The sequence below is a fragment of the Oncorhynchus nerka genome, linkage group LG9b (genome assembly GCF_034236695.1).
Source record: "Oncorhynchus nerka isolate Pitt River linkage group LG9b, Oner_Uvic_2.0, whole genome shotgun sequence".
Classification (NCBI taxonomy): Eukaryota; Metazoa; Chordata; class Actinopteri; order Salmoniformes; family Salmonidae; genus Oncorhynchus; species Oncorhynchus nerka.
In genome coordinates, this window is record NC_088424.1 from 40,327,939 (window position 1) to 40,400,027 (window position 72,089).

The 72,089-nt window shown below is 44.8% G+C and overlaps 2 long non-coding RNA genes across 2 annotated transcripts; both read right to left on the reverse strand.

Annotated features, from left to right (window-relative positions):
* Nucleotides 1–1,567: 1,567 nt before the first annotated feature.
* LOC135565747 (uncharacterized) lies at nt 1,568–15,807 on the reverse strand. Its single transcript, XR_010461824.1, has 4 exons — nt 15,754–15,807; nt 7,074–7,248; nt 2,280–2,500; nt 1,568–1,745 (listed from the first exon to the last, which is right to left on the reverse strand). It is a non-coding gene; the product is annotated as an uncharacterized LOC135565747 (long non-coding RNA).
* A 24-nt stretch (nt 15,808–15,831) lies between these two features.
* LOC115114745 (uncharacterized) lies at nt 15,832–19,044 on the reverse strand. Its single transcript, XR_010461823.1, has 4 exons — nt 18,515–19,044; nt 17,212–17,304; nt 16,996–17,034; nt 15,832–15,876 (listed from the first exon to the last, which is right to left on the reverse strand). It is a non-coding gene; the product is annotated as an uncharacterized LOC115114745 (long non-coding RNA).
* Nucleotides 19,045–72,089: the final 53,045 nt, after the last annotated feature.

The window sequence follows — 72,089 nt, forward strand, 5'->3', positions numbered from 1 at the left end:
TGATCCCAGAAATGTTCCATAAGCACAAAAAAGCTTATTTCTTATTTCTTATTTTGTGGCCAAATGTGTTTACTTCCCTCTTAGGGAGCATTTCTCCTTTGCCAAGATACCGATCCACCTAACAGGTGTGGCATATCAATAAGATGACTAAACAGCATGATCATTACACAGGTGCACCCTGTGCTGGGGACAATAAAAGTCCACTCTAAAATATGCAGTTTTGTCACAAAACACAATGCCACACATGCCTCAAGTTTTGAGGGAGCATGCAATCTGCATGCAGACGGCAGGAATGTCCACCACAGCTGTTGCCAGAGAATTGAATGTTCATTTCACTACCCTAAGCCACCTCCAATGTCGTTTTAGAGAATTTAGCAGTACGTCCAACCGGCTTCACAACCGCAGACCATGTGTATGGTGTCATGTGGGCGAGCGGTTTGCTGATGTCAACGTTGTGAACAGAGTGCAGTAGGGTTATGGTGGAGGGGGGATTATGGTATGGGCAGGCATAAGCTACGGACAATGAACACAATTGCATTTTATTGAATGCACTTAGAATGCACAGAGATACTGTGACGAGATCCTGAGGCCCATTGTCGTCCCATTCATTCGTCGCCATCATGATAATGCACTACCCCATGTCGCAAGGATCTGTAAGCAATTCCTGTAAGATGAAAATGTCTCAGTTCTTCCGTGGCCTGCATACCCACCAGCCTTGTATTTGTATTTATTATGGGCCACTCAAGGACTGGGCCACTCAAGGACTGGGCCACTCAAGGACTGTGCCACTCAAGGACTGGGCCACTCAAGGACATTCAGAGTCCCAAAGCCACTCCTGTGTTGTCTTGGCTGTGTGCTTAGAGTTGTTGCCCTGTTGGAAGGTGAACCTTCGTCCCAGTCTGAGGTCCTGAGCACTCTGGAGCAGGTTTTCATCAAGGATGTCTCTGTACTTTGCTCCGTTCATCTTTCCCTCGATCCTGACTAATCTCCCAGTCCCTGCCACTGAAAAACATCCCCTCATCATGATGCTGCCACCACCATGCTTCATCAAACTCTGGAGCTCTGTCAGAGTGACCTTCAGATTCTTGGTCACCTCCTTGAGGTGACCAAGACCATTTAAGAATGATGGAGGTCACTGTTCTTGGGGGATATCCAATGCTGCAGACATGATTTGGTACCCTTCCCCAGATCTGTTTCTCCTCACAATCCTGTCTTGGAGCTCAACGGACAATTCCTTCGACCTCATGGCTTGGTTTTTGCTCTGACATGCACTGTCAACTGTGTGACCTTTATATTGACAGGTGTGTGTCTTTCCACATCTTATCCAATTAATTGAATTTACCAGAGGTGGACTCCAATCAAGTTGTACAAATATCTCAATGATGATCAATGGAAACAGGATGCACCTGAGCTCAATTTCGAGTCTCATAGTAAAGGGTCTGAATACGTTCCGAATGCACTGTATATACAATAAAAAATATGACATGACATTAAATTTCATACAAGGGTCAGGAACTCTATTGTCTAAAACATGGATGTGGATGCAGTCAACAGACAGGAAACAGAATTCTTGCTCATGTTTTATTATTATTAAGACCTCACTTCATACAGAGACAGAGAGGATGGAAGAGAGAGAGAACATCTGAGAGGTTTAGAACTCAAGCTGTTGGTTCATTAACTGGTGGCAGTGCAGCAGGCCATTCAGCGGGTCTAAAGAAACGTAAAAACATTCCAACAGCTCCATCCTGACAAGAGGAACAGGGAAGAACATATGAACACTCAAATGTTTGAAAATACTCTAAGTCATATATTCATAGTTATTCACATTTCAACAACACCTGGAAACAAGATTTGAATAACAAGAAGTTGTTCAGGTGAAATCAACTGATGGTTCTGCTTACAACTTTCATTTACAACTAAGGATGACATTTACTAATTGATTGCATCAGATCCAAAGATAACATGTTTCTGTTCAGTGGTGGATTGAACACCAAAATGAAGCTAAAACATGAAACTTACCATCCCCATCATTACTTGAATTTAAAGCCAGACTGCAACATGTATAGTATCGCCTCTGACTTGGAATAATATGAGATATTCATATGAGTACAACTGTCTGACATTATCATAACCCAGGAAATAAAGACCTATTACTATTATTAGCCTGGTTTCCATCTTTAGACTGCTATTTAAGACGGGTTGCCATGGTGAATACTGTAGCCCTTTAAGATTAACTGACACACATAAAAGTATGAATGTAATTCTAGATGAAAACCTACCTGTTTTGATACCTTATTATGATATCGGAGCCATGTCACAAGATGTTCACAATTGTTTCTCAAAACTGAATAGTCACCACAATTGTGATATCTTTCCTCCAAATCCCTGGCTATTTGTTCTGGTTGTTGGGGAACAAAGCCAGGCTTGTTATCACGCACATTATACTGCTGCCATTCATTGATATCTCCAATATCGGCATATGTACAATTTAATTTCTTTCCTGAAACAAGAAACAGAATAGAACACATTTTAAACAACTGCCACTAATAGATAAGTAAAGATGTGTTGATCTGCATAGCAAAGTTAGGGTCAATTTCAATTCAATTATTTTAACCCTCCTGTTGTGTTCCGTCGATTTGGACCGATTTACAAGTTCTCTCTGAAAAATGTAGTTCATTTAATCTGATTGTACATTTAGATGATTTTCATTCAATTTTGGATGTTTAATTTAACTTGTGTACACCTGTAGTATTCCCAGTCAAAAATGACCTGTCATTAGAAATGAATGGGTGAGACTACAATTAATGTATAAAATGTAGTTATGGCACATGCCCATTCATCAGATGGATACACTTCCTCTCCCAGACCCACATGCATGTGTGTTTGAGCACACACACACACACACACACACCTCACTCCCCTTCTTGGTTCCCATCGCAACCCCAACTGGAACCTTTCCCCAATGGAATATTTCCCCTACCGGAACCACACCTGTTGGCATTCTCACAAATAATCGCAACATTGTTTAAAATGTATCACTTTTATCGCAGTTCTGGTATGTAAAGCTTTTTTGAGGTCTTGCTCACAATTCATTCTGTGGCAGCACAATGAACAAACAATATACTGTATGTGAGGCTCTTGGTCATATCTTTGATCATGACCCTGGTGAGGAGGAGAGAGGCCAGGAAGCTGACAGTGAAGATGCATTAGAGGAGGAAGTGTCAGAAGTTGAAGACAACACAGAATATGATCCAGACCAAGAGACAACCGATGTGGAACCATCCAGTGATGAGGAAGAGGGCCCTGCTGAGGTTGTTGTTACATTCCAGTGATGAGGAAGAGGACCCTGCTGAGGTTGTTGTTACATTCCAGTGATGAGGAAGAGGGCCCTGCTGAGGTTGTTGTTACATTCCAGTGATGAGGAAGAGGACCCTGCTGAGGTTGTTGTTACATTCCAGTGATGAGGAAGAGGGCCCTGCTGAGGTTGTTGTTACATTCCAGTGATGAGGAAGAGGGCCCTGCTGAGGTTGTTGTTACATTCCAGTGATGAGGAAGAGGGCCCTGCTGAGGTTGTTGTTACATTCCAGTGATGAGGAAGAGGGCCCTGCTGAGGTTGTTGTTACATTCCAGTGATGAGGAAGAGGGCCCTGCTGAGGTTGTTGTTACATTCCAGTGATGAGGAAGAGGGCCCTGCTGAGGTTGTTGTTACATTCCAGTGATGAGGAAGAGGGCCCTGCTGAGGTTGTTGTTACATTCCAGTGATGAGGAAGAGGGCCCTGCTGAGGTTGTTGTTACATTCCAGTGATGAGGAAGAGGGCCCTGCTGAAGTTGTTGTTACATTCCAGTGATGAGGAAGAGGGCCCTGCTGAGGTTGTTGTTACATTCCACTCAAGGCAAACGAGATACGTCATATCCCGGGTTGATGACATAAAATCCTTCTTCGAACAGTTCCTGACAGAGTCAATCAAAACTATAGTGATAAACATGACCAACTTGGAGGGGAGAAGCGTTTTCAAAGACAACTGGAAGGAGGTAGACCAGACACACGTCCAAGCACACGTCTGTTGATTTTGGCTGGTGTGCACAGATCCAGAAAATAATCTACCACCAGATTATGGGATGCAGAGTCTGGTCAGACAATTTTTCATGCCACTGTCACTCCAGACATTTCACGCGTTGTCACAGGTAACCCAAGTCCAGACATCAGTGGATGAGCATCTGATCTCTTTTAGGGGATGCTGCCCATTCAACAGTACATGCCAAGCAAACCTTCTAAATATGTAATGAAGTTATGGGCAGCATGTGATGCCAGGACAAGTTATGCCTGGAACATGCAGGTTCACACAGGGAAACCTGCTGACGGTGGTCCCGAAAGGAATCAGGGAAACCTGCTGACGGTGGTCCCGAAAGGAATCAGGGAAACCTGCTGACGGTGGTCCCGAAAGGAATCAGGGAAACCTGCTGACGGTGGTCCCGAAAGGAATCAGGGAAACCTGCTGACGGTGTTCCCGAAAGGAATCAGGGAAACCTGCTGACGGTGTTCCCGAAAGGAACCAGGGAAACCTGCTGACGGTGTTCCCGAAAGGAACCAGGGAAACCTGCTGACGGTGTTCCCGAAAGGAACCAGGGAAACCTGCTGACGGTGTTCCCGAAAGGAACCAGGGAAACCTGCTGACGGTGTTCCCGAAAGGAACCAGGGAAACCTGCTGACGGTGTTCCCGAAAGGAACCAGGGAAACCTGCTGACGGTGTTCCCGAAAGGAACCAGGGAAACCTGCTGACGGTGGTCCCGAAAGGAACCAGGGAAACCTGCTGACGGTGGTCCCGAAAGGAACCAGGGAAACCTGCTGACGGTGGTCCCGAAAGGAACCAGGGAAACCTGCTGACGGTGTTCCCGAAAGGAACCAGGGAAACCTGCTGACGGTGTTCCCGAAAGTAACCAGGGAAACCTGCTGACGGTGTTCCTGAAAGGACCCAGGGAAACCTGCTGACGGTGTTCCTGAAAGGGGAAAGGGAAGCGGGTGGTCCTGGAAATGACTGCAGGTCTCCAGGGGCACAACACAACATAATGGAGTCAATTCTATTCATTTGAATTTGTAAATATGTTTTAGATGTGATCAATTAAAACAACGATTTGATGCAATTTTTCACGTTACTATGCAAGACATGAAGTATCACTTGTATGTACTCATTTTATTTACTGATTGTTGCACTTTTGCTGATTACTGGCACATACTCTTGTAAGAGGATGATGGCACTTTGGTCCATGGTGGTGTTCTTCAACATCCTAGATGTGTCGACCTACAACGCGTTGTGGTGTGGATGGAGGTGAATCAAGGCTGGAAGCATGAGAAATTCTTCAAGAGAAGACTATCCCTAAAAGAGTTGGGGCAAGCCATGGTGGCACCCCTCATTCAAAGGCGCCAACACCTTCCTCCAACACCATCCTCTGCTGGATTGGTGAGAGATATACAAGGGCCAGAAGCAAGATCTACGGCCGCAAGAGACAGAAGAGACTTAAGGAGAGGTGCAATCTGTGTGCACCAAGAGATGTCAAAATGACCATAATGTTCCATAAATGTAGTGCATATATTTGCAAGGCACATGCAACAACCCCCACGTATTGTCCAACATGTGCATGAGAACAACACAAAATGGAACCACCATTGATTGACAGATTGTGAACATTTCAATGTTTTTGTTATTATTACTGTTGTTCTTTAAAAAGAATGGAATGGAATTTTGACATCCCACATTTAAAAAAAATTATTTCTACTATGTGTACCGACGAGTTGTTTTAATGTCATATATTGAACATCCTTTTCCTGTCTGTCTATAATGCTGAACTGGACTATTGAGTTCCTCCAAGCTTTTCAAGACAAAGGGTCATAAAAGTGGCTCTTCAAACCTAGGTGTGATATCCTGTGACCTAGCAGGACTATAAAAGTACTGCTCCTCTCTTAGCTCACTGATCCAGCCGGACCTTTCGAGGGAGAAGAACCTCCATTCTCAGTAGGCTGACCATAGGGCCAGGACCTTTGCTTTTAATGGCAAGAACTAGTGAACTGATAAATTAAGGAAAGCACCTTTTAGGTAATAGTACCTGTAATCCAGTACAGAAATTGGGACGGGAGAGTCCTTACACTAAACAGTCTCAGAAGGAGACAGTCTTTAAAGAGCTAATGTAGCCTGAAAGAAGGAGAAGACCATTTCGAGCACACCCTCTGCAACTCAAAGGAATAGCCATCAGACAGAGCCTCCAGGGTCACAACCCAGAGGATAAGCCCACGAGGGGCCTTCCAAAATCAGAGGAAAGGAGAAAGAAACCACCACCAAGGAACCCCTCAACTCAGGACAAAGGAGGACATATCTCCCTCTTGTCTTTGTTCACCTCCATGTGGCCTAACCAGAGCCAGGGCCAACAGACTTAGTTCACAGACTGAGTATCATATTTTTAATATTCAGATATCTTGAAGTCTCTCTTCTTGTCTTTCATTCTATTTCTTGACTTTTCCATGATCATTCTCATTATGTGTGTAAATACTTTGATTAGCGTTATTACATGTTGATTGTATAAAGAACTTGTGTTTGTCTTGTTATTCTGTGAAAAAACTCCAATTGATTCTCAAATAATTCATACCTTCATATTAAACAATTTATTACTAGTATTCACATTTCAGTCTTAAAGTGTTATTGTAAATAACTCATAAGTCAGGCTTAGTAGCCCCGTTAATAATTTCATACTAATAAGTACACACTAGCTTACATATTGTATATGTAATTTTGTATTTCCAGTATAGCTATGCTGTCTCAACAGTGACATGATCACCCTGAAAGCCAGAGGGAATTGGATTTGAATTTAAATTTGTGGAACTGCTGGGGGTAATATTGAATTGTGAATTATAATTGTTTTACATTTACCTAACATTGGATTTGAGAGGAATTCAATTCAGTCTGAATTGCAATATAATTTTTTGGGGGTGCTGAATTTGTTGAATTGACACAACCCTACTGGATAGTGAATGTTATTACTTAATTCATTATGGGAAAGTAACGAATGTTATGTTGACTTACCATCAAAGTGAAAAATGTTGTGTGTGTTTCGATTAGGCATCACAACGTTCGTTGGTGGGTTACCAACCCAGATTGCAAAGTGATATCCTGGAGGGATCTCCCTCTTTTTGGATTTGGACAGATAGGTCATATCTCTCCACTTCATTTTGGTTCGAATGATATCTCCAAATGTAAACTGTAAAAAAATGTATATAGGGAAATAGTGAGGTCACACATTAAGTTGCTGTGTAATAATGTTGTAGTTAGTAATGACATTGTGTTAATTAACATGCTGTATATGCTGTGCCATGCACTTTAACATTGGCTTTGTAATTAAATAGTAATGGAGTGAGAGCTGCAACTGGGACTCAAAACTTAGTTCAGTGCAGAGCTGAGTTTCTAATGGACATTAGGCTGGGACTTAGGGTGTAGACAGTATAACGCTCACATATACACTTTACTTACACTTTATGTAATACGAGTGTGGGTTACGAAGAAGTTTACATTTGGTTTTAGTGCATTTAGATTAGTCAGCACACTACCACATAGGGGGACTGGGTCCGACCAACAATCAAATACAAAAACTGTCTTATCAAATTGGGGTATTCAGATGACACATATCATAGTGCCATCCGTTTTGTCACCAAAGCACCTTATACCACCCACCACTGCGACTTGTATGCTCTAGTCGGCTGGCCCTCGCTACATATTCGTCGCCAGACCCACTGGCTCCAGGTCATCTACAAGTCCATGCTAGGTAAAGCTCCGCCTTATCTCAGTTCACTGGTCACGATGGCAACACCCATCCGTAGCACACGCTCCAGCAGGTGTATCTCACTGATCATCCCTAAAGCCAACACCTCATTTGGCCGCCTTTCGTTCCAGTACTCTGCTGCCTGTGACTGGAACAAACTGCAAAAATCGCTGAAGTTGGAGACTTTTATCTCCCTCACCAACTTCAAACATCAGCTATCCGAGCAGCTAACCGATCGCTGCAGCTGTACATAGTCTATTGGTAAATAGCCCACCCATTTTCACCTACCTCATTCCCATACTGTTTTTATACTGTTTTTATTATTTATTTATTTACTTTTCTGCTCTTTTGCACACCAATATCTCTACCTGTACATGACCATCTGATCATTTATCACCCCAGTGTTAATCTGCAAAATTGTATTATTCGCCTACCTCCTCATGCCTTTTGCACACATTGTATATAGACTGCCCATTTTTTTTCTACTGTGTTATTGACTTGTTTATTGTTTACTCCATGTGTAACTCTGTGTTGTCTGTTCACACTGCTATGCTTTATCTTGGCCAGGTCGCAGTTGCAAATGAGAACTTGTTCTCAACTAGCCTATCTGGTTAAATAAAGGTGAAATAAAAAAAAATAAAAATATATATAGGTAACAAACTAACTAGCTACAGTTGAAGTCGGAAGTTTACACACACCTTAGCCAAATACATTTAAACTCTGTTTTTCACATTTCCTGACATTTAATCCTAGTAAGAAATTCCCTGTCTTAGGTCAGTTAGGCTCAGCACTTTAAGAATGTGAAATGTCAGAATAATGTGAGAACAGGCTCTTCCGTTGCGACGTCGCCAGAGGCCCATCTGCTAGCCCCGGCCCACTAGCTGTCTGAATCGCCGTGTCTCCAGCTCGCCTAGCATAGTAGCGACTACTGAATTGGCTCCCTGACTTATCTATTGCTGCTCACTGGACCCTATGATCACTCGGCTACACATGCCTCTCCCTAATGTCAATATGCCTTGTCTATTGCTCTTTTGGTTAGTGATTACTGTCTCCTTTCACTGTAGAGCCTCCAGCCCTGCCCAAAATGCCTTACATAGCCCTTTTGTTCCATCACCCACAAATGCAGTGGCCTCACCTGGCTTATCTGGTGCCTCTAGAGACAAAACCTCTCATCGTCACTCAATGCCTAGGTTTACCTCCACTGTTCTCACATCCTACCACACCCTTGTCTGTACATTATACCTTGAATCTATTCTTCCACGCACAGAAATCTGCTCCTTTTACTCTGTTCTGAACACACTGGATGACCAGTTCTTATAGCCTTTAGTCGTACCCTTATCCTACTCCTCTTCTGGTGATGTAGAGGTTAACCAAGGCCCTGCAGCCCACAGCACCACTCCCATTCCCCAAGTGCTCTCATTGGTTGACTTCTGTAACCGTAAAAGCCTTGGTTTCATAAATGTTAACATCGGATGTCTCCTCCCTAAGTTTGTTTTATTCGCTGCTTTAGCACACTCCACCAACACTGATGTCCTAGCCGTGTCTGAATCCTGGCTTAGGAAGGCCACCAAAAATTCAGAAATTTCCATCCCCAACTACAACATTTTCCAACAAGATTGAACTGACAAAGGGGGCAGAGTTGAAATCTACTGCAGAGATGGCCTGCAGAGTTCTGTCATACTATCCAGGTCGGGGCCCAAACAATTCAAGCTTCTACTTTTAAAAATCCACCTTTCCAGAAACAAGTCTCTCACCGTTGCCGCTTGTTTAAAGAACCCCTAATAAAAGAATATAGAAGTTTAAAGATAACGATTAAATAATTATACCCTGAAACTTAACCATTGGGGATTACAGGTTATGTAGCATGTACAAGGAATAATTAAAATTTGAAACATGAGTCCAACTAGGTTGGACTGGATAGAGAGGAATGTGTGTGTGTGTGCCTAAGAAAACACAGAGAAAAATTAAATAGTGTTTGAACCGACCGGCTAGAACTCTGAGAAATGTATGATAGGACAGGGAGTACCCCTCAAGGTTACCCTAATCTCAGGGGAATGGAACTGTCGGCTGGGTAGAAGATAACTCTCCTAATGTTCGTGTGCATGTGTGTGCGTAAGTAAGGAGCATGGTATAAAATGGATGTCTTTGTATATGAACTGGAGAGTGCTCTCGTGAATAAACATTGATTTGACTATTGTAAAATGGGAATTCTGTCTGTTTTATTTAAACCAGAACTTTACAAACTCTGGGTTGCAGACTGAGTAGATTAATTGAAGTTTATGAACATTGATAACAAAATTCTATATCACCCCCCTCAGCGCCCAGCTGTGCCCCGGACATCATATGTGAATTGATTGCCCCTCATCTATTTTCAGAGTTCGTACTGTTAGGTGACCTAAACTGGGATATGCCTAACAACCAGGCCATCCTACAATCTAAAATAGATTCCCTCAATCTCACACAAATTATCAAGGAACCTACCAGGTACAACCCTAAAACTGTAACCATGGGCACCCTCTTAGATATCATCCTGTCCAACTTTCCCTCTAAATACACCTCAGCTGTCTTCAACCAGGATCTCAGCAATCACTGCCTCATTGCCTGCATCCGTAATGGGTCTGCGGTCAAACGACCACCCCTCATCACTGTCAAACGCTCCCTAAAACACTTCAGGGAGCAGGCCTTTCTAATCGACCTGACCGGGTATCCTGGAAGGATATTGACCTCATCCCATCAGTAGAGGATGTCTTGATGTTCTTTAAAAGTAATTTCCTCACCATCTTAAATAAGCATTCCCCATTACAAAAATGTAGAACAGATATAGCCCTTGGTTCACCCCAGACTTGACTTCCCTTCCCTTGACCAGCACAAAAACATAATGTGGCATTCTGCATTAGCATCGAATAGCCCCAGTGATATGCAACTTTTCAGGGAAGTCAGGAACAAATATACAGTCAGTCAGGAAAACATTTGCATCGTGTAGCACTAATTCCAAAAAGTTCTGGGACACTAAAGTCCATGGAGGATAAGAGCACCTCCCCCCAGCTGCCCACTGCACTGAGGCTAGGAAACACTGTCACTACTGATAAATCTACCATAATCGATCATTTCAATAAGCATTTTTCTACGACTGGCCATGCTTTCCACCTGGCTACCCCTACACTGGCCAACAGCTCTGCACCCCCCGCAGAAACATGCACAAGTCCCCCACGCTTCTCCTTCACCCAAATCCAGACAGCAGATGTCCTGAAAGAGCTACAAAATCTGGATCACTACAAATCAGCTGGGCTAGACAATCTGGACCCTCTCTTTCTAAAATGATCCGCCAAAATTGTTGCAACCCCCATTACTAGCCTGTTCAACCTCTCTTTCGTATCCTCTGAGATCCCCAAAGACTGGAAAGCTGCCGCGGTCATGCCCCTCTTCAAAGTGGGAAACACTCTATACCTATTCTCAAGGTCCTAAACAATATAACCTCCATCGATAAAAGACAGTACTGTGCAGCCATCTTCATCGACCTGGCCAAGGCTTTCGACACCGCCAATCACCGCTCTCTAATCGGCATACTCAATAGCCTTGGTTTCTCAAATTACTATCTGAGAAGTAGTTGGTGAACCAGGCTAGGAAGAATTCAGTGTGCCAAATCGGAGGGCCTGTTGTCCGGACCTCTGGCAGTCTCTATGGGGTTGCCACAGGGTTCAATTCTCGGGCCGACTCTTTTCTCTGTATATACTGTATCTATGATGTCGCTCTTGCTGCTGGTGATTCTCTGATCCACCACTACCCAGATGTCACCATTCTGTATACATCTGGCCCTTCTTTGGACAGTGGGTTAACAAATCTCCAAACGATCTTCAATGCCATACAACTCTCCTTCCGTGGCCTCCAATTGCTCTTAAATGCAAGTAAAACTAAATGCATGCTCTTCAACCGATCACTGCCCGCAACTGCCCGCCCGTCCTAGGTGTTCAGCTAGACTGGAAACTCTCCTTCCAGACTCACATCAAACATCTCCAATCCAAAATTAAATCTAGAATCGGCTTCCTATTTCGCAAACAAAGCATCCTTCACTCATGCTGTCAAACATACCTTCGTAAAACTTACCATCCTACCAATCCTCGACTTCGGCGATGTCATCTATAAAATAGCCTCCAACACTCTACTCAACAAATTGGATGCAGTCTATCACAGTGCCATCCGTTTTGTCACCAAAGCCCCATATATCACCCACCACTGCGACCTGTACACTCTCGTTGGCTGGACCTCGCTGCATACTCGTCGCCAAACCCACTGGCTCCAGGTCATCTACAAGTCTCTGCTAGGTAAAGCCCCGCCTTATCTCAGCTCATTGGTCACCATAGCAGCACCCACCTGTAGCACGCGCTCCAGCAGGTATATCTCACTGGTCACCCCAAAAGCCAATTCCCCCAACTACCTCATCCCCATACTGTATTTATTTATTTATCTTGCTCCTTTGCACCCCAGTATCTTTACTTGCACATTCATCTTCTGCACATCTACCATTCCAGTGTTTAATTGCTATATTGTAATTACTTAGCCACCATGGCCTATTTATTGCCTTTACCTCCCTTATCTTTCCTTATTTGCACTCACTGTATATAGATTTTTCTTCTTCTATTGTATTATTGACCGTATGTTTGTTTATTCCATGTGTAACTCTGTGTTGTTGTATGTGTCGAACTGCTGTGCTTTATCTTGGCCAGCTTGCAGTTGTTAATGTAACAAAACGTGAAAAAAGTGAAGGGGTCTGAATACGTTCCAAGTGCACAGCAGGGCTGACAGCCAGGATGGTGGACATCATTTTCTGGAAGAAGCAATGTGTCAGCTCAACCCAAACACGATAAGAGTGCAAAGGAACATTCCAATGTGCATCACAAATGTAGTGGGCCAGCAGAAGGTCATGTTGAATTCAGGCAGCCGTATTAGACTAGCAATGAATGCAAGCTTAAATATAAATAAGGAGGTGACTTGATAGTCCAATCCTGGAGGCGCAGGTTATACCACCAAGTTGTATAGCTAGGGAGCGAGAGTCTGAGTACAGGGTTGGATTTCATTTAATATCATTGATCCTCAAAGAAGCTTGTGACTTAAAGAGATTCTCTGGTACTTTTTAAAATATTTTTTAGCCAGTAGGTCTGAAAGTAGCACTCACAAGCCAAAAATGGTCCTCAAAAATTGTGTACCACGTCACATATGTGCACCATATCATTGCTATCTCTCTCTGCTGTGTGTGCATCTTGCTAACTGTCACTAATTTGGCAAATGGCTGAAACTCTAATTGCTAGGTGGCAGAAACACATGGGGGATAATGTAGGGAAAATGACACAGCACAATTTCCAGAAAATAGTTTCCTTGCTAATTGAGGTAAACAGTACATCTGCTCATAGACTATGCATATATAAACTAACTACATATTGACAAATCCAGCCCAAAGTGAGGTTTAAAAAATACTTAGTAGTTAGTTGCATGTCTTTAAAATACTTTTTTGCCATGACAAGCAGTCTCCTTTCTTTTCTATATCAAGACAAAGGTGTATGAGTGTAATTATGGCATATTGGATTCCCAACGTCATTGAGATACATCAGAATAGTCTTGACTACAGGTCATAAGTACAGTACACAAATCTGAAAGATGTCTCTCATTTAAAACATGTAGAGCTGATATACAGGTTTTAACCACCATTTAACGGTATTGTGGCATCTATATGGGATTGGGGACACCATATTCAATTTGGAGTCAAATCTAGGGGGCCCCCTAACATAATTGTACGAGTAGGGGCTGAACATAAAATCTACAGAGGAAAAAAAGTGTTTTCTGTGTCTGAGCGTGTAACTATGTATTTTTGTCAGGCTGGACTATACAGCAGTGAATGATAAGATATTTGACTTGGAAAGTTGTCTATTAATCAGCTACCAAAAAGTGAATCTTACATTCATCATAAATATTCATAGTTGATATTTCAGCCTAATATTCATAGTTGATATTGCAGCCTAATATTCATAGTTGATATTGCAGCCTAATATTCATAGTTGATATTGCAGCCTAATATTCATAGTTGATATTGCAGCCTAATATTCATAGTTGATATTGCAGCCTATTGTGTGTCTGTGTTTATAGGTTTATATTTCCAAGATGAATTAAGATATCCTAATGCTGTTTGTTTGTATATGTTTTGCAGACAACATGTTATATGAAATATATCCTGACCATCTTCTTTACTTGTTCCAGGGAATTTTGTGTCACCCACATAAATGGCAGTGTTTGTTGATATATTCTATTCCGTTGCATGTATGAACAGGTAAACGTGGGAAGGCAATTATATCACCAAATTCATACTGTACACATGGAATGAAGCAATGTTAACAACTTTATTTCTCTTTCCCTTCAGTGTCCATTTTTGCCCTGGAAAATAAATATTTAGGAGGATTATTTTGGAATTTAAACTGTTTTAACTTATTTGCAGGAGTTTCTGGTTCTGTCTGATGGAATCCCCTGTTTTTTCTAAAACAGAAATTTACTTCATACAGTATAAAATATATCTTAGCTCAGGACACTTCACATGTATCCCAGAAAAATAAAGTTCACACAGATATCTGCAATATACAGACAGGCGTGTAAGTGACTGCAATGACATTTTCTTGGCTGGTCAGCATGTGAAGTGTCCTCGGGTAAGACCATTTTTTGGTTTCCTAAGTCCATCAGTTAAGCACCTTTTCCCTTTTTTTAAAGTGGGTACACTAATTCTACACTTCATAACGTATATTAATATGTGTTCACTATTATACAATGTAGAAAATCGTTTTTAAAAACTGGAATAGCTGTGTCCAAACTTTTGACTGGTACTATATAATTATATGAACAGTTGACATTCCCTAGTTGTCAGAGAAACTTTCTGATGTATTTTTTGGCCATGTATGAATGTGTTATTCAATGCATTTCTATGGGATTTAGTAGTAAAGGCCAATTGAATATTTTATATATCTTTTTATGCCTAAAGGGGTCCTAGAATTCTAAATCAAATAGCTAAATGATCCATTGTATGACCATCTGAAAACAATTCCATATGTTAGATGAACTTATTGTACGTAACTTATTGTAACTTATTGTTAAATGTAATAGATTTTAAATTCAGCCTGTGACAACAAAATGTGGAAAATGTCAAGGGGTGTGAAGACTTTCTGAAGGCACTGTAGCAAACGAAATAAACTAGCTACCTAGCAATGCTGCCCCAAGTTGGTGAGCTTCATACTCTGGCTAGTGGTTTGCTTCAGCAATCAAATACGAAAACTGTCATATCAAATGCAGCTGTATTCAGACAATGACACCTAGATAGGTAACTAACTAGCTATACTGGAAACAATCATGTCATTTTGCAATGTTTTTGTTGATTTCTTGTGGATAAGAACCATGTTTGCATCTGTCAACGGCAGTTTCAGAGCGTGGGGAAGTCTGTGTCTGCCTTGTGCATAAGCAGCAGGTGGGGAAGTCTGTGTCTGCCTTGTGCATAAGCAGCAGGTGGGGAAGTCTGTGTCTGCCTTGTGCATAAGCAGCAGGTGAGGAAGTCTGTGTCTGCCTTGTGCATAAGCAGCAGGTGGGGAAGTCTGTGTCTGCCTTGTGCATAAGCAGCAGGTGGGGAAGTCTGTGTCTGCCTTGTGCATAAGCAGCAGGTGGGGAAGTCTGTGTCTGCCTTGTGCATAAGCAGCAGGTGCGCGAGACAAAACTCAAAGCATACTAAGCAGTGCACTGTGACATATGCATTACTAGTCATAGTGTACTCACAATGTAAAAAGAATATGTGCGTGTTCAATTATTAAGTGACATTGATATTTAAGTGATATTTAAGTCCTGGTTGGACTTAAATTGACACTTCAATTGGTCTTTAGTGTTATTTGACTTACAGTATCAGATAACAAAACAGGTACTGACCAGACTGGCGCTAGACAGGGCAGCAGGAGCAGAATTCCGGCGGCCAGGATCAGGTGACCGGTCAGGAGGAGCATGATTCAGGGCAGCAGGAGCAGAATTCCGGCGGCCAGAAGGAGGATTCTGCTGTGAATTGAGAATATAGATTTTCAAGGCTGTAAAGAACTTTTCATAAGTTCATTGCATGATAATAATATAAGGTACAGTTTGCAATCACAGAATAAAACATAATTTTGAAAGCAACTAATGATATTACAGTTGAAGAGAGGAGAGTCTCAGCTTTCTGATGGCATCAAAATGATTCAACTGTCAATATTGAGTGAATGGCAGCATTTGACATCCAAAGTATACGTCATTGCATTGAGAGAAAGGCAGACACAGAGAGTCATATTACATTTAGGACATTACATTTGCTGTTAGATTCATCAATTTCACAGACAAAGGTAAAGGATATAGGTTGAAGAAATCATTTAAGATGTGAAAATGAATATACATTTACAACCCAGGCCCTGTCCAGAAATAAACCTCAGCCCCTAACCTCTAGTTACATGGTATTCTGAGAGGGTTTGATGGGTGATGATGTAGTGATGCCGTCACCTACCCTCTAATCTGCTATGTGGAATTCTGGCCCTATTGCTTAAACCTTCCCAATCCTCTAAGATCTGCACAAGCGTCTAGGGGTTGTTTCTGAACAGAGCCCCGCAACCTTGTAAGTTTGTGGCAAGCCTCCATCACTACTGCAGAGAACGGCATCGGCAGTAAGCAGGTTTAAGCATGTTAGGAATTTGATGAATAATGACTAAACAATATCTACATTTTAAATAGAACTATAACTAATTAAACTCTACTCTGTTTTATTATATCTGATTAATAATGTTAATTCATAAGGAAGGGATTGTGTAGCCTGAAACAGGGGGTAATGAAACATAATAAACACCATTCCAGCTGGGTTGGGGAGGAATGGATTGTGGGTTTTTAAGTAAGCAAAGAGGGTCGTTAACCTATGGTTGAACCGACTCAACTTAGCTCTGGGATGTTTAGATAAGGCAGCGAGTGTCTCCCTAGGTTTTCCATTATCTGGAACTGTCTGCTGAATAGTGATAGATGAAGGTGAGATTTCAGAAGTTATATATATATTGGTGCCCACCACTGCTAGCAATATAGTAAGTCAAATATCATACGGACAATATAACTAGACAACTCACATAACTAAAGTTTACAATGTTTGTAATGTTTTATCTTTACCTGTGTATCTGCCTGTTGAGCTGGCTTAGAAGCAGATGCCTGTTAGTATAACAGAGAGATAGTCGTTTCAGAACAAAACAAACTATTTCAATGACTTGCAATAAAAATATATCACTTTTGTTGACACATACTAACAAGATGGTAAATATCATACTGGTAGAGTAGGAGATTAACTCCTGCATTGTGTGTTAAAAGCATTTATTTGAAGTCACTTACCCCTCCTTTAACAGAGATTGTCAGTTGAAAAAGTAAGATGGCCAAAAGGAAGGTCAGCTTCATTCTCATCATCATGGCAGTCCAGGGGAAATGCTGGGAAGAAACATATCAGTCAATGTGACTCTGCTGCACTGTTCCTTCAGAAGTGTGCTTGGTTTTCACCAATTCTTTTAAAGATTGTGTGAATTTACAAGGACCGACGCTGGAGTCGAGAAGCAGGTATGGGGAGTTGACGTTTAATTAAGAACAGACAAAGAGCAAGCCAGAACCAGCATCAGCACATGGATACACAATGACAAATGACAATCAATGCAGCAGCGGAGAAGAGAGCTGAGGAACTGACAAATCATTTTAGGTCAGTACTGAACTTGTCACACAATGGGACAATCTATTTCTAAATCAAGTGTAAACATCCCAGAAACACTGCTGTTCAAATCAAACACACTTCTGAAATTATAGTGCGGAAAAACATCTGTTATGGTTGAATTCCGACTTCAGACTTCAAAGCCATAACAACATCCAGAAATACATAGAGAAGTCATGAACATTTTATTCTTGAAAGGCCACTGATGAGGATGACATGTCTTAGTATTTATTTAGGCTAATGTATCTCTACTGGTATCTCTTCTATATGACATTCTTATCTCAAGAAGCAATTTCAGTGTTTAAACACTTGTTTTCTAACTATAGGGTAGGTTGCCACTGGAGTTGGTTAGCTGAGAGATCAACCATAGCAGCTTTGTTAAATGTCAGACAGACATTGACTAAAACAGGAATATAATATTGAAGTTCGTCACAGATATACAACACAACCTCCAAAATCAATATGTGTAAATAGATCGTTTTTACAAACAGAGAATAACTTTTAAAAATGTTTTCATACCTATAATTTAATGCTCCATGTATTTGGACCCAGGTTCATTTGGTACTAGAGGCATTTGTAATGTTTCAAACAGCCAAATTCAGCCACATTTGAAAATACACATACAAATACTTCAATAATGAAATGTTTTATTTAACTAGGCAAGTCAGTTATGATCAATGACGGCCTACCCCTGCCTAACCCTAATGACGCTCGGCCAATTGTGCACCACCCTATAGGACTTCCAATCATGGCCGGTTGTGATACAGCCCGGAATCGAACCAGGGTCTGTAGTGACACCTCTAGCACTGAGCTGCAGTGCCTTGGACTGCTGTGCCATTCGCGAGCCCCATAATGATGTATTTGTTCCCAGGTCTGCAGCTGAGACAGACCGATGAAGAGACCACTGTCTCTTCTGATAAGATATGAAGTATCACTTACCTCCGGAGAGAAAGACAAGTGGACGTTGAGTTGAGAGGTGAGAGTGATGAGTCTTTCCTGTGATGGTCAGAGCCTATTGAAGCTGGGAGAGGTGACCTTTTAAATACTGTTCTTGACCAGACCCGTGACAATGGAGCCTCAGACTTCCTCCAACTGTAACACTTTAAATAATTATCAGCTGCTTTGAATATGTTCTGATATTAAACCCAGGTGGAGAGAGACATGATGGTGCAGGTGGAGGAACAGGTAGAGAGAGACATGATGATGCAGATGGAGGCCCAGATGAAGAGAGACATGATGTGGCAGGTGGAGGCCCAGGTGGAGAGAGAGATGATGGTGCACTCTAATAAAGAATATGCTGTATGTTGTCAAGGTCTTCTACAGTTATCATCAACTGAACTCACAAAAAAAGTTAAAGTCAAGAAAAACATGTAACAATGTCTTGGGCCTGGAGTCTTGGTCAACATCATCATCAGGCCATGGTAGGTAGGCTGCTTCTGCGATGATGATGATGATGATGATAGTCCCCCTCAGGAGGAACTAAAGGTGGAGGAGGAGGGATGTTAGTTTGGTCAGGTTTAAGTAGCGGTGGCTGTGGTGTTTAACAAAAGTGAGGACAGGTGTGGAGGATGATTGGCAGTTAGTAGCAGCTGGCGCTTGTTGAGTTGATGGAAAAGCTACTTTCAAGGCGACTAGTTGAAAGAGTTGCATTCAGGTCTGGTCCTCTCTCCTGAATTTAAGTAAACATTTAACTCCATTAAACACATTAAGATGCAATATTTTCGAATGAATGGAATTCTAAAAGTACGTTTAAAAAATGAAAGTGATCTTTCTGGTGTCTAGGTATAGATTCGGACCAAAACAATGGAAACGCAGACATGACACTGTAAAAACATGTTTATTTGGTGGTTAAGGAGGAACGTTTGTGAACCACTATACTACACAGTGTCTCCTACTGAGTTAAAACAACAGGGACACCACTGTTTTACCTCAGCAGGAGCCCCACTACTGTATGAGGAAACACAGGAAATTCCTGTGTTCAGTCTGATAGAAACAGACCAGACTTTCAGAACACTAGTGAAAGCAAGGTTTGTATGTAAGAAGATTAGAGACCCCTTGATGGGCTCCAAACATATCACCAGATACCTATATAGCTACTGACTGGACATCTCTCTAAAATAACCTAACATGTCTTCGTCTGGAAAACTACATTTTACATTTCATGTACTACCTTATTTGGGTAACCAATATCCACAAATGTTACTGGACATGCTGAATTAGGTAAAAGTATATCCATAATATGCAAGTGTGAACTCTGAGTTGATTGACACTGTGCCAATGTATGTGTGTGAGTGTGAGTGTGTGTGTACAGTATGTGACAAGAACAGAGGGTTCAGGTTCAACATTTCAAACTTACATAAACACATGTTCGTGCCAGCCACAGGCATTTCTTTTCAGACACCTCTCTGTCCTGTACATCTCAACTGTGAAATCAGCATCTAACCAAATAGATGCCAAGCCTTCTGCTAACCTAGATATGAGAGGAGCAGTGGTCCATGGTCTCTAGCAGAGCATACCAGGTGTACTGAACTATCCCTGTGGTTTTACAAAGAAGGCTGATAGAGCCAGGTGAAGGTGATATTCAGAACAAAGACTCTCTTGAACATTATCATTAAAAGAAGTATATCTGTCGTCCCATTATATAACATCAATCAACATACTTTGGTCTTTCATTTAGTAGTCAGTACTACTGTTAAATTGCAATTCAGTTTGTCTGTCATTGAGTTTGTCTGGACAAAATCTTTAACATCCTGTTTGCCTGAAATGTTAAATATATAAAATGTGTTTCCTAAGATATAAAAACTTTGAGTGTTTAAAGCAGAACTTTTTATGTTTTGCAATAAATAAATGTCGGCATGTTGAATAAAAAACATGAGCTGGCGCACACAAAGAGAAAATGATTTTATGTGGATATTCTGACAAACCTAAGGACATTGTGCAATAAAGTACATAAATAAAGGTTACGTGGAATATTTTTATGAATGTTGATTTGTGTTCTGTTCACATTTAATTACTCTACCGGACATTGTGATATTGATCCTTCACATACTGTCCAGCTGAACTTGTTACACATTTCACTCTAGGTCAAAAACACAAAGCTCCTCCCCAGACGTCACAGCTGATTGGCATAATATCCATGAGACCAATGAGATGAGAGTTGATACCAACACAGAGCCTGTATGTGGGGAGTAGAAGGTGGTTTCCCCCCTCTGTCATCCATCTGGGGGTCTACACAGAAAATATCCACACCCGATGGTTGTATTGGAATAATCCCAGACATTTCCAACAGCACATCTTTACAGTGGTTTCTGTCTTTCCTACTAACCCACCAAAAACACATCTTTAAGCTACATTTTTGGAAGAAAAGACAAGTGTCGTCTAGGTGGGTCGCAAACACTCATCTGCACCGTTTCAAAAATAAATAAAAATCGGGTGATGCCCGGCAACATCTGTGACCCTCCAGGGAGGTCAACGCACTGCGGACAATATGCTGTATTTTTATCTGCTTTGTAGTCACTTTTGTCTGCAACTTCTCTTTTCTACCATTGAATCAGATCCACATTAGCCCACATCTGCATAGTTGTTGTTTTGGTGGTGTCGAAGGTGTAACTGCGCTAGAGCTGTCAAATCCACAATCTGCTCCTGGCATTATACCTAAAGCAGCATTTTTACATGTTCAAACACAAATGTGAGATGTAATCTACAGCTCGATTAGGCTGATAGAAATCCTCATCATTTATTTGAATGATTTTCAATTTGACTGTAATTGTTTCTATATAGCCTACACTTTCTTGTTCTGAACTTCTAACCTGAGTGGGATGGGTGTGGCTTTGTGACAATGATCAAGAGCAGCTGCTCACCGATTTGACAGCTCCAATGTAGTTACACCTCCAACACACCACACCGCCAAACATCTTATATGTTGGTGTCGGCTATCGCTGGATAAAATCCCCTAGAGTCCATCGAAGCACCGGTGCGTCAATGTAAATAACAAACAAAAAAATGCCCATCAAAATCTGTCAGTTTAAGCTATATATATCTGTTTCTTTTGCATGGGCTGCATCCCAATCCACCGCATCTGAAAATGTCTGGGGTGATAGGTGGCAGAGCCAGAGCAGTGTTCGTCAGACCATAAGACGGTCTTCTCACAAAAACGTCTGTAGTGTTTGGCCTACAAACTAATACGAAAGGGAGACTCAAAAACACAATGGTGTTCTCCGTTTTGCTCTACGACCCCCATAAGCCCCACGGGACTCCTATGACATCAGTAACGCTGGTGCCAACCTCTGTCTGTAGCTTCTTAACCGTTTAGACTACTGTATCGTGCAGGTGAATAAGGGAGTTTACTTTACCTTCTGAATTTCATACATGATACTCTACATCTTGTGTCACACTCAATGTGGTCCCCACATCCCACTTGTAGTCCATGAATTCTTGGTGGAACACCCACCTATCTACATCCCCCTTCTTTTAACTTGCAACACGAACAACGTTCAATGTTACACAGCCTATTGTGACCCCATTGTCTTATGGTTTTAGGCCTAAGAATTCCAAAAGTGACCATCTTTGGGATTGGGGTTGGTTACCTTTCTAGACCGAGTCAGTGTTAGGGCTGGATCGCCAGCTAGAAGAGCTGACCCAGATGAAACTTTTTTAGAAACAGCTCCAGTCAGTGCCAGGGGCAGTAGGGACAGGCGCTAATGGACTGAGCTGCCTTGCACTGTGGTCTTAGTACACTTCTCCCCTCACTCTTTGTTGTGTCAGAGCCTCCTTCACCACAGGGCGAAACATCTCTGTGGTTGTGAGAAGCATTTTCCTAGTCCTCATAGAAAACGGTCTCTTCGCAGGAGATGGCAAGCCTTCTCGGGGAAGGATGCGTACAAACAGCAATGCAGCATGGATATCGGACTGATCTGGACAAATCCCTGTAGAGACTGGCCTGGACAGATTCCTGTAGAGACTGGCCTGGACACATCCTTGTAGAGACTGGCCTGGACAAATCCCTGTAGAGACTGGCCTTGGACAGATCCCTGTAGAGACAGGCCTGGACAAATCCCTGTAGAGACTGGCCTGGACAGATTCCTGTAGAGACTGGCCTGAACACATCCTTGTAGAGACTGGCCTGGACAGATCCCTGTAGAGACGCCTTGGACAGATCCTATATACATCAAACCTGCTGTATACCCTCCATCAAACCTTATGTTCCCTCCATCATATGGAGCGAGCTGTGGTCTCAGTCCAGTCTTTGTACCCCTCTGTGTCTGGGGATGGGGATCTCAGTGCGTGCTGCATTCAGAAACATGTTCTGATGATGTGTTGCAGGAACCTGTTTGGCTTGAGAATCCAGACAGTATACAGTGGAATGCTATTGATTGGCCCCTGACACTCTTTGCTGTCTATCTACTGAGGCCCATTGTTGGAATTCTGACTTGATGCCTTCCCATTGAATTGTGGGATTAAGGAGGATATTCATCTATGCCTAGAAGAGAGTTCCCATCATACCTACTGTATACCCTCCATCATACCTGCTGTATACTCTCCATTATACCTACTGTATACCCTCCATCATACCTACTGTATACCCTCCATCATACCTGATGTATACCCTCCATCATAACTACTGTATATCCTCCATCATACCTACTGTATACCCTCTATTATACCTACTGTATATCCTCCATCATACCTACTGTATACCCTCCATCATACCTACTGTATACCCTCCATCATATCTACTGTATACCCTCCATCATACCTACTGTATACCCTCCATCATACCTACTGTATACCCTCCGTCATACCTGCTGTATACTCTCCATTATACCTACTGTATACCCTCCATCATACCTGATGTATACCCCCCATCATACCTACTGTATATCCTCCATCATACCTACTGTATACCCTCCATCATACCTACTGTATATCCTCCATCATACCTACTGTATACCCTCCATCATACCTCCTGTATACCCTCCATCATATCTACTGTATACCCTCCATCATACCTACTGTATACCCTCCATCATACATTATCTACCCTCCATCATACCTACTGTATACCCTCCATCATACCTTATGTATACCCTCTGTCATACATACTGTATATCCTCCATCATACATACTGTATACCCTCCATCATACATTATCTACCCTCCATCATACCTACTGTATACCCTCCATCATACCTACTGTATACCCTCCATCATACCTACTCTATATCCTCCATCATACCTACTCCATCATACCTACTGTATACCCTCCATCATACCTATGTATACCCATACCTGCTCTCATACCTACTGTCATCATACCTATGTATACCCTCCATCATACCTACTGTATATCCTCCATCATACATACTGTATACCCTCCATCATACATTATCTACCCTCCATCATACCTACTGTATACCCTCCATCATACCTACTGTATACCCTCCATCATACCTACTGTATACCCTCCATCATACCTACTGTATACCCTCCATCATACCTACTGTATACCCTCCATCATACCTACTGTATACCCTCCATCATACACTGTATATCATCATACCTACTGTATACCCTCCATCATACCTTATCTATATCCTCCATCATACCTACTGTATACCCTCCATCATACCTACTGTATACCTCCATCATACCTACTGTATACATCATTCATACTGTATACCCTCCATCATACCTACTGTATACCCTCCATCATACATTATGTACCCTCCATCATACCTACTGTATACCCTCCATCATACCTACTGTATACCCTCCATCATACCTACTGTATATCCTCCATCATACCTACTGTATACCCTCCATCATACCTACTGTATACCCTCCATCATACCTACTGTATACCCTCCATCATACCTGCTGTATACCCTCCATCATACCTACTGTATACCCTCCATCATACCTACTGTATACCATCATACCTGTATACCCTCCATCATACCTACTGTATACCCTCCATCATACCTTATGTATACCCTCCATCATCATACTACTGTATATCCTCCATCATACCTACTGTATACCCTCCATCATACATTATCTACCCTCCATCATACCTACTGTATACCCTCCATCATACCTACTGTATACCCTCCATCATACCTACTGTACCTATCATACCTGTATACCCTCCATCATACCTTATGTATACCCTCCATCATACCTACTGTATATCCCCATCATACCATGTATACCCTCCATCATACCTCCATCATGTATACCCTCCATCATACCTCATACCCTCCATCATACCTACTGTATACCCTCCATCATACCTACTGTATACCCTCCATCATACCTACTGTATACCCTCCATCATACCTACTGTATACCCTCCATCATACCTACTGTATACCTCCATCCATCATATACCTATACCCTCCATCATACCTATATACCCTCCATCATACCTACTGTATACCCTCCATCATACCTACTGTATACCCTCCATCATACCTACTGTATACCCTCCATCATACCTACTGTATACCCTCCATCATACCTACTGTATATCCTCCATCATACCTACTGTATACCCTCCATCATACCTACTGTATACCCTCCTCCATCATACATACTGTATACCCTCCATCATACATACTGTATACCCTCCATCTACTACCCTCCATCATACCTTATGTATACCCTCCATCATACCTACTGTATATCCATCCATCATACCTCCATCCATACTGTATACATCATACCTGCTGTATACCCTCCATCATACCTACTGTATACCCTCCATCATACCTACTGTATACCCTCCATCATACCTACTGTATATCCTCCATCATATCTACTGTATACCCTCCATCATACATTATGTACCCTCCATCATACCTACTGTATACCCTCCATCATACCTGCTGTATACCCTCCATCATACCTACTGTATACCCTCCATCATACCTACTGTATATCCTCCATCCATCATACCTACTGTATACCCTCCATCATACCTTATGTATATACCTACTGTATACCCTCCATCATACCTGCTGTATACCCTCCATCATACCTGTATATCCTCCATCATACCTACTGTATACCCTCCATCATACCTACTGTATACCCTCCATCATACATTATCTACCCTCCATCATACCTACTGTATACCCTCCATCATACCTACTGTATACCCTCCATCATACCTGCTGTATACCCTCCATCATACCTGCTGTATACCCTCCATCATACCTACTGTATACCCTCCATCATACCTACTGTATACCCTCCATCATACCTACTGTATACCCTCCATCATACCTAATGTATACCCTCCATCATACCTACTGTATACCCTCCATCATACCTACTGTATATCCTCCATCATTCATACTGTATACCCTCCATCATACCTACTGTATACCCTCCATCATACCTTATGTACCCTCCATCATAACTATTGTATATCCCCCATCATACCTACTGTATACCCTCCATCATACATTATGTACCCTCCATCATACCTACTGTATACCCTCCATCATACCTACTGTATACCCTCCATCATACCTACTGTATATTCCTCCATCATACCTACTGTATACCCTCCATCATACCTACTGTATACCCTCCATCATACCTACTGTATACCCTCCATCATACCTGCTGTATACCCTCCATCATACCTACTGTATACCCTCCATCATACCTACTCCATCATCCATCATACTACTGTATACCCTCCATCATACCTCCATCTGTATACCCTCCATCATACCTACTGTATACCCTCCATCATACCTACTGTATACCCTCCATCATACCTACATACTCCATCATACCTACTGTATACCCATACCCATCATACCTACTGTATACCCTCCATCATACCTTATGTACCCTCCATCATACCTACTGTATACCCTCCATCATACCTACTATATCCCCCCATCATACCTACTGTATACCCTCCACCTCATACATCATATGTATACCCTCCATCATACATACCCTACCATCATACCTGTACTGTATACCCTCCATCATACCTACCCCCATCCATCATCATACCTGTCCATCATACCTAATGTATACCCTCCATCATATCATCATACCTACTGTATACCCTCCATCATACCTACTGTATACCTCCATCATACCTATCTGTATACCCTCCATCATACCTACTGTATACCCTCCATCATCATACATTATCTACTCCATCATGTATACCCTCCATCATACCTACTGTATACCCTCCATCATACCTACATACCATCATACCTACTGTATATCCTCCATCATACCTACTGTATACCCTCCATCATACCTACTGTATACCCTCTGTCATACATACTGTATATCCTCCATCATACCTACTGTATACCCTCCATCATACATTATGTACCCTCCATCATACCTACTGTATACCCTCCATCATACCTACTGTATACCCTCCATCATACCTACTGTATACCCTCCATCATACCTACTGTATACCCTCCATCATACCTACTGTATACCCTCCATCATACCTAATGTATACCCTCCATCATACCTACTGTATACCCTCCATCATACCTACTGTATACCCTCCATCATACATCATTCATCATACCTACTGTATATCCCCCATCATACCTACTGTATACCCTCCATCATACCTTATGTACCCTCCATCATACCTACTGTATACCCTCCATCCATCATATCCTACTGTATACCCTCCATCATACCTACTGTATACCCTCCATCATACCTACTGTATACCCTCCATCATACCTGCTGTATACCCTCCATCATACCTACTGTATACCCTCCATCATACCTACTGTATATCCTCCATCATTCATACTGTATACCCTCCATCATACCTACTGTATACCCTCCATCATACCTTATGTACCCTCCATCATACCTACTGTATACCCTCCATCATACCTACTGTATACTGTATACCCCTCCATCATACCTACTGTATACCCTCCATACCTATACCTTCATGTATCCATCATATCCTCCATCTACTGTATACCCTCCATCATACCTACTCCATCATACCTACTGTATACCCTCCATCATACCTACTGTATACCCTCCATCATACCTTATGTACCTCCATCATACCTACTGTATACCCTCCATCATACCTACTGTATACCCTCCATCATACCTTATCCATCATACCTACTGTACCCTCCATCATACCTACTGTATACCCCATCATATCTATCATCATACCTACTGTATACCCTCCATCATACCTACTGTATACCCTCCATCATACCTATACCCCATCATACCCTCCATCATACCTACTGTATACCCTCCATCATACCTACTGTATACCCTCCATCATACCTACTGTATATCCTCCATCATACCTACTGTATACCCTCCATCATACATTATGTACCCTCCATCATACCTACTGTATACCCTCCATCATACCTACTGTATACCCTCCATCATACCTGCTGTATATTCTCCATCATATCTACTGTATACCCTCCATCATACATTATGTACCCTCCATCATACCTGCTGTATACCATACCTACTGTATCCATCATACCTACTGTATACCCTCCATCATACACTCATACCATCATACCTACTATATCCTCCATCATACCTACTGTATACCCTCCATCATACCTGCTGTATACCCTCCATCATACCTGCTGTATACCCTCCATCATACCTACTGTATACCCTCCATCATACCTACTGTATACCCTCCATCATACCTACTGTATACCCTCCATCATACCTACTGTATACCCTCCATCATACCTACTGTACCTCCATCATACCTATATCCTCCATCATACCTACTGTATACCCTCCATCATACCTGATGTATACCCTCCATCATACCTACTGTATACCTCCATCATACACTATCTGCTGTATACCCTCCATCATACCTACTGTATACCTCCATCATACCTACCATCATACTGTATACCCTCCATCATACCTACTGTATACCCTCCATCATACCTACTATGTATACCCTCCATCATACCTGCTGTATACCCTCCATCATACCTACTGTATACCCTCCATCATACCTTATGTACCCTCCATCATACCTGCTGTATACCCTCCATCATACCTACTGTATAGCCTCCATCATACCTACTGTATAGCCTCCATCATACCTACTGTATACCCTCCACCATACCTAATGTATACCCTCCATCATACCTTATGTACCCTCCATCATACCTGCTGTATACCCTCCATCATACCTGCTGTATACCATCCATCATACCTACTGTATACCCTCCATCATACCTACTGTATACCCTCCACCATACCTAATGTATACCCTCCATCATACCTACTGTATACCCTCCATCATACCTACTGTATATCCTCCATCATTCATACTGTATACCCTCCATCATACCTACTGTATACCCTCCATCATACCTTATGTACCCTCCATCATACCTGCTGTATACCCTCCATCATACCTACTGTATAGCCTCCATCATACCTACTGTATAGCCTCCATCATACCTACTGTATACCCTCCATCATACCTACTGTATACCCTCCATCATACCTACTGTATACCCTCCATCATACCTACTGTATACCCTCCATCATACCTACTGTATACCCTCCATCATACCTACTGTATACCCTCTGTCATACATACTGTATATCCCCCATCATACCTACTGTATACCCTCCATCATACCTACTGTATACCCTCCATCATACCTACTGTATACCCTCCATCATACCTACTGTATATCCTCCATCATATCTAATGTATACCCTCCATCATACCTACTGTATACCCTCCATCATACCTGCTGTATACCCTCCATCATACCTAATGTATACCCTCCATCATACCTACTGTATACCCTCCATCATACCTGCTGTATACCCTCCATCATACCTGCTGTATACCATCCATCATACCTACTGTATACCCTCCATCATACCTACTGTATACCCTCCATCATACCTACTGTATACCCTCCATCATACCTGCTGTATACCCTCCATCATACCTGCTGTATACCATCCATCATACCTACTGTATACCCTCCATCATACCTACTGTATACCCTCCATCATACCTACTGTATACCCTCCATCATACCTTATGTACCCTCCATCATATCTACTGTATATCCTCCATCATACCTACTGTATATCCTCCATCATACCTACTGTATACCCTCTGTCATACCTACTGTATATCCTCTGTCATACACTATCTATATACACTATCTATATACACTATCTATATACACTATCTATATACACTATTTATATACACTATTTATATACACTATCTATATACACTATCTATACACACTATCTATATACACTATTTATATACACTATCTATATACACTATCTATATACACTATCTATATACACTATCTATATACACTATTTATATACACTATTTATATACACTATCTATATACACTATCTATACACACTATCTATATACACTATTTATATACACTATCTATATACACTATCTATATACACTATCTATATACACTATTTATATACAATATTTATATACACTATCTATATACACTATTTATATACACTATCTATATACACTATCTATATACACTATTTATATACACTATCTATATACACTATCTATATACACTATCTATATACACTATCTATATACACTATCATACACAGGTTGTCAATATACAGAACAATAACATGATATGTTACTTATGTTACTTACTTGTTCATCACCACTTACTAACTCAATTGGACATTGGTGTGGTGATATTGATCCTTCACATACATACAGATTAACGTGTTACAACTTTCACTCTAGAGTCAAGAACACAGAGGAACTGATGAGATTACCTGACTCCTCCCCAGAGGTCACAGCTGATTGGCTTAATACCCATGAGACATGACTAATTAGATGAGGGTTGATACCCACAGTGTGCATATGTATGCAAATGAGAAACATTACAGTACTGTTAATGTCTGAGTTCCAGGTTGACTACATTGCAGACGCATGACAGATCTCACAGCGCTTGGATAGGTGTTTAACATATCACATACATACAGTATGATATAGTAATCTGTGGTCCATCTGGGGGACTTCACTGGTGTTCAGACAAGACCTTGCAGCAAAATCTACACTTGAAAAATGATCATAGTTCTACAATCCAATACTTTTTTTTAGAGAAAGGCAAAACTCAAAGAACGATACTGTATGTTTAGATATATACTCATATTTAAAATAGTTTGCCATAAAACCAAAATGTCTAGTGAGGTGATAAAGTATGTGAACCACTGCACAGTTTTCACTTCATTTTGTTGCTTTAGATTCTGAAATGTGGAAACATTTGATTTATTTATTCTTGTGATCGAACTACTCCACTCTTACCCAAGCGGCATAACTACTCCACTCTTACCCAAGCGGCAGAACTACTCCACTCTTACCCAAGCGGCAGAACTACTCCACTCTTACCCAAGCGGCAGAACTACTCCACTCTTACCCAAGCGGCAGTACTACTCCACTCTTACCCAAGCGGCAGAACTACTCCACTCCTACCCAAGCAGCAGAACTACTCCACTCCACCCAAGCGGCAGAACTACTCCACTTTTACCCAAGCGGCAGAACTACTCCACTCCACCCAAGCGGCAGAACTACTCCACTCTTACCCAAGCGGCAGAACTACTCCACTCTTACCCAAGCGGCAGAACTACTCCACTCTTACCCAAGCGGCAGAACTACTCCACTCTTACCCAAGCGGCAGAACTACTCCACTCTTACCCAAGCGGCAGTACTACTCCACTCCTACCCAAGCAGCAGAACTACTCCACTCTTACCCAAGCGGCAGAACTACTCCACTTTTACCCAAGCGGCAGAACTACTCCACTCTTACCCAAGCGGCAGAACTACTCCACTCCACCCAAGCGGCAGAACTACTCCACTCTTACCCAAGCGGCAGAACTACTCCACTCTTACCCAAGCGGCAGAACTACTCCACTCTTACCCAAGTGGCAGAACTACTCCACTCTTACCCAAGCGGCAGAACTACTCCACTCTTACCCAAGCGGCAGAACTACTCTACTCTTACCCAAGCGGCAGAACTACTCCACTCTTACCCAAGCGGCAGAACTACTCCACTCTTACCCAAGCGGCATAACTACTCCACTCTTACCCAAGCGGCAGAACTACTCCACTCTTACCCAAGCGGCAGAACTACTCCACTCTTACCCAAGCGGCAGAACTACTCCACTCTTACCCAAGCGGCAGTACTACTCCACTCTTACCCAAGCGGCAGAACTACTCCACTCCTACCCAAGCAGCAGAACTACTCCACTCCACCCAAGCGGCAGAACTACTCCACTTTTACCCAAGCGGCAGAACTACTCCACTCCACCCAAGCGGCAGAACTACTCCACTCTTACCCAAGCGGCAGAACTACTCCACTCTTACCCAAGCGGCAGAACTACTCCACTCTTACCCAAGCGGCAGAACTACTCCACTCTTACCCAAGCGGCAGAACTACTCCACTCTTACCCAAGCGGCAGTACTACTCCACTCCTACCCAAGCAGCAGAACTACTCCACTCTTACCCAAGCGGCAGAACTACTCCACTTTTACCCAAGCGGCAGAACTACTCCACTCTTACCCAAGCGGCAGAACTACTCCACTCCACCCAAGCGGCAGAACTACTCCACTCTTACCCAAGCGGCAGAACTACTCCACTCTTACCCAAGTGGCAGAACTACTCCACTCTTACCCAAGCGGCAGAACTACTCCACTCTTACCCAAGCGGCAGAACTACTCTACTCTTACCCAAGCGGCAGAACTACTCCACTCTTACCCAAGCGGCAGAACTACTCCACTCTTACCCAAGCGGCAGAACTACTCCACTCTTACCCAAGCGGCAGAACTACTCCACTCTTACCCAAGCGGCAGAACTACTCCACTCTTACCCAAGCGGCAGAACTACTCCACTCCACCCAAGCGGCAGAACTACTCCACTCCACCCAAGCGGCAGAACTACTCCACTCCACCCAAGCGGCAGAAAAATCACTTTTTCTTTGGCTGCAATTCTTACATGATGAAATATTTCAGGATATGTGCCACATCCCTACACTATTATGGCTGGTGCACTAGACAACAATATTTTATCATATTTTGTTTTAGAATTCCATGTTTTATCTCACTACTGTCAGTTGAGACGCCTCTATAGATGAACCTGCTTTAGGTTCTCTCTCATGAGATCCCTGATAATTGGTTGCATCATATCTAGTCTTCTTTGATTAAATTTTTGTTTTTAAACTCATTTTTATTAAATAGGTTATTCAATGTGCTTTTCTACCTCTTTTGTATATTTTATTTTATTTTTTATCATTCAGTAATAAACATCACATCAGTACATTGAGCTAGAAACATGACATTGTAACTCTTATAGATGCATATTGTTAAACATTCAAATCCAACAGAAAACCGCCACAGAGCAGAGAATAGGTGATAGTGTCATTTTACTATTCCGTTTGAAAACTCTTCAAATTAACATAACATCAAATCTAACAATGTGTAAACATTCAGATGATAAACTCTCCAGAAGTATGAATGGCCAGTCAAGTGTGACAAATGGTTTCAGTAGATTGGTGGCTGTAAACCCAACTGAAAAACGATAGCAAATATGCAGGACGGTAAATGTTATAGCAGACAGTAGAAGGTCAAATATAGACAGTTGTGTTGATAGTGAAATGAATAGCAGGCTTTTCCATCATGTTGGATATTGAAATCAGCCTTATGGCTCCAAATGACTTGACACACTTGGGCATACAGTATGTTAGATTTCCGTGTCTTGTACAGTGAGAGCTCTTATCGGTAGACATGTTTAAGTTGTTTAGAAACATCCGTTTAAGGGAATACTTTAGCTCCCCTAATCCTGATGTTTCTATTGAACCAGTAGGTTACTCACCTGCACATACTCCGACTCCTTTTAGAAGCAAGAGTTATTTTATACCTCCAGCCAATCACAATCACTCTATTGAGACATATTGCAGACTTGTTGAAAAATATGTTGCTCATCTCCTTAAGAACAAACAGGAGTCCAAATCTTTCCATAATTTACCTAAGGATGAAAAACAGGCTTTGCTTGATTTACAATCCGATACGTCAGTCCTTATTCGTCCTGCTGATAAGGGCAGGTCGGTTGTACAATCCGATACGTCAGTCCTTATTCGTCCTGCTGATAAGGGCGGGTCGGTTGTACTCATGGATAGGACAGTTTATGTACATGAGTGTCATAGACAGCTGCTTGACAACACCTTTTACATGAAACTCAGAAGTGACCCCTCTTCCCAATTACAGAATACCATCTTTACAGTCCTAGATGGGTATTTAAGTTCTAATCAGATAACCAAAAAAGAACATTACTTTTTGGCTATTCAACACCCTAAAATTGCCACTTTCTATACTTTGCCGAAATTACACAAGAATGTTACAAAACCTCCAGGGCGCCCTATTGTAGAGGGCATTGATGCAGTAACGGCCCCTATTGTAGCTGGCATTGATGCAGTAACAGCCCCTATTGTAGCTGGCATTGATGCAGTAACAGCTCCTATTGTAGAGGGCATTGATGCAGTAACAGCCCCTATTGTAGAGGGCATTGATGCAGTAACAGCCCCTATTGTAGCTGGCATTAATGCAGTAACGGCCCCTATTGTAGCTGGCATTAATGCAGTAACGGCCCCTATTGTAGCTGGCATTAATGCAGTAACAGCCCCTATTGTAGCTGGCATTAATGCAGTAACGGCCCCTATTGTAGCTGGCATTGATGCAGTAACGGCCCCTATTGTAGCTGGCATTGATGCAGTAACAGCTCCTATTGTAGAGGGCATTGATGCAGTAACGGCCCCTATTGTAGCTGGCATTGATGCAGTAACGGCCCCTATTGTAGCTGGCATTGATGCAGTAACGGCTCCTATTGTAGAGGGCATTGATGCAGTAACGGCCCCTATTGTAGCTGGCATTGACGCAGTAACGGCCCCTATTGTAGCTGGCATTGATGCAGTAACAGCCCCTATTGTAGCTGGCATTGATGCAGTAACAGCCCCTATTGTAGCTGGCATTGATGCAGTAACAGCCCCTATTGTAGCTGGCATTGACGCAGTAACAGCTCCTATTGTAGCTGGCATTGATGCAGTAACAGCCCCTATTTTAGCTGGCATTGACGCAGTAACAGCTCCTATTGTAGCTGGCATTGACGCAGTAACAGCTCCTATTGTAGCTTGCATTGACGCAGTAACAGCTCCTATTGTAGCTGGCATTGACGCAGTACCCCCCCCCCCAGTTGAGGGGGGGTGTACCTCTTTTGTATATTTTATTTTATTTTTTATCATTCAGTAATAAACATCACATCAGTACATTGAGCTAGAAACATGACATTGTAACTCTTATAGATGCATATGGTTAAACATTCAAATCCAACAGAAACCCCACAGAGCAGAGAATAGGTGATAGTGTCAGGGAAAACATTGATAACATCAAATCTAACAATGTAAACATTCAGATGATAAACTCCCAGAAGTATTGGTCAGTCAGGTGACAAACGGTTGTAGATTGGTGGCAGTAAACAACTGAAAAACCAAATATGCTGACGGTAAATTTTATAGCAGACAGTAGAAGGTCATTGACAGTGCATAGTGAAATGAATAGCAGGCTTTTCCATCATGTTGTATTGAAATCAGTCTTATGGCTCCAAATGACTGATGCAGTAACACAGTGAGAGCTCTATTGGTAGACATGTTTATGCAGGAATACTTTAGCTCCCCTAATCCTGATGTTTCTATTGAACCAGTAGGTTACCCTACCTCCAGCCAATCACAATCACTATTGAGACATAGGGCATTGCTCATCTCCTTAAGAACAAACAGGAGTCCAAATCTTTCCATAATTTACCTAAGGATGAAAAACAGGCTTTGATGATTTACAGCGTCCCCTATTGTAGGGCGGGTCAGTGGTACAATCTGATGCAGTAATTCGCCCTGCTGATAGCTGGCATTGATGGTACAATCCGAACGCCCCCTATTGTATAAGGGCATTGATGCAGTAACTTCAGTCCTTATTGTGCTGATAAGGGCATTGATGCAATAACGTCAGTCCCTATTGTAGCTGATAAGGGCGGGTCAGTGGTACATTGATGTCCTATTGATAAGGGCTGGGTAACTGATACGCTCCTATTGTAGCTGATAAGGGCATTGATGCAGTCCCCTATTGTCAGTCCTTATTCGTCCTGCTGATAAGGGCGGGTCAGTGGCATTGATGCAGTCCTTATTCGTCCCCTGATAAGGGCGGGCATTGTACTCATGGATAGGACAGTTTATGTACATTGATGACAGCTGCTTGACAACACCTTTACAAGAAACTCAGCCCCTCTTCCCAATTACAGAATACCATCTTTACTGTCCTAGATGGGCATTGATGATAACCAAAAAAGAACATGACTTTTTGGCTATTCAACACCCTAAAATTGCCACTTTCTATACTTTTGTAAATTACAAAAGAATGTTAGGTCGCCCCTATTGTGGCTGGCATTGATGCAGTAACAGCCCCTATTGTAGAGGGCATTGATGCAGTAACAGCTCCTATTGTAGCTGGCATTGATGCAGTAACAGCCCCTATTGTAGAGGGCATTGATGCAGTAACAGCCCCTATTGTAGAGGGCATTGATGCAGTAACAGCCCCTGTAGCTGGCATTGATGCAGTAACAGCCCCTATTGTAGAGGGCATTGATGCAGTAACAGCCCTATTGTAGCTGGCATTGATGCAGTAACAGCCCCTATTGTACATTTACATTTACATTTAAGTCATTTATAGCAGACGCTCTTATCCAGAGCGGCTGGCCTTGATGCAGTAACAGCCCCTATTGTAGCTGGCATTGATGCAGTAACAGCTCCTATTGTAGAGGGCATTGATGCAGTAACAGCCCCTATTGTAGAGGGCATTGATGCAGTAACAGCCCCTATTGTAGAGGGCATTGATGCAGTAACAGCCCCTATTGTAGCTGGCATTGATGCAGTAACAGCCCCTATTGTAGCTGGCATTGATGCAGTAACAGCCCCTATTGTAGCTGGCATTGATGCAGTAACAGCTCCTATTGTAGAGGGCATTGATGCAGTAACAGCCCCTATTGTAGAGGGCATTGATGCAGTAACAGCCCTATTGTAGAGGGCATTGATGCAGTAACAGCCCCTATTGTAGAGGGCATTGATGCAGTAACAGCCCCTATTGTAGAGGGCATTGATGCAGTAACAGCTCCTATTGTAGAGGGCATTGATGCAGTAACAGGCCCTATTGTAGCCGGCATTGATGCAGTAACGGCCCCTATTGTAGAGGGCATTGATGCAGTAACAGCCCCTATTGTAGAGGGCATTGATGCAGTAACAGCTCCTATTGTAGAGGGCATTGATGCAGTAACAGCCCCTATTGTAGAGGGCATTGATGCAGTAACAGCCCCTATTGTAGAGGGCATTGATGCAGTAACAGCTCCTATTGTAGCTGGCATTGATGCAGTAACAGCCCCTATTGTAGAGGGCATTGATGCAGTAACAGCCCCTATTGTAGAGGGCATTGATGCAGTAACAGCCCCTATTGTAGAGGGCATTGATGCAGTAACAGCCCCTATTGTAGAGGGCATTGATGCAGTAACAGCCCCTATTGTAGAGGGCATTGATGCAGTAACAGCCCCTATTGTAGAGGGCATTGATGCAGTAACAGCCCCTATTGTAGAGGGCATTGATGCAGTAACAGCCCCTATTGTAGAGGGCATTGATGCAGTAACAGCCCCTATTGTAGCTGGCATTGATGCAGTAACAGCCCCTATTGTAGAGGGCATTGATGCAGTAACAGTCCCTATTGTAGCTGGCATTGATGAAGTAACAGCCCCTATTGTAGCTGGCATTGATGCAGTAACAACCCCTATTGTAGAGGGCATTGATGCAGTAACGGCCCCTATTGTAGCTGGCACTGATGCAGTAACAGTCCCTATTGTAGCTGGCATTGATGCAGTAACGGCCCCTATTGTAGAGGGCATTGATGCAGTAACAGCCCCTATTGTAGAGGGCATTGATGCAGTAACAGCTCCTATTGTAGAGGGCATTGATGCAGTAACAGCCCCTATTGTAGAGGGCATTGATGCAGTAACAGCTCCTATTGTAGAGGGCATTGATGCAGTAACAGTCCCTATTGTAGGGGGCATTGATGCAGTAACAGCCCCTATTGTAGAGGGCATTGATGCAGTAACAGCCCCTATTGTAGCTGGCGTTGATGCAGTAACAGCCCCTATTGTAGCTGGCATTGATGCAGTAACAGCTCCTATTGTAGAGGGCATTGATGCAGTAACAGCTCCTATTGTAGAGGGCATTGATGCAGTAACAGCCCCTATTGTAGCTGGCATTGATGCAGTAACGGCCCCTATTGTAGAGGGCATTGATGCAGTAACGGCCCCTATTGTAGAGGGCATTGATGCAGTAACAGCTCCTATTGTAGAGGGCATTGATGCAGTAACAGCTCCTATTGTAGAGGGCATTGATGCAGTAACGGCCCCTATTGTAGCTGGCATTGATGCAGTAACAGCCCCTATTGTAGCTGGCATTGATGCAGTAACAGCCCCTATTGTAGCTGGCATTGATGCAGTAACAGCCCCTATTGTAGCTGGCATTGATGCAGTAACAGCCCCTATTGTAGCTGGCATTGATGCAGTAACAGCTCCTATTGTAGCTGGCATTGATGCAGTAACAGCCCCTATTGTAGCTGGCATTGATGCAGTAACAGCTCCTATTGTAGCTGGCATTGATGCAGTAACAGCTCCTATTGTAGCTGGCATTGATGCAGTAACAGCCCTATTGTAGCTGGCATTGATGCAGTAACAACTCCTATTGTAGCTGGCATTGATGCAGTAACCCCCCATTGTAGAGGGCATTGATGCATTTTATTTTTGTAATTCAGCATCCATCAGTATTGAGCTAGAAACATGACATTGTAACAGCTTATAGATGCATATTGTTAAACATTATTGATGCATAACAGAAAACAGCCCCTATTGTGTCATTTTACTATTCCGGAAAACTCTTCAAATTAACATAACATCAAATCTAACTATGTAAACATTCAGATGATAAACCCCTATTGGTCAGTCAGCTGTGACAAACGGTTTCAGTAGATGGCATTGATGCAGTAAACCCAGAAAAACCCTGGACTATTTTAGAGACAGGGCATTGATGCAGTAACAGCTTTTCCATATTTGTATGATGAAACAGCCCCTATGGCTCCATTGATGCAGTAACAGCCCTATTGTGAGAGCTCTTATCGGTAGACATGTTTATTGTTTGAGAAACATCCGTTAATCCTGATGCAGTAACAGCCCCTATTGAACCAGTAGGTTACATTGACCTGCACATACTCAGCTCCTTTTAGAAGCATTGATGCAGTTTATACCTCCAGCCAATTGTAGACTCATTGATGACATAACAGCTTATTGTAAAGGGCATTGGAACAAACAGCCAAATCTTTCCATAATTTACCTAAGGATGAAAAACAGGCTTTGATGCAGTAACATTCCCCTATTGTAGAGGGCATTGATGCAGTAACAGCCCCTATTGTAGGGCGGGTCGGGTGGTACAATTGATGGTCCTTATTCGTCCTATTGATAAGGGCAGGTCATTGAGCAATAACAGCTTCCCTATTGTAGAGCTGGCATTGATGCAGTAATTCGTCCTGCTGATAAGGGCGGGTCAGTGGTACAATCTGATACGCCAGTCCTTATTCGCCCTGCTGATAAGGGCGGGTCATTGTACATTGATGCAGTAACCTTATTCGCCCTATTGATAGAGGGCATTGATGCAGTAACGGCCCCTATTGATAGAGTCCTTATTCGTCCTGCTGATAAGGGCGGGTCATTGATGCAGTACAGTCCTTATTCGTCCTGCTGATAAGGGCGGGTCGGTTGTACTCATGGATAGGACAGTTTATGTACATTGATGCAGTAACAGCTGCTTGATTGTAGAAGGGCATTGATGAAGTGACCCCTCTTCCCAATTACAGAATACCCTATTGTGTCCTAGATGGGTATTTAAGCTTGGATAACCAAAAAAGAACATGACTTTTTGGCTATTCAACACCCTAAAATTGCCACTTTCTATACTTTGCCCCAAAAAATGCAGAACCTCCAGGTGCCCCTAACAGCCCTATTGTAGAGGGCATTGATCATTGATGCAGTAACAGCCCCTATTGTAGCTGGCATTGATGCAGTAACAGCTCCTATTGTAGCTGGCATTGATGCAGTAACAGCCCCTATTGTAGCTGGCATTGATGCAGTAACAGCCCCTATTGTAGAGGGCATTGATGCAGTAACAGCTCCTATTGTAGAGGGCATTGATGCAGTAACAGCCCCTATTGTAGCTGGCATTGATGCAGTAACAGCCCCTATTGTAGAGGGCATTGATGCAGTAACAGCCCCTATTGTAGCTGGCATTGATGCAGTAACAGCCCCTATTGTAGCTGGCATTGATGCAGTAACAGCCCCTATTGTAGAGGCAGTAACAGCCCCTGATGCATTGATGCAAACAGCCCTATTGTAGCTGGCATTGATGCAGTAACGGCCCCTATTGTAGAGGGCATTGATGCAGTAACAGCCCCTATTGTAGAGGGCATTGATGCAGTAACAGCATTGTAGCTGGCATTGATGCAGTAACAGCCCTATTGTAGCTGGCATTGATGCAGTAACAGCCCCTATTGTAGAGGGCATTGATGCAGTAACAGCCCCTATTGTAGAGGGCATTGATGCAGTAACAGCCCCTATTGTAGAGGGCATTGATGCAGTAACAGCCCCTATTGTAGAGGGCATTGATGCAGTAACAGCTCCTATTGTAGAGGCATTGATGCAGTAACGGCTCCTATTGTAGAGGGCATTGATGCAGTAACAGCCCCTATTGTAGAGGGCATTGATGCAGTAACAGCATTGTAGCTGGCATTGATGCAGTAACAGCCCCTATTGTAGAGGGCATTGATGCAGTAACAGCCCTATTGTAGAGGGCATTGATGCAGTAACAGCCCCTATTGTAGCTGGCATTGATGCAGTAACAGCCCCTATTGTAGCTGGCATTGCTAACAGCTCCTATTGTAGAGGGCATTGATGCAGTAACAGCCCCTATTGTAGCTGGCATTGATGCAGTAACAGCCCCTATTGTAGCTGGCGTTGATGCAGTAACAGCCCCTATTGTAGCTGGCATTGATGCAGTAACAGCTCCTATTGTAGCTGGCATTGATGCAGTAACAGCCCCTATTGTAGAGGGCATTGATGCAGTAACAGCCCCTATTGTAGAGTAACAGCCCCTATTGTAGAGGGCATTGATGCAGTAACAGCCCCTATTGTAGTAACAGGGCATTGATGCAGTAACAGCCCCTATTGTAGAGGGCATTGATGCAGTAACAGCCCCTATTGTAGAGGCATTGATGCAGTAACAGCCCCTATTGTAGCTGGGCATTGATGCAGTAACAGCCCCTATTGTAGAGGGCATTGATGCAGTAACAGCCCCTATTGTAGAGGCATTGATGCAGTAACAGCCCCTATTGTAGCTGGCATTGATGCAGTAACAGCCCCTATTGTAGAGGGCATTGATGCAGTAACAGCCCCTATTGTAGCATTGATGCAGTAACAGCCCCTGTAGAGGCATTGATGCAGTAACAGCCCCTATTGTAGCTGGCATTGATGCAGTAACAGCCCCTATTGTAGAGGGCATTGATGCAGTAACAGCCCCTATTGTAGAGGGCATTGATGCAGTAACAGCTCCTATTGTAGAGGGCATTGGCATTGATTGATGCAGTAACAGCCCCTATTGTAGCTGGCATTGATGCAGTAACAGCCCCTATTGTAGAGGGCATTGATGCAGTAACCCCCTATTGTAGAGGGCATTGATGCAGTAACAGCTCCTATTGTAGAGGGCATTGATGCAGTAACAGCCCCTATTGTAGAGGGCATTGATGCATTGTAGAGGGCATTGATGCAGTAACAGCTCCTATTGTAGAGGGCATTGATGCAGTAACAGCCCCTATTGTAGAGGGCATTGATGCAGTAACAGTCCCTATTGTAGAGGGCATTGATGCAGTAACAGCCCCTATTGTAGATTGATGCAGTAACAGCCCTATTGTGCAGTAACGGCATTGATTGCAGTAACAGCCCCTATTGTAGAGGGCATTGATGCAGTAACAGCCCCTATTGTAGAGGGCATTGATGCAGTAACAGCCCCTATTGTAGAGGGCATTGATGCAGTAACAGCCCCTATTGTAGAGGGCATTGATGCAGTAACAGCCCCTATTGTAGAGGGCATTGATGCAGTAACAGCCCCTATTGTAGAGGGCATTGATGCAGTAACAGCCCCTATTGTAGAGGCATTGATGCAGTAATGGTAGCTGGCATTGATGCAGTAACAGCCCTATTGTAGCTGGCATTGATGCAGTAACAGCCCCTATTGTAGCTGGCATTGATGCAGTAACAGCCCCTATTGTAGAGGGCATTGATGCAGTAACAGCCCCTATTGTAGAGGGCATTGATGCAGTAACAGCCCCTATTGTAGAGGGCATTGATGCAGTAACATTGTAGTGGGCATTGATGCAGTAACAGCCCTATTGTAGAGGGCATTGATGCAGTAACAGCCCCTATTGTAGAGGGCATTGATGCAGTAACAGCCCCTATTGTAGCTGGCATTGATGCAGTAACAGCCCCTATTGTAGCTGGCATTGCAGTAACAGCTCCTATTGTAGGGGCATTGATGCAGTAACAGCCCCTATTGTAGCTGGCATTGATGCAGTAACAGCCCCTATTGTAGCTGGCATTGATGCAGTAACAGCCCCTATTGTAGTGGGCATTGATGCAGTAACAGCCCCTATTGTAGAGGGCATTGATGCAGTAACAGCTCCTATTGTAGCTGGCATTGATGCAGTAACAGCATTGAGCTGGCATTGATGCAGTAATGGCCCCTATTGTAGCTGGCATTGATGCAGTAACAGCCCCTATTGTAGAGGGCATTGATGCAGTAACAGCCCCTATTGTAGAGGGCATTGATGCAGTAACAGCCCCTATTGTAGAGGGCATTGATGCAGTAACAGCCCCTATTGTAGAGGCATTGATGCAGTAACAGCCCCTATTGTAGTGGGCATTGATGCAGTAACAGCCCCTATTGTAGAGGCATTGATGCAGTAACAGCCCCTATTGTAGAGGGCATTGATGCAGTAACAGCCCCTATTGTAGAGGGCATTGATGCAGTAACAGCCCCTATTGTAGAGGCATTGATGCAGTAACAGCTCCTATTGTAGAGGGCATTGATGCAGTAACAGCCCCTATTGTAGAGGGCATTGATGCAGTAACAGCTCCTATTGTAGAGGGCATTGATGCAGTAACGGCTGTAGAGGGCATTGATGCAGTAACAGCCCCTATTGTAGAGGGCATTGATGCAGTAACAGCCCCTATTGTAGAGGGCATTGATGCAGTAACAGCCCCTATTGTAGAGGGCATTGATGCAGTAACAGCCCTATTGTTGCTGGCATATGCAGTAACGTATTGTAGAGGGCATTGATGCAGTAACAGCCCCTATTGTAGAGGGCATTGATGCAGTAACAGCCCCTATTGTAGAGGGCATTGATGCAGTAACAGTCCCTATTGTAGAGGGCATTGATGCAGTAACAGCCCCTATTGTAGAGGGCATTGATGCAGTAACAGCCCCTATTGTAGAGGGCATTGATGCAGTAACAGCCCCTATTGTAGAGGGCATTGATGCAGTAACAGCCCCTATTGTAGAGGGCATTGATTGCATTGATGCAGTAACAGCCCTATTGTAGCTGGCATTGATGCAGTAACGGCCCCTATTGTAGCTGGCATTGATGCAGTGACAGCCCCTATTGTAGAGGGCATTGATGCAGTAACAGCCCATATTGTAGAGGGCATTGATGCAGTAACAGCCCCTATTGTAGAGGGCATTGATGCAGTAACGGCCCCTATTGTAGTGGGCATTGATGCAACAGCCCCTATTGTAGAGGCATTGATGCAGTAACAGCCCCTATTGTAGAGGGCATTGATGCAGTAACAGCCCCTATTGTAGCTGGCATTGATGCAGTAACAGCCCCTATTGTAGCTGGCATTGATGCAGTAACAGCCCTATTGTAGAGGGCATTGATGCAGTAACAGCCCCTATTGTAGCTGGCATTGATGCAGTAACAGCCCCTATTGTAGCTGGCATTGATGCAGTAACATTGTAGTGGGCATTGATGCAGTAACAGCCCCTATTGTAGAGGGCATTGATGCAGTAACTCCTATTGTAGCTGGCATTGATGCAGTAACTGGCATTGCCCCTATTGTAGCTGGCATTGATGCAGTAACAGCCCCTATTGTAGAGGGCATTGATGCAGTAACAGCCCCTATTGTAGAGGGCATTGATGCAGTAACAGCCCCTATTGTAGTGGGCATTGATGCAGTAACAGCCCCTATTGTAGAGGCATTGATGCAGTAACAGCCCCTATTGTAGAGGCATTGATGCAGTAACAGCCCCTATTGTAGAGGCATTGATGCAGAAACAGCTCCTATTGTAGAGGGCAATGATGCAGTAACAGCCCCTATTGTAGAGGGCATTGATGCAGTAACAGCCCCTATTGTAGAGGGCATTGATGCAGTAACAGCCCCTATTGTAGCTGGCATTGATGCATTGATGGCATTGATGCAGTAACAGCCCCTATTGTAGAGGGCATTGATGCAGTAACAGCTCCTATTGTAGCTGGCATTGATGCAGTAACAGCCCCTATTGTAGAGGGCATTGATGCAGTAACAGCCCCTATTGTAGCTGGCATTGATGCAGTAACAGCCCCTATTGTAGAGGGCATTGATGCAGTAACAGCCCCTATTGTAGCTGGCATTGATGCAGTAACAGCCCCTATTGTAGAGGGCATTGATGCAGTAACAGCCCCTATTGTAGAGGGCATTGATGCAGTAACAGCCCCTATTGTAGAGGGCATTGATGCAGTAACAGCCCCTATTGTAGAGGGCATTGATGCAGTAACAGCCCCTATTGTAGAGGGCATTGATGCAGTAACAGCCCCTATTGTAGAGGGCATTGATGCAGTAACAGCCCCTATTGTAGCAGTAACAGCTCCTATTGTAGCTGGCATTGATGCAGTAACGGCCCCTATTGTAGCTGGCATTGATGCAGTAACAGCCCCTATTGTAGCCATTGATTGTAGAGGGCATTGATGCAGTAACAGCCCCTATTGTAGAGGGCATTGATGCAGTAACAGCCCCTATTGTAGAGGGCATTGATGCAGTAACAGCCCCTATTGTAGAGGGCATTGATGCAGTAACAGCCCCTATTGTAGAGGGCATTGATGCAGTAACAGCCCCTATTGTAGCTGGCATTGATGCAGTAACAGCCCCTATTGTAGCTGGCATTGATGCAGTAACAGCCCTATTGTAGAGGGCATTGATGCAGTAACAGCCCCTATTGTAGCTGGCATTGATGCAGTAACAGCTCCAGTAACTATTGTAGAGGGCATTGATGCAGTAACAGCCCCTATTGTAGAGGGCATTGATGCAGTAACAGCCCTATTGTAGCTGGCATTGATGCAGTAACGTATTGTAGGGCATTGATGCAGTAACAGCCCCTATTGTAGAGGGTAACAGCATTGTAGAGGGCATTGATGCAGTAACAGCCCCTATTGTAGAGGGCATTGATGCAGTAACAGCCCCTATTGTAGAGGCATTGATGCAGTAACAGCCCCTATTGTAGAGGGCATTGATGCAGTAACAGCCCCTATTGTAGAGGCATTGATGCAGTAACAGCTCCTATTGTAGCTGGCATTGATGCAGTAACAGCCCCTATTGTAGAGGCATTGATGCAGTAACAGCCCCTATTGTAGAGGGCATTGATGCAGTAACAGCCCCTATTGTAGCTGGCATTGATGCAGTAACAGCCCCTATTGTAGCTGGCATTGATGCAGTAACAGCCCCTATTGATGCAGCCCCTATTGGCATTGTAGCTGGCATTGATGCAGTAACAGCCCCTATTGTAGCTGGCATTGATGCAGTAACGGCCCCTATTGTAGCTGGCATTGATGCAGTAACAGCACCTATTGTAGCTGGCATTGATGCAGTAACAGCCCCTATTGTAGAGGGCATTGATGCAGTAACAGCCCCTATTGTAGAGGGCATTGATGCAGTAACAGCCCCTATTGTAGTGGGCATTGATGCAGTAACAGCCCCTATTGTAGAGGCATTGATGCAGTAACAGCCCCTATTGTAGTGGGCATTGATGCAGTAACAGCCCCTATTGTAGAGGCATTGATGCAGTAACAGCTCCTATTGTAGCTGGCATTGATGCAGTAACAGCCCCTATTGTAGAGGGCATTGATGCAGTAACAGCCCCTATTGTAGAGGCATTGATGCAGTAACAGCTCCTATTGTAGCTGGCATTGATGCAGTTGCCCCTATGTAGAGGGCATTGATTCAGTAACAGCCCCTATTGTAGTGGGCATTGATGCAGTAACAGCCCCTATTGTAGAGGCATTGATGCAGTAACAGCTCCTATTGTAGCTGGCATTGATGCAGTAACAGCCCCTATTGTAGAGGGCATTGATGCAGTAACAGCCCCTATTGTAGAGGGCATTGATGCAGTAACAGCCCCTATTGTAGAGGGCATTGATGCAGTAACAGCTCCTATTGTAGAGGGCATTGATGCAGTAACGGCCCCTATTGTAGCTGGCATTGATGCAGTAACAGCCCCTATTGTAGAGGGCATTGATGCAGTAACAGCCCCATTGATTGTATTGTAGAGGGCATTGATGCAGTAACAGCCCCTATTGTAGAGGGCATTGATGCAGTAACAGCCCCTATTGTAGAGGGCATTGATGCAGTAACAGCCCTATTGTAGAGGGCATTGATGCATTGTTGTAGAGGGCATTGATGCAGTAACAGCCCCTATTGTAGAGGGCATTGATGCAGTAACAGCCCCTATTGTAGAGGGCATTGATGCAGTAACAGCCCCTATTGTAGAGGGCATTGATGCAGTAACAGCCCCTATTGTAGAGGGCATTGATGCAGTAACAGCCCCTATTGTAGAGGGCATTGATGCAGTAACAGCCCCTATTGTAGAGGGCATTGATGCAGTAACAGCCCCTATTGTAGAGGGCATTGATGCAGTAACAGCCCCTATTGTAGAGGGCATTGATGCAGTAACAGCCCCTATTGTAGAGGGCATTGATGCAGTAACAGCCCCTATTGTAGAGGGCATTGATGCAGTAACAGCCCCTATTGTAGAGGGCATTGATGCAGTAATGTTCCCTATTGTAGCTGGCATTGATGCAGTAACAGCCCTATTGTAGCTGGCATTGATGCAGTAACAGCCCTATTGTAGCTGGCATTGATGCAGTGACAGCCCCTATTGGCATTGATGCAGTAACAGCCCCTATTGTAGAGGGCATTGATGCAGTAACAGCCCCTATTGTAGAGGGCATTGATGCAGTAACAGTCCCTATTGTAGAGGGCATTGATGCAGTAACAGCCCCTATTGTAGAGGCATTGATGCAGTAACAGCCCCTATTGTAGAGGGCATTGATGCAGTAACAGCCCCTATTGTAGAGGGCATTGATGCAGTAACAGCCCCTATTGTAGAGGGCATTGATGCAGTAACAGCCCCTATTGTAGAGGGCATTGATGCAGTAACAGCCCCTATTGTAGAGGGCATTGATGCAGTAACAGCCCCTATTGTAGAGGGCATTGATGCAGTAACAGCCCATTGATGCAGTAACAGCTCCTATTGTAGCTGGCATTGATGCAGTAACGCAGCTGGCATTGATGCAGTAACAGCCCCTATTGTAGAGGGCATTGATGCAGTAACAGCCCCTATTGTAGAGGGCATTGATGCAGTAACAGCCCCTATTGTAGAGGGCATTGATGCAGTAACAGCCCCTATTGTAGAGGGCATTGATGCAGTAACAGCCCTATTGTAGAGGGCATTGATGCAGTAACAGCCCCTATTGTAGAGGGCATTGATGCAGTAACAGCCCCTATTGTAGCTGGCATTGATGCAGTAACATTGTAGCTGGCATTAATGCAGTAACAGCTCCTATTGTAGAGGGCATTGATGCAGTAACAGCCCCTATTGTAGCTGGCATTGATGCAGTAACAGCCCCTATTGTAGCTGGCATTGATGCAGTAACATTGTAGTGGGCATTGATGCAGTAACAGCCCCTATTGCAGTAACAGCTCCTATTGTAGCTGGCATTGATGCAGTAACGGCACCTATTGTAGCTGGCATTGATGCAGTAACGGCCCCTATTGTAGCTGGCATTGATGCAGTAACAGCCCCTATTGTAGAGGGCATTGATGCAGTAACAGCCCCTATTGTAGAGGGCATTGATGCAGTAACATTGATGCAGTAACCCTATTGTAGAGGGATGCAGTAACAGCCCCTATTGTAGTGGGCATTGATGCAGTAACAGCCCCTATTGTAGAGGCATTGATGCAGTAACAGCTCCTATTGTAGCTGGCATTGATGCAGTAACAGCCCCTATTGTAGAGGGCATTGATGCAGTAACAGCCCCTATTGTAGAGGGCATTGATGCAGTAACAGCCCCTATTGTAGCTGGCATTGATGCAGTAACAGCCCCTATTGTAGCTGGCATTGATGCAGTAACAGCTCCTATTGTAGAGGCATTGATGCAGTAACAGCCCCTATTGTAGCTGGCATTGATGCAGTAACGTTGTAGCTGGCATTGATGCAGTAACAGCCCCTATTGTAGCTGGCATTGATGCAGTAACATTGTAGCTGGCATTGATTGTAGTAGGGCATTGATGCAGTAACAGCCCCTATTGTAGCTGGCATTGATGCAGTAACAGCCCCTATTGTAGAGGGCATTGATGCAGTAACAGCCCCTATTGTAGAGGGCATTGATGCAGTAACAGCCCCTATTGTAGTGGGCATTGATGCAGTAACAGCCCCTATTGTAGAGGCATTGATGCAGTAACAGCCCCTATTGTAGTGGGCATTGATGCAGTAACAGCCCCTATTGTAGAGGCATTGATGCAGTAACAGCTCCTATTGTAGCTGGCATTGATGAAGTAACAGCCCCTATTGTAGAGGGCATTGATGCAGTAACAGCCCCTATTGTAGAGGCATTGATGCAGTAACAGCTCCTATTGTAGCTGGCATTGATGCAGTAACAGCCCCTATTGTAGAGGGCATTGATGCAGTAACAGCCCCTATTGTAGAGGGCATTGATGCAGTAACAGCCCCTATTGTAGAGGCATTGATGCAGTAACAGCTCCTATTGTAGCTGGCATTGATGCAGTAACAGCCCCTATTGTAGAGGGCATTGATGCAGTAACAGCCCCTATTGTAGAGGGCATTGATGCAGTAACAGCTAAGAGGGCATTGATGCAGTAACAGCTCCTATTGTAGGGCATTGATGCATTGAGCTGGCATTGATGCAGTAACAGCCCCTATTGTAGAGGGCATTGATGCAGTAACGGCCCCTATTGTAGAGGGCATTGATGCAGTAACAGCTCCTATTGTAGAGGGCATTGATGCAGTAACAGCCCCTATTGTAGAGGGCATTGATGCAGTAACAGCCCCTATTGTAGAGGGCATTGATGCAGTAACAGCCCTATTGTAGAGGGCATTGATGCAGTAACAGCCCCTATTGTAGAGGGCATTGATGCAGTAACAGTCCCTATTTGATGCAGTAACAGCCCCTATTGTAGAGGGCATTGATGCAGTAACAGCATTGATGCAGTAACAGCCCCTATTGTAGAGGGCATTGATGCAGTAACAGCCCCTATTGTAGAGGGCATTGATGCAGTAACAGCTCCTATTGTAGAGGGCATTGATGCAGTAACAGCCCCTATTGTAGAGGGCATTGATGCAGTAACAGCCCCTATTGTAGAGGGCATTGATGCAGTAACAGCCCCTATTGTAGAGGGCATTGATGCAGTAACAGCCCCTATTGTAGAGGGCATTGATGCAGTAACAGCCCCTATTGTAGAGGGCATTGATGCAGTAACAGTCCCTATTGTAGCTGGCATTGATGCAGTAACAGCTCCTATTGTAGCTGGTATTGATGCAGTAACAGCCCCTATTGTAGCTGGCATTGATGCAGTAACAGCCCCTATTGTAGAGGGCATTGATGCAGTAACAGCCCCTATTGTAGAGGGCATTGATGCAGTAACAGCCCCTATTGTAGAGGGCATTGATGCAGTAACAGCCCCTATTGTAGAGGGCATTGATGCAGTAACAGCCCCTATTGTAGAGGGCATTGATGCAGTAACAGCCCCTATTGTAGAGGGCATTGATGCAGTAACAGCCCCTATTGTAGCTGGCATTGATGCAGTAACGGCCCCTATTGTAGCTGGCATTAATGCAGTAACAGCTCCTATTGTAGAGGGCATTGATGCAGTAACAGCCCCTATTGTAGCTGGCATTGATGCAGTAACGGCCCCTATTGTAGCTGGCATTGATGCAGTAACGGCTCCTATTGTAGTGGGCATTGATGCAGTAACAGCCCCTATTGTAGAGGGCATTGATGCAGTAACAGCCCTATTGTAGAGGGCATTGATGCAGCTAACGGCACCTATTGTAGCTTTGATGCAGTAACAGCCCCTATTGTAGCTGGCATTGATGCAGTAACAGCCCCTATTGTAGAGGGCATTGATGCAGTAACAGCCCCTATTGTAGAGGGCATTGATGCAGTAACAGCCCCTATTGTAGAGGGCATTGATGCAGTAACAGCCCCTATTGTAGAGGGCATTGATGCAGTAACAGCCCCTATTGTAGAGGGCATTGATGCAGTAACAGCCCCTATTGTAGAGGCATTGATGCAGTAACAGCTCCTATTGTAGCTGGCATTGATGAAGTAACAGCCCCTATTGTAGCTGGCATTGATGCAGTAACAGCCCCTATTGTAGAGGGCATTGATGCAGTAACCCCATATTGTAGAGGGCATTGATGCAGTAACAGCTCCTATTGTAGAGGGCATTGATGCAGTAACAGCCCCTATTGTAGAGGGCATTGATGCAGTAACAGCCCCTATTGTAGAGGGCATTGATGCAGTAACAGCTCCTATTGTAGAGGGCATTGATGCAGTAACAGCATTGATGCAGTAACAGCCCCTATTGTAGAGGGCATTGATGCAGTAACAGCCCCTATTGTAGATGGCATTGATGCAGTAACAGCCCCTATTGTAGAGGGCATTGATGCAGTAACATTGTAGAGGGCATTGATGCAGTAACAGCTATTGTAGAGGGCATTGATGCAGTAACAGCCCTATTGTAGAGGGCATTGATGCAGTAACAGCCCCTATTGTAGAGGGCATTGATGCAGTAACGGCCCCTATTGTAGAGGGCATTGATGCAGTAACAGCCCCTATTGTAGAGGGCATTGATGCAGTAACAGCCCCTATTGTAGAGGGCATTGATGCAGTAACAGTCCCTATTGTAGCTGGCATTGATGCAGTAACGGCCCCTATTGTAGCTGGCATTGATGCAGTAACAGCCCCTATTGTAGAGGCATTGATGCAGTAACAGCCCCTATTGTAGAGGGCATTGATGCAGTAACAGCCCCTATTGTAGAGGGCATTGATGCAGTAACAGCCCCTATTGTAATTGATGCAGTAACAGCCCCTATTGTAGAGGGCATTGATGATGCAGATGCAGTAACAGCCCCTATTGTAGCTGGCATTGATGCAGTAACAGCCCCTATTGTAGCTGGCATTGATGCAGTAACAGCCCCTATTGTAGAGGGCATTGATGCAGTAACAGCCCCTATTGTAGCTGGCATTGATGCAGTAACGGCCCCTATTGTAGCTGGCATTGATGCAGTAACGGCTCCTATTGTAGTGGGCATTGATGCAGTAACAGCCCCTATTGTAGAGGGCATTGATGCAGTAACGGCTCCTATTGTAGCTGGCATTGATGCAGTAACAGCTCCTATTGTAGCTGGCATTGATGCAGTAACAGCCCCTATTGTAGCTGGCATTGATGCAGTAACAGCCCCTATTGTAGAGGGCATTGATGCAGTAACAGCCCCTATTGTAGAGGGCATTGATGCAGTAACAGCCCCTATTGTAGTGGGCATTGATGCAGTAACAGCCCCTATTGTAGAGGCATTGATGCAGTAACAGCCCCTATTGTAGTGGGCATTGATGCAGTAACAGCCCCTATTGTAGAGGCATTGATGCAGTAACAGCTCCTATTGTAGCTGGCATTGATGCAGTAACAGCCCCTATTGTAGAGGGCATTGATGCAGTAACAGCCCCTATTGTAGAGGGCATTGATGCAGTAACAGCCCCTATTGTAGCTGGCATTGATGCAGTAACGGCCCCTATTGTAGCTGGCATTAATGCAGTAACAGCTCCTATTGTAGAGGGCATTGATGCAGTAACAGCCCCTATTGTAGCTGGCATTGATGCAGTAACGGCACCTATTGTAGCTGGCATTGATGCAGTAACGGCCCCTATTGTAGCTGGCATTGATGCAGTAACGGCACCTATTGATGCAGTAACGGCCCCTATTGTAGCATTGATGCAGTAACAGCCCCTATTGTAGAGGGCATTGATGCAGTAACAGCCCCTATTGTAGAGGGCATTGATGCAGTAACAGCCCCTATTGTAGAGGGCATTGATGCAGTAACAGCCCCTATTGATGCAGTAACAGCATTGAGTGGGCATTGATGCAGTAACAGCCCCTATTGTAGAGGCATTGATGCAGTAACAGCATTGATGCATTGATGAAGTAACAGCCCCTATTGTAGAGGGCATTGATGCAGTAACAGCCCCTATTGTAGAGGCATTGATGCAGTAACAGCTCCTATTGTAGCTGGCATTGATGCAGTTACAGCCCCTACTGTAGAGGGCATTGATTCAGTAACAGCCCCTATTGTAGCATTGATGCAGTAACAGCCCCTATTGTAGAGGCATTGATGCAGTAACAGCTCCTATTGTAGCTGGCATTGATGCAGTAACAGCCCCTATTGTAGAGGGCATTGATGCAGTAACAGCCCCTATTGTAGAGGGCATTGATGCAGTAACAGCCCCTATTGTAGAGGGCATTGATGCAGTAACAGCCCTATTGTAGCTGGCATTGATGCAGTAACAGCCCCTATTGTAGCTGGCATTGATGCAGTAACAGCCATTGATGCTATTGTAGAGGGCATTGATGCAGTAACAGCTCCTATTGTAGAGGGCATTGATGCAGTAACAGCCCCTTTGTAGAGGGCATTGATGCAGTAACAGCCCCTATTGTAGAGGGCATTGATGCAGTAACGGCCCTATTGTAGAGGGCATTGATGCAGTAACAGCCCCTATTGTAGAGGGCATTGATGCAGTAACAGCCCCTATTGTAGAGGGCATTGATGCAGTAACAGCCCCTATTGTAGAGGGCATTGATGCAGTAACAGCCCTATTGTAGCTGGCATTGATGCATTGTAGACATTGATGCAGTAACCCCCTATTGTAGAGGGCATTGATGCAGTAACAGCCCCTATTGTAGAGGGCATTGATGCAGTAACAGCCCCTATTGTAGAGGGCATTGATGCAGTAACAGCCCCTATTGTAGAGGGCATTGATGCAGTAACAGCAGTAACAGCCCCTATTGTAGAGGGCATTGATGCAGTAACAGCCCCTATTGTAGAGGGCATTGATGCAGTAATGTTCCCTATTGTAGCTGGCATTGATGCAGTAACAGCTCCTATTGTAGCTGGCATTGATGCAGTAACGGCCCCTATTGTAGCTGGCATTGATGCAGTAACAGCCCCTATTGTAGAGGGCATTGATGCAGTAACAGCCCCTATTGTAGAGGGCATTGATGCAGTAACAGCCCCTATTGTAGAGGGCATTGATGCAGTAACAGCCCCTATTGTAGTGGGCATTGATGCAGTAACAGCCCCTATTGTAGAGGGCATTGATGCAGTAACAGCCCCTATTGTAGAGGGCATTGATGCAGTAACAGCCCCTATTGTAGCTGGCATTGATGCAGTAACAGCCCCTATTGTAGCTGGCATTGATGCAGTAACAGCCCCTATTGTAGAGGGCATTGATGCAGTAACAGCCCCTATTGTAGCTGGCATTGATGCAGTAACGCCCCTATTGTAGCTGGCATTGATGCAGTAACATTGTAGTGGGCATTGATGCAGTAACAGCCCCTATTGTAGAGGGCATTAATGCAGTAACGGCTCCTATTGTAGCTGGCATTGATGCAGTAACGGCACCTATTGTAGCTGGCATTGATGCAGTAACGGCCCCTATTGTAGCTGGCATTGATGCAGTAACAGCCCCTATTGTAGAGGGCATTGATGCAGTAACAGCCCCTATTGTAGAGGGCATTGATGCAGTAACAGCCCCTATTGTAGTGGGCATTGATGCAGTAACAGCCCCTATTGTAGAGGCATTGATGCAGTAACAGCCCCTTGTATTTGATGCAGTAACAGCCCCTATTGTAGCATTGATGCAGTAACAGCTCCTATTGTAGCTGGCATTGATGAAGTAACAGCCCCTATTGTAGAGGGCATTGATGCAGTAACAGCCCCTATTGTAGAGGCATTGATGCAGTAACAGCTCCTATTGTAGCTGGCATTGATGCAGTAACAGCCCCTATTGTAGAGGGCATTGATGCAGTAACAGCCCCTATTGTAGTGGGCATTGATGCAGTAACAGCCCCTATTGTAGAGGCATTGATGCAGTAACAGCCCCTATTGTAGAGGGCATTGATGCAGTAACAGCCCCTATTGTAGAGGGCATTGATGCAGTAACAGCTCCTATTGTAGCTGGCATTGATGCAGTAACAGCCCCTATTGTAGAGGGCATTGATGCAGTAACAGCCCCTATTGTAGAGGGCATTGATGCAGTAACAGCCCCTATTGTAGAGGGCATTGATGCAGTAACAGCCCTATTGTAGAGGGCATTGATGCAGTAACAGTAACATTGATGCAGTAACCTATTGTAGCTGGCGTTGATGCAGTAACAGCCCCTATTGTAGAGGGCATTGATGCAGTAACGGCCCATATTGTAGAGGGCATTGATGCAGTAACAGCTCCTATTGTAGAGGGCATTGATGCAGTAACAGCCCCTATTGTAGAGGGCATTGATGCAGTAACAGCCCCTATTGTAGAGGGCATTGATGCAGTAACGGCTCCTATTGTAGAGGGCATTGATGCAGTAACAGCCCTATTGTAGAGGGCATTGATGCAGTAACAGTCCCTATTGTAGAGGGCATTGATGCAGTAACAGCCCCTATTGTAGAGGGCATTGATGCAGTAACAGACCCTATTGTTGCTGGCATAAATGCAGTAACGGCCCCTATTGTAGAGGGCATTAATGCAGTAACATTGATTGATGCAGTAACAGCCCCTATTGTAGAGGGCATTGATGCAGTAACAGCCCCTATTGTAGAGGGCATTGATGCAGTAACAGCCCCTATTGTAGAGGGCATTGATGCAGTAACAGCCCCTATTGTAGAGGGCATTGATGCAGTAACAGCCCCTATTGTAGAGGGCATTGATGCAGTAATGTTCCCTATTGTAGCTGGCATTGATGCAGTAACAGCTCCTATTGTAGCTGGCATTGATGCAGTAACGGCCCCTATTGTAGCTGGCATTGATGCAGTGGCCCCTATTGAGAGGGCATTGATGCAGTAACAGCCCCTATTGTAGAGGGCATTGATGCAGTAACAGCCCCTATTGTAGAGGGCATTGATGCAGTAACAGCCCCTATTGTAGAGGGCATTGATGCATTGATTGATGCAGTAACAGCCCTATTGTAGAGGGCATTGATGCAGTAACAGCCCCTATTGTAGGGCATTGATGCAGTAACAGCCCCTATTGTAGAGGGCATTGATGCAGTAATTGATGCAGTAACAGCCCCTATTGTAGAGGGCATTGATGCAGTAACAGCCCCTATTGTAGGGCATTGATGCAGTAACAGCATTGATTGATGCAGTAACAGCCCCTATTGTAGCTGGCATTGATGCAGTAACGGCCCCTATTGTAGCTGGCATTGATGCAGTAACAGCTCCTATTGTAGAGGGCATTGATGCAGTAACAGCTCCTATTGTAGAGGGCATTGATGCAGTAACAGCTCCTATTGTAGCTGGCATTGATGCAGTAACAGCTCCTATTGTAGAGGGCATTGATGCAGTAACAGCCCCTATTGTAGAGGGCATTGATGCAGTAACAGCTCCTATTGTAGAGGGCATTGATGCAGTAACCCCTATTGTAGAGGGCATTGATGCAGTAACAGCCCCTTGTTGCTGGCATAAATGCAGTTTGATGCAGTAACAGCCCCTATTGTAGAGGCATTGATGCAGTAACAGCCCCTATTGTAGAGGGCATTGATGCAGTAACAGGTAGAGGGCATTGATGCAGTAACAGCCCCTATTGTAGAGGGCATTGATGCAGTAACAGCCCCTATTGTAGAGGGCATTGATGCAGTAACAGCCCCTATTGTAGAGGGCATTGATGCAGTAACAGCCCCTATTGTAGAGGGCATTGATGCAGTAACAGCCCCTATTGTAGCTGGCATTGATGCAGTAACGGCACCTATTGTAGCTGGCATTGATGCAGTAACGGCCCCTATTGTAGCTGGCATTGATGCAGTAACAGCCCCTATTGTAGAGGGCATTGATGCAGTAACAGCCCCTATTGTAGAGGGCATTGATGCAGTAACAGCCCCTATTGTAGAGGGCATTGATGCAGTAACAGCCCTATTGTAGAGGGCATTGATGCAGTAACAGCCCCTATTGTAGAGGGCATTGATGCAGTAACAGCCCCTATTGTAGAGGGCATTGATGCAGTAACAGCCCCTATTGTAGCTGGCATTGATGCAGTAACGGCCCCTATTGTAGCTGGCATTAATGCAGTAACAGCTCCTATTGTAGAGGGCATTGATGCAGTAACAGCCCCTATTGTAGCTGGCATTGATGCAGTAACGGCCCCTATTGTAGCTGGCATTGATGCAGTAACGGCTCCTATTGTAGTGGGCATTGATGCAGTAACAGCCCCTATTGTAGAGGGCATTAATGCAGTAACGGCTCCTATTGTAGCTGGCATTGATGCAGTAACGGCACCTATTGTAGCTGGCATTGATGCAGTAACGGCCCCTATTGTAGCTGGCATTGATGCAGTAACAGCCCCTATTGTAGAGGGCATTGATGCAGTAACAGCCCCTATTGTAGAGGGCATTGATGCAGTAACAGCCCCTATTGTAGTGGGCATTGATGCAGTAACAGCCCCTATTGTAGAGGCATTGATGCAGTAACAGCCCCTATTGTAGTGGGCATTGATGCAGTAACAGCCCCTATTGTAGAGGCATTGATGCAGTAACAGCTCCTATTGTAGCTGGCATTGATGCAGTAACAGCCCCTATTGTAGAGGGCATTGATGCAGTAACAGCCCCTATTGTAGAGGCATTGATGCAGTAACAGCTCCTATTGTAGCTGGCATTGATGCAGTAACAGCCCCTATTGTAGAGGGCATTGATGTAACAGCCCCTATTGTACATTGATGCAGTAACAGCCCCTATTGTAGAGGCATTGATGCAGTAACAGCCCCTATTGTAGAGAGGCATTGATGCAGTAACAGCCCCTATTGTAGAGGGCATTGATGCAGTAACAGCCCTATTGTAGCTGGCATTGATGCAGTAACAGCCCCTATTGTAGAGGGCATTGATGCAGTAACAGCCCCTATTGTAGAGGGCATTGATGCAGTAACAGCCCCTATTGTAGAGGGCATTGATGCAGTAACAGCCCCTATTGTAGAGGGCATTGATGCAGTAACAGCCCCTATTGTAGAGGGCATTGATGCAGTAACAGCCCCTATTGTAGCTGGCATTGATGCAGTAACAGCCCCTATTGTAGAGGGCATTGATGCAGTAACATTGTAGAGGGCATTGATGCAGTAACAGCTCCTATTGTAGAGGGCATTGATGCAGTAACAGCCCCTATTGTAGAGGGCATTGATGCAGTAACAGCCCCTATTGTAGAGGGCATTGATGCAGTAACAGCCCCTATTGTAGAGGGCATTGATGCAGTAACAGCCCCTATTGTAGTGGGCATTGATGCAGTAACAGCCCCTATTGTAGAGGCATTGATGCAGTAACAGCCCCTATTGTAGTGGGCATTGATGCAGTAACAGCCCCTATTGTAGAGGCATTGATGCAGTAACAGCTCCTATTGTAGCTGGCATTGATGAAGTAACAGCCCCTATTGTAGAGGGCATTGATGCAGTAACAGCCCCTATTGTAGAGGCATTGATGCAGTAACAGCTCCTATTGTAGCTGGCATTGATGCAGTTACAGCCCCTTGAGAGGGCATTGATTCAGTAACAGCCCCTATTGTAGTGGGCATTGATGCAGTAACAGCCCCTATTGTAGAGGCATTGATGCAGTAACAGCCCCTATTGTAGAGGGCATTGATGCAGTAACAGCCCCTATCGTAGAGGGCATTGATGCAGTAACAGCTCCTATTGTAGCTGGCATTGATGCAGTAACAGCCCCTATTGTAGAGGGCATTGATGCAGTAACAGCCCCTATTGTAGAGGGCATTGATGCAGTAACAGCCCCTATTGTAGAGGGCATTGATGCAGTAACAGCTCCTATTGTAGAGGGCATTGATGCAGTAACAGATCCTATTGTAGGGCATTGATGCATTGATTGCAGTAATGCAGCAGCCCCTATTGTAGAGGGCATTGATGCAGTAACGGCCCATATTGTAGAGGGCATTGATGCAGTAACAGCTCCTATTGTAGAGGGCATTGATGCAGTAACAGCCCCTATTGTAGAGGGCATTGATGCAGTAACAGCCCCTATTGTAGAGGGCATTGATGCAGTAACGGCTCCTATTGTAGAGGGCATTGATGCAGTTACGGCCCCTATTGTAGAGGGCATTGATGCAGTAACAGTCCCTATTGTAGAGGGCATTGATGCAGTAACAGCCCCTATTGTAGAGGGCATTGATGCAGTAACAGACCCTATTGTTGCTGGCATAAATGCAGTAACGGCCCCTATTGTAGAGGGCATTAATGCAGTAACGGCCCCTATTGTAGAGGGCATTAATGCAGTAATGGCCCCTATTGTAGAGGGCATTGATGCAGTAACAGCCCCTATTGTAGAGGGCATTAATGCAGTAACGGCCCCTATTGTAGAGGGCATTGATGCAGTAACAGCCCCTATTGTAGAGGGCATTGATGCAGTAACAGCCCCTATTGTAGAGGGCATTGATGCAGTAACAGCCCCTATTGTAGCTGGCATTGATGCAGTAACAGCTCCTATTGTAGCTGGCATTGATGCAGTAACAGCCCCTATTGTAGCTGGCATTGATGCAGTAACAGCCCCTATTGTAGAGGGCATTGATGCAGTAACAGCCCCTATTGTAGAGGGCATTGATGCAGTAACAGCCCCTATTGTAGAGGGCATTGATGCAGTAACAGCCCCTATTGTAGAGGGCATTGATGCAGTAACAGCCCCTATTGTAGAGGGCATTGATGCAGTAACAGCTCCTATTGTAGAGGGCATTGATGCAGTAACAGCCCCTATTGTAGCTGGCATTGATGCAGTAACAGCCCCTATTGTAGAGGGCATTGATGCAGTAACAGCTCCTATTGTAGCTGGCATTGATGCAGTAACAGCCCCTATTGTAGAGGGCATTGATGCAGTAACAGCCCCTATTGTAGCTGGCATTGATGCAGTAACAGCTCCTATTGTAGAGGCATTGATGCAGTAACAGCCCCTATTGTAGCTGGCATTGATGCAGTAACAGCCCCTATTGTAGCTGGCATTGATGCAGTAACAGCTCCTATTGTAGTGGGCATTGATGCAGTAACAGCCCCTATTGTAGAGGGCATTAATGCAGTAACGGCTCCTATTGTAGCTGGCATTGATGCAGTAACAGCCCTATTGTAGCTGGCATTGATGCAGTAACGCCCCTATTGTAGCTGGCATTGATGCAGTAACAGCCCCTATTGTAGAGGGCATTGATGCAGTAACAGCCCCTATTGTAGAGGGCATTGATGCAGTAACAGCCCCTATTGTAGTGGGCATTGATGCAGTAACAGCCCCTATTGTAGAGGCATTGATGCAGTAACAGCCCCTATTGTAGTGGGCATTGATGCAGTAACAGCCCCTATTGTAGAGGCATTGATGCAGTAACAGCTCCTATTGTAGCTGGCATTGATGAAGTAACAGCCCCTATTGTAGTGGGCATTGATGCAGTAACAGCCCCTATTGTAGAGGCATTGATGCAGTAACAGCTCCTATTGTAGCTGGCATTGATGCAGTTACAGCCCCTATTGTAGAGGGCATTGATGCAGTAACAGCCCCTATTGTAGAGGGCATTGATGCAGTAACAGCCCCTATTGTAGAGGCATTGATGCAGTAACAGCTCCTATTGTAGCTGGCATTGATGCAGTAACAGCCCCTATTGTAGAGGGCATTGATGCAGTAACAGCCCCTATTGTAGAGGGCATTGATGCAGTAACAGCTCCTATTGTAGAGGGCATTGATGCAGTAACAGTCCCTATTGTAGAGGGCATTGATGCAGTAACAGCATTGTAACATTGATGCAGTAACGGCCCCTATTGTAGCTGGCATTGATGCAGTAACAGCCCCTATTGAGAGGGCATTGATGCAGTAACAGCCCCTATTGTAGAGGGCATTGTAGAGGGGCATTGATGCAGTAACAGCCCCTATTGTAGAGGGCATTGATGCAGTAACAGCCCTATTGTAGCTGGCATTGATGCAGTAACAGCCCCTATTGTAGAGGGCATTGATGCAGTAACAGCCCCTATTGTAGAGGGCATTGATGCATTGATAACAGCCCCTATTGTAGAGGGCATTGATGCAGTAACAGCCCCTATTGTAGAGGGCATTGATGCAGTAACAGCCCCTATTGTAGAGGCATTGATGCAGTAACATATTGTAGCTGGCATTGATGCAGTAACAGCCCCTATTGTAGAGGGCATTGATGCAGTAACAGCCCCTATCGTAGAGGGCATTGATGCAGTAACAGCTCCTATTGTAGCTGGCATTGATGCAGTAACAGCCCCTATTGTAGAGGGCATTGATGCAGTAACAGCCCCTATTGTAGAGGGCATTGATGCAGTAACAGCCCCTATTGTAGAGGGCATTGATGCAGTAACAGCTCCTATTGTAGAGGGCATTGATGCAGTAACAGATCCTATTGTAAAGGGCATTGATGCAGTAACGGCCCCTATTGTAGCTGGCGTTGATGCAGTAACAGCCCCTATTGTAGAGGGCATTGATGCAGTAACGGCCCATATTGTAGAGGGCATTGATGCAGTAACAGCTCCTATTGTAGAGGGCATTGATGCAGTAACAGCCCCTATTGTAGAGGGCATTGATGCAGTAACAGCCCCTATTGTAGAGGGCATTGATGCAGTAACAGCTCCTATTGTAGAGGGCATTGATGCAGTAACAGCCCCCTATTGTAGAGGGCATTGATGCAGTAACAGTCCCTATTGTAGAGGGCATTGATGCAGTAACAGCCCCTATTGTAGAGGGCATTGATGCAGTAACAGACCCTATTGTTGCTGGCATAAATGCAGTAACGGCCCCTATTGTAGAGGGCATTAATGCAGTAACCCCCTATTGTAGAGGGCATTGATGCAGTAACAGGCCCCTATTGTAGAGGGCATTGATGCAGTAACAGCCCCTATTGTAGAGGGCATTGATGCAGTAACGCCCCTATTGTAGAGGGCATTGATGCAGTAACAGCCCCTATTGTAGAGGGCATTGATGCAGTAACAGCCCCTATTGTAGAGGGCATTGATGCAGTAATGTTCCCTATTGTAGCTGGCATTGATGCAGTAACAGCTCCTATTGTAGCTGGCATTGATGCAGTAACGGCCCCTATTGTAGCTGGCATTGATGCAGTGACAGCCCCTATTGTAGAGGGCATTGATGCAGTAACAGCCCCTATTGTAGAGGGCATTGATGCAGTAACAGCCCCTATTGTAGAGGGCATTGATGCAGTAACAGCCCCTATTGTAGAGGGCATTGATGCAGTAACAGCCCCTATTGTAGAGGGCATTGATGCAGTAACAGCCCCTATTGTAGAGGGCATTGATGCAGTAACAGCCCCTATTGTAGCTGACATTGATGCAGTAACAGCCCCTATTGTAGAGGGCATTGATGCAGTAACGGCTCCTATTGTAGCTGGCATTGATGCAGTAACAGCCCCTATTGTAGAGGGCATTGATGCAGTAACGGCCCCTATTGTAGTTGGCATTAATGCAGTAACAGCTCCTATTGTAGAGGGCATTGATGCAGTAACAGCCCCTATTGTAGCTGGCATTGATGCAGTAACGGCCCCTATTGTAGCTGGCATTGATGCAGTAACAGCTCCTATTGTAGTGGGCATTGATGCAGTAACAGCCCCTATTGTAGAGGGCATTAATGCAGTAACGGCTCCTATTGTAGCTGGCATTGATGCAGTAACGGCACCTATTGTAGCTGGCATTGATGCAGTAACGGCCCCTATTGTAGCTGGCATTGATGCAGTAACAGCCCCTATTGTAGAGGGCATTGATGCAGTAACAGCCCCTATTGTAGAGGGCATTGATGCAGTAACAGCCCCTATTGTAGTGGGCATTGATGCAGTAACAGCCCCTATTGTAGAGGCATTGATGCAGTAACAGCCCCTATTGTAGTGGGCATTGATGCAGTAACAGCCCCTATTGTAGAGGCATTGATGCAGTAACAGCTCCTATTGTAGCTGGCATTGATGAAGTAACAGCCCCTATTGTAGTGGGCATTGATGCAGTAACAGCCCCTATTGTAGAGGCATTGATGCAGTAACAGCTCCTATTGTAGCTGGCATTGATGCAGTTACAGCCCCTACTGTAGAGGGCATTGATTCAGTAACAGCCCCTATTGTAGTGGGCATTGATGCAGTAACAGCCCCTATTGTAGAGGCATTGATGCAGTAACAGCTCCTATTGTAGCTGGCATTGATGCAGTAACAGCCCCTATTGTAGAGGGCATTGATGCAGTAACAGCCCCTATTGTAGAGGGCATTGATGCAGTAACAGCTCCTATTGTAGAGGGCATTGATGCAGTAACAGTCCCTATTGTAGAGGGCATTGATGCAGTAACAGCTCCTATTGTAAAGGGCATTGATGCAGTAACGGCCCCTATTGTAGCTGGCGTTGATGCAGTAACAGCCCCTATTGTAGAGGGCATTGATGCAGTAACAGCCCCTATTGTAGAGGGCATTGATGCAGTAACGGCCCCTATTGTAGCTGACATTGATGCAGTAACAGCCCCTATTGTAGAGGGCATTGATGCAGTAACGGCTCCTATTGTAGCTGGCATTGATGCAGTAACAGCCCCTATTGTAGAGGGCATTGATGCAGTAACAGCCCCTATTGTAGAGGGCATTGATGCAGTAACAGCCCCTATTGTAGAGGGCATTGATGCAGTAACGGCTCCTATTGTAGAGGGCATTGTGCAGTAACAGCCCCTATTGTAGAGGGCATTGATGCAGTAACAGCCCCTATTGTAGAGGGCATTGATGCAGTAACAGCCCCTATTGTAGAGGGCATTGATGCAGTAACAGCCCCTATTGTAGAGGGCATTGATGCAGTAACAGCCCCTATTGTAGAGGGCATTGATGCAGTAACAGCCCCTATTGTAGAGGGCATTGATGCAGTAACAGCCCCTATTGTAGAGGGCATTGATGCAGTAACAGCCCCTATTGTAGAGGGCATTGATGCAGTAACAGCCCCTATTGTAGAGGGCATTGATGCAGTAACAGCCCCTATTGTAGAGGGCATTGATGCAGTGTATTGTAGAGGGCATTGATGCAGTAACAGCCCCTATTGTAGAGGGCATTGATGCAGTATTGTAGCTGACATTGATGCAGTAACAGCCCCTATTGTAGAGGGCATTGATGCAGTAACGGCTCCTATTGTAGCTGGCATTGATGCAGTAACAGCCCCTATTGTAGAGGGCATTGATGCAGTAACGGCCCCTATTGTAGGGCATTGATGCAGTAACAGCTCCTATTGTAGAGGGCATTGATGCAGTAACAGCCCCTATTGTAGCTGGCATTGATGCAGTAACGGCCCCTATTGTAGCTGGCATTGATGCAGTAACAGCTCCTATTGTAGTGGGCATTGATGCAGTAACAGCCCTATTGTAGAGGGCATTGATGCAGTAACGGCTCCTATTGTAGCTGGCATTGATGCAGTAACGGCACCTATTGTAGCTGGCATTGATGCAGTAACGGCCCCTATTGTAGCTGGCATTGATGCAGTAACAGCCCCTATTGTAGAGGGCATTGATGCAGTAACAGCCCCTATTGTAGAGGGCATTGATGCAGTAACAGCCCCTATTGTAGTGGGCATTGATGCAGTAACAGCCCCTATTGTAGAGGCATTGATGCAGTAACAGCCCCTATTGTAGTGGGCATTGATGCAGTAACAGCCCCTATTGTAGAGGCATTGATGCAGTAACAGCTCCTATTGTAGCTGGCATTGATGAAGTAACAGCCCCTATTGTAGTGGGCATTGATGCAGTAACAGCCCCTATTGTAGAGGCATTGATGCAGTAACAGCTCCTATTGTAGCTGGCATTGATGCAGTTACAGCCCCTACTGTAGAGGGCATTGATTCAGTAACAGCCCCTATTGTAGTGGGCATTGATGCAGTAACAGCCCCTATTGTAGAGGCATTGATGCAGTAACAGCTCCTATTGTAGCTGGCATTGATGCAGTAACAGCCCCTATTGTAGAGGGCATTGATGCAGTAACAGCCCCTATTGTAGAGGGCATTGATGCAGTAACAGCTCCTATTGTAGAGGGCATTGATGCAGTAACAGTCCCTATTGTAGAGGGCATTGATGCAGTAACAGCTCCTATTGTAAAGGGCATTGATGCAGTAACGTATTGTAGCTGGCATTGATGCAGTAACAGCCCCTATTGTAGAGGGCATTGATGCAGTAACAGCCCCTATTGTAGAGGGCATTGATGCAGTAATTGTAGCTGACATTGATGCAGTAACAGCCCCTATTGTAGAGGGCATTGATGCAGTAACAGCTCCTATTGTAGCTGGCATTGATGCAGTAACAGCCCCTATTGTAGAGGGCATTGATGCAGTAACAGCCCCTATTGTAGAGGGCATTGATGCAGTAACAGCCCCTATTGTAGAGGGCATTGATGCAGTAACGGCTCCTATTGTAGAGGGCATTGATGCAGTAACAGCCCCTATTGTAGAGGGCATTGATGCAGTAACAGTCCCTATTGTAGAGGGCATTGGTGCAGTAACAGCCCCTATTGTAGAGGGCATTAATGCAGTAACAGCCCCTATTGTTGCTGGCATTAATGCAGTAACGGCCCCTATTGTAGAGGGCATTAATGCAGTAACGGCCCCTATTGTAGAGGGCATTGATGCAGTAACGGCCCCTATTGTAGAGGGCATTAATGCAGTAACGGCCCCTATTGTAGAGGGCATTGATGCAGTAACAGCCCTTATTGTAGAGGGCATTGATGCAGTAACAGCCCCTATTGTAGAGGGCATTGATGCAGTAATGTTCCCTATTGTAGCTGGCATTGATGCAGTAACAGCTCCTATTGTAGCTGGCATTGATGCAGTAACAGCCCCTATTGTAGAGGGCATTGATGCAGTAACAGCCCCTATTGTAGAGGGCATTGATGCAGTAACAGCCCCTATTGTAGCAGGGCATTGATGCATTGATGCAACAGCCCCTATTGTAGATGGCATTGATGCAGTAACAGCCCCTATTGTAGAGGGCATTGATGCAGTAACAGCCCCTATTGTAGAGGGCATTGATGCAGTAACAGCCCCTATTGTAGAGGGCATTGATGCAGTAACAGCCCCTATTGTAGTGGGCATTGATGCAGTAACAGCCCCTATTGTAGAGGGCATTGATGCAGTAACAGCCCCTATTGTAGTGGGCATTGATGCAGTAACAGCTCCTATTGTAGCTGGCATTAATGCAGTAACAGCTCCTATTGTAGCTGGTATTGATGCAGTAACAGACCCTATTGTAGCTGGCATTGATGCAGTAACGGCCCCTATTGTAGAGGGCATTGATGCAGTAACAGCCCCTATTGTAGAGGGCATTGATGCAGTAACAGCCCCTATTGTAGAGGGCATTGATGCAGTAACAGCCCCTATTGTAGAGGGCATTGATGCAGTAACAGCTCCTATTGTAGAGGGCATTGATGCAGTAACAGTCCCTATTGTAGAGGGCATTGATGCAGTAACAGCTCCTATTGTAAAGGGCATTGATGCAGTAACGGCCCCTATTGTAGCTGGCGTTGATGCAGTAACAGCCCCTATTGTAGAGGTCATTGATGCAGTAACATTTTAGAGGGCATTGATGCAGTAACAGCCCCTATTGTAGAGGGCATTGATGCAGTAACAGCCCCTATTGTAGAGGGCATTGATGCAGTAACAGCCCCTATTGTAGAGGACATTGATGCAGTTGATTGCATTGATAAACAGCTCCTATTGTAGCTGGCATTGGTGCAGTAACAGCCCCTTTGTAGAGGGCATTGATGCAGTAACAGCCCCTATTGTTGCTGGCATTAATGCAGTAACCCCTATTGTAGAGGGCATTGATGCAGTAACAGCCCCTATTGTAGAGGGCATTGATGCAGTAACGGCCCCTATTGTAGAGGGCATTAATGCAGTAACGGCCCCTATTGTAGAGGGCATTGATGCAGTAACAGCCCTTATTGTAGAGGGCATTGATGCAGTAACAGCCCCTATTGTAGAGGGCATTGATGCAGTAATGTTCCCTATTGTAGCTGGCATTGATGCAGTAACAGCCCCTATTGTAGAGGGCATTAATGCAGTAACAGCCCCTATTGTTGCTGGCATTAATGCAGTAACGGCCCCTATTGTAGAGGGCATTAATGCAGTAACGGCCCCTATTGTAGAGGGCATTGATGCAGTAACGGCCCCTATTGTAGAGGGCATTAATGCAGTAACATTGTAGAGGGCATTGATGCAGTAACAGCCCTATTGTAGAGGGCATTGATGCAGTAACAGCCCCTATTGTAGAGGGCATTGATGCAGTAACAGCCCTATTGTAGCTGGCATTGATGCAGTAACAGCTCCTATTGTAGCTGGCATTGATGCAGTAACGGCCCCTATTGTAGAGGGCATTGATGCAGTAACAGCCCCTATTGTAGAGGGCATTGATGCAGTAACAGCCCCTATTGTAGCAGTGGTAGCATTGATGCAGTAACGCCCCTATTGTAGCTGGCATTGATGCAGTAACAGCCCCTATTGTAGAGGGCATTGATGCAGTAACAGCCCCTATTGTAGTGGGCATTGATGCAGTAACAGCCCCTATTGTAGAGGCATTGATGCAGTAACAGCCCCCATTGTAGTGGGCATTGATGCAGTAACAGCCCCTATTGTAGAGGGCATTGATGCAGTAACAGCCCCTATTGTAGTGGGCATTGATGCAGTAACAGCCCCTATTGTAGCTGGCATTGATGCAGTAACAGCTCCTATTGTAGCTGGCATTGATGCAGTAACAGCCCAATTGTAGCTGGCATTGATGCAGTAACAGCCCCTATTGTAGAGGGCATTGATGCAGTAACAGCCCCTATTGTAGAGGGCATTGATGCAGTAACAGCCCCTATTGTAGAGGGCATTGATGCAGTAACAGCCCCTATTGTAGAGGGCATTGATGCAGTAACAGCTCCTATTGTAGAGGGCATTGATGCAGTAACAGTCCCTATTGTAGAGGGCATTGATGCAGTAACAGCTCCTATTGTAGGGCATTGATGCAGTAACATTGTAGCTGGCGTTGATGCAGTAACAGCCCCTATTGTAGAGGTCATTGATGCAGTAACGGCCCCTATTGTAGAGGGCATTGATGCAGTAACAGCCCCTATTGTAGAGGGCATTGATGCAGTAACAGCCCCTATTGTAGAGGGCATTGATGCAGTAACAGCCCCTATTGTAGAGGGCATTGATGCAGTAACAGCCCCTATTGTAGAGGGCATTGATGCAGTAATGTTCCCTATTGTAGCTGGCATTGATGCAGTAACAGCTCCTATTGTAGCTGGCATTGATGCAGTAACAGCCCCTATTGTAGAGGGCATTGATGCAGTAACAGCCCCTATTGTAGAGGGCATTGATGCAGTAACAGCCCCTATTGTAGAGGGCATTGATGCAGTAACAGCCCCTAACAGCTCCTATTGTAGCTGGCATTGATGCAGTAACGGCCTGGCATTGATGCAGTAACAGCCCCTATTGTAGAGGGCATTGATGCAGTAACAGCCCCTATTGTAGAGGGCATTGATGCAGTAACAGCCCCTATTGTAGCAGTAACAGCTCCTATTGTAGCTGGCATTGATGCAGTAACGGCCCCTATTGTAGCTGGCATTGATGCAGTAACAGCCCCTATTGTAGAGGGCATTGATGCAGTAACAGCCCCTATTGTAGAGGGCATTGATGCAGTAACAGCCCCTATTGTAGAGGGCATTGATGCAGTAACAGCCCCTATTGTAGAGGGCATTGATGCAGTAACAGCCCCTATTGTAGAGGGCATTGATGCAGTAACAGCCCCTATTGTAGCTGGCTCCTATTGAGCTGGCATTGATGCAGTAACGGCCCCTATTGTAGCTGGCATTGATGCAGTAACAGCCCCTATTGTAGAGGGCATTGATGCAGTAACAGCCCCTATTGTAGAGGCATTGATGCAGTAACAGCCCCTATTGTAGCTGCATTGATGCAGTAACAGCCCCTATTGTAGGGGGCATTGATGCAGTAACATTGTAGGGGGCATTGATGCAGTAACGGCCCTTATTGTAGAGGGCATTGATGCAGTAACAGCCCCTATTGTAGCTGGCATTGATGCAGTAACAGCCCCTATTGTAGAGGGCATTGATGCAGTAACAGCCCCTATTGTAGAGGGCATTGATGCAGTAACAGCCCCTATTGTAGCAGTAACAGCTCCTATTGTAGCTGGCATTGATGCAGTAACGGCCCCTATTGTAGCTGGCATTGATGCAGTAACAGCCCCTATTGTAGAGGGCATTGATGCAGTAACAGCCCCTATTGTAGAGGGCATTGATGCAGTAACAGTCCCTATTGTAGCTGGCATTGATGCAGTAACAGCCCCTATTGTAGCTGGCATTGATGCAGTAACAGCCCCTATTGTAGAGGGCATTGATGCAGTAACAGCCCCTATTGTAGAGGGCATTGATGCAGTAACGGCCCCTATTGTAGAGGGCATTGATGCAGTAACAGCCCCTATTGTAGAGGGCATTGATGCAGTAACAGCCCCTATTGTAGAGGGCATTGATGCAGTAACGGCCCCTATTGTAGCTGGCATTGATGCAGTAACAGCCCCTATTGTAGAGGGCATTGATGCAGTAACCCCTATTGTAGCTGGCATTGATGCAGTAACAGCCCCTATTGTAGAGGGCATTGATGCAGTAACAGCCCCTATTGTAGCTGGCATTGATGCAGTAACAGCCCCTATTGTAGAGGGCATTGATGCAGTAACAGCATTGATGCAGTAACAGCCCTTATTGTAGAGGGCATTGATGCAGTAACAGCCCCTATTGTAGAGGGCATTGATGCAGTAACAGCCCCTATTGTAGCTGGCATTGATGCAGTAACAGCCCCTATTGTAGCTGGCATTGATGCAGTAACGGCCCCTATTGTAGAGGGCATTGATGCAGTAACAGCCCCTATTGTAGCTGGCATTGATGCAGTAACGGCCCCTATTGTAGAGGGCATTGATGCAGTAACAGCCCCTATTGTAGAGGGCATTGATGCAGTAACAGCCCTCCTATTGTAGAGGGATGCAGTAATGTTCCCTATGGCATTGATGCAGTAACAGCCCTATTGTAGCTGGCATTGATGCAGTAACCCCTATTGTAGCTGGCCAGTATTGTAGAGGGCATTGATGCAGTAACAGCCCCTATTGTAGAGGGCATTGATGCAGTAACAGCCCCTATTGTAGCAGTAACCTATTGTAGCTGGCATTGATGCAGTAACATTGTAGCTGGCATTGATGCAGTAACAGCCCCTATTGTAGAGGGCATTGATGCAGTAACAGCCCCTATTGTAGAGGGCATTGATGCAGTAACAGCCCCTATTGTAGAGGGCATTGATGATGCAGTAACAGCCCCTATTGTAGCTGGCATTGATGCAGTAACAGCCCCTATTGTAGAGGGCATTGATGCAGTAACAGCCCCTATTGTAGAGGGCATTGATGCAGTAACAGCCCCTATTGTAGAGGGCATTGATGCAGTAACAGCCCCTATTGTAGAGGGCATTGATGCAGTAACAGCCCCTATTGTAGAGGGCATTGATGCAGTAACAGCCCTATTGTAGCTGGCATTGATGCAGTAACAGGTAGCTGGCATTGATGCAGTAACAGCCCCTATTGTAGAGGGCATTGATGCAGTAACAGCCCCTATTGTAGATGGTAACAGCATTGATGCAGTAACAGCCCCTATTGTAGAGGGCATTGATGCAGTAACAGCCCCTATTGTAGAGGGCATTGATGCAGTAACAGCCCCTATTGTAGAGGGCATTGATGCAGTAACAGCCCCTATTGTAGCTGGCATTGATGCAGTAACAGCCCCTATTGTAGAGGGCATTGATGCAGTAACAGCTCCTATTGTAGAGGGCATTGATGCAGTAACAGCTCCTATTGTAGCTGGCATTGATGCAGTAACAGCCCCTATTGTAGCTGGCATTGATGCAGTAACAGCCCCTATTGTAGAGGGCATTGATGCAGTAACAGCCCCTATTGTAGAGGGCATTGATGCAGTAACAGCCCCTATTGATGCAGTAACAGCTCCTATTGTAGCTGGCATTGATGCAGTAACGGCCCCTATTGTAGCTGGCATTGATGCAGTAACAGCCCCTATTGTAGAGGGCATTGATGCAGTAACAGCCCCTATTGTAGAGGGCATTGATGCAGTAACAGCCCCTATTGTAGAGGGCATTGATGCAGTAACAGCTCCTATTGTAGAGGGCATTGATGCAGTAACAGCCCCTATTGTAGAGGGCATTGATGCAGTAACAGCCCCTATTGTAGCTGGCATTGATGCAGTAACAGCCCCTATTGTAGAGGGCATTGATGCAGTAACAGCCCCTATTGTAGCTGGCATTGATGCAGTAACGGCCCCTATTGTAGGGGGCATTGATGCAGTACCGGCCCCTATTGTAGCTGGCATTGATGCAGTAACGGCCCCTATTGTAGAGGGCATTGATGCAGTAACAGCCCCTATTGTAGAGGGCATTGATGCAGTAACAGCCCCTATTGTAGAGGGCATTGATGCAGTAACAGCCCCTATTGTAGAGGGCATTGATGCAGTAACAGCCCCTATTGTAGCTGGCATTGATGCAGTAACAGCCCCTATTGTAGCTGGCATTGATGCAGTAACAGCCCCTATTGTAGAGGGCATTGATGCAGTAACAGCCCCTATTGTAGCTGGCATTGATGCAGTAACAGCCCCTATTGTAGAGGGCATTGATGCAGTAACAGCCCCTATTGTAGAGGGCATTGATGCAGTAACAGCAGTAACCCTATTGTAGCTGGCATTGATGCAGTAACAGCCCCTATTGTAGCTGGCATTGATGCAGTAACAGCCCCTATTGTAGAGGGCATTGATGCAGTAACAGCCCCTATTGTAGAGGGCATTGATGCAGTAACAGCCCCTATTGTAGCTGGCATTGATGCAGTAACGGCCCCTATTGTAGCTGGCATTGATGCAGTAACAGCCCCTATTGTAGAGGGCATTGATGCAGTAACAGCCCCTATTGTAGAGGGCATTGATGCAGTAACAGCCCCTATTGTAGAGGGCATTGATGCAGTAACAGCCCCTATTGTAGAGGGCATTGATGCAGTAACAGCCCCTATTGTAGAGGGCATTGATGCAGTAACGGCCCCTATTGTAGCTGGCATTGATGCAGTAACAGCCCCTATTGTAGAGGGCATTGATGCAGTAACAGCTCCTATTGTAGCTGGCATTGATGCAGTAACAGCCCCTATTGTAGAGGGCATTGATGCAGTAACAGCCCCTATTGTAGCTGGCATTGATGCAGTAACAGCCCCTATTGTAGAGGGCATTGATGCAGTAACAGCCCCTATTGTAGAGGGCATTGATGCAGTAACAGCCCCTATTGTAGAGGGCATTGATGCAGTAACAGCCCCTATTGTAGAGGGCATTGATGCAGTAACAGCCCCTATTGTAGAGGGCATTGATGCAGTAACAGCCCCTATTGTTGCTGGCATAAATGCAGTAACGGCCCCTATTGTAGAGGGCATTAATGCAGTAACGGCCCCTATTGTAGAGGGCATTGATGCAGTAACAGCCCCTATTGTAGAGGGCATTAATGCAGTAACGGCCCCTATTGTAGAGGGCATTGATGCAGTAACAGCCCCTATTGTAGAGGGCATTGATGCAGTAACAGCCCCTATTGTAGAGGGCATTGATGCAGTAATGTTCCCTATT